This window comes from Papio anubis, chromosome 8 (assembly GCF_008728515.1).
Source record: "Papio anubis isolate 15944 chromosome 8, Panubis1.0, whole genome shotgun sequence".
NCBI classification, from domain to species: domain Eukaryota; kingdom Metazoa; phylum Chordata; class Mammalia; order Primates; family Cercopithecidae; genus Papio; species Papio anubis.
This window is the reverse complement of record NC_044983.1, coordinates 27920762-27992850: the sequence shown is the minus strand read 5'-3', so window position 1 is coordinate 27992850 and position 72089 is coordinate 27920762. Positions and strand designations below refer to the sequence as shown.

At 42.9% G+C, this 72089-nt stretch overlaps 2 long non-coding RNA genes across 2 annotated transcripts; both read left to right on the top strand.

Moving 5' to 3' along the window:
* The first annotated feature begins 31748 nt into the window (after positions 1-31748).
* Positions 31749-57724, top strand: LOC103886709. Its single transcript, XR_002523744.2, has 3 exons — positions 31749-36240; positions 54913-55169; positions 56296-57724. It is a non-coding gene; the product is annotated as an uncharacterized LOC103886709 (long non-coding RNA).
* On the top strand, positions 42306-44516 carry LOC116276345. The gene is made up of 2 exons (XR_004185782.1): positions 42306-43866; positions 44236-44516. It is a non-coding gene; the product is annotated as an uncharacterized LOC116276345 (long non-coding RNA).
* Positions 57725-72089: the final 14365 nt, after the last annotated feature.

Sequence of the window (72089 nt, the reverse complement as noted above, 5' to 3'; positions counted from 1 at the left end):
TATACCTATCTCTTCACACATTCCTGCATTATGTTTGTTTCATTTATCAGCCATGAGTGCATCCCACACTGCGGGACCCTGGGCAGTAATGGATCACCAGAAGGAAGAGACGCCCTTTGCAGGCCATTCCTGACTTTTCCCGGCAGCTAGTGGCCTTGGGGCAGAGTCATTTACCTCTCAGCAGGGCAGGTATCTCGCTTGTAAAAGCTGAAGAATAGAAATGGTGGGGCCATAGTGATAGTCATCAGTGGGTCTACTGTGCAGACTCAGGGTGAGGGTGGCAGCCACATTAACCATGAATTCAATGGCCCCTGGAATTTTGTAACACACACCTGCACACCCATGCAAAATGGCCCAGCTGGTACCAGAACTTTAAACACAAGGTTTTCCCAAGAGTTGGCACTGTGGCCGAGGAAACCCAGGATCCTGACTGGCCTGGCTGGTGGAGTAATCGTCAAGAACCAGGGCTATGTGTCAGAGACTTTGAGTTCGAATCGCAGCTCTGCCACTTCCCAGCAGTGAGGCCATGAACAAGTTAAATATAGTAGGTGTTCAATAAATCTTTGCTAATTCATTATTATTGTTCCTACCACTACAGTGATCCTGTCTTAATCAGGGGCTGGCTCACCTGTGTGGCTCTGGTTCTCCCTCTGGCTGAATTGCACACTTCTGCACTTGGTCTTAGCCAAGAGGCCAAGAATCAACTACCATTGCACGCTTCTGGCCCTGAGGGGCATCTCTAGATTTTAGGGCCCTTTCCAACTCACCTTGTCCTTGGTTATCTGACACAGGAAATCTGAATTCCTCCTCCTAAGCCTCATCACCCATCTTTTCCATAGCTACCTCATGTCTTTTCATGGAAAAGTGTTTTGGCAGCAATTTGAAGGATGAACTAGCCATTGAGTATTCATGAATAAATGAAGCAAATCTAAAATATCTCGCAATGAACACATTCATTGCAGCAATTGACCAAGGTGTCTGAGTCTTAAAACTAACCCAAGGTCTCCTGGAGATAGTTTTTGCTTGTCTTTTGGTGAGATTTGCAGACAGGGCTTACTCCAAATATTTCTGAGTCTGTTGTTCAGTGCTATTTTGAGTTTTTTCACATGTGGAATTTATTCCTATACTTAGCTCTTACCCAGCACCCTGGGGTACTTGAAAATGTTTTCAATTTGAACAACTAGAGTGTATTAACAAATCCTTGCATGTGCTTTGCAAAGCACTTAAATTCAGCTGACTTCCTATCTCAGCCTCCTTTTCCAGCATAATCTCCAGCCCAAGCTGTGCTGACCACACCTTTTGCAAAACTTTGACCCAAGAATGTGCCCAGCTGAGGATTGTCAGATTCCACAGACAGCAACAGGTCCCTATGAGTGAGTGAGCCACAGAAATAAAATGCCTCTGATGCCAGAAAGTGGGCTCTCAGAAAAATGTCAACTGGAGAAAGATAACAGAAATGTACACAATTAGGAGCATTGCCCAGCATCTGGGCAATGTAGAGTTTTTTACCCAAAGCTCTGTCCTTCTCTGTAGATAAGGGATATCTCTTGTCAAGCAACACAATGGCAATGTTCTGACTTCCTTATGTCTAAGCATGAGCAAAAAACCTGGAACTCATACCTCCACTCACCTTTCTTTTTTGATTGATCAAACTGAGCATTCTGACTCAGCATTGTCCCGTGTCTAGGAAAGGAGAAACAGTTACCCATCCGGGAAACAGGGAAAGAGTGGTGCCTTGCAGTAACGCTCTTCATATAACAAGAATGCTATCTGAAACTCGTAAGCCCTAGAAGATGTAGCCCAAATTAAGGACCTTGTTAGCAGCTGCTTCCCAAGTCCTTCCTCTCCTATTTCTTTTGTTGACTTGCAGCAAGCTACACAAAAGGAACCTCTTTCTTCTTCTGCCCACAGATTCCTTTCTCAAAAGCCATTCTAAGAAATAATCCAATTCTGTCTCAAATATAAGGGCTTTCATTCTCAGTCCATTATATTGTTTATCTTGGGAATTTCTTTCCAGTTTTAGGTTTTTTGTTTTTTTTTTGTTTCTACCCAAAGTTAAGCACATGGCTTGCACTGTGAGGAAGACTGCACTAGTGGTAGGAAATAGACCACCATCTTGGTATTGTGATCAAGCCGCATGGGTTCTGGGCCCCATGCTTTGTAAGCATACTTGGCAGAGAAAAATATATTTATACTAAGTTAAGAGGCAAATTATCCACAGTCAAAATGACTAATCATTGTTTAACTTAAATGTGAAAGATAATGGAGAGAGGAATGCAGCATTTGTAAGGAACTGAAAGACTGAATAATGTATAAGCAGGTGAAGTGCAGGCCTGTGAGTATGAACATATACCCATGGTGTGTCTGTGTGTGGGGTTTATGTAAAACATAGAAAGGCATATCTACTTCTGCAAAAATAAATCAAGAAAATATGATGCTATCTACAGCTACACTATCATCACTGCAGCACCATTATTAGCTGCTTTAACAAACAACTCAAGCAAGCTCAGTTTTCCTTAATTCCTTTGAAAATGTTTTATATATTTGAAATACCATATAATGGTATTTTGCGGACAAATCATAGAAACAAATGGCAACATTTTTAAACACAGATGAAAAATAAAAACCATGATGCAACACATACACCATAAAAGCTCTACCTGTGACTACTTCACAATTCAAGGTGGTGGTTTGTTATGCGAATAAAACCTATTTTGAATTTGCCCTATGAAAAATGACAAAGAGATCAATAGTAAACTTTTTGGTACTTCAGATGGGCTCAAATACATCTTGTTAGAATGTAGAATATCTTAGGATGGCTGATAACACAAAGGCAAATGATCCTGGGGTGTACAGAAGGAAAATTGAGAGAGATTTTAAATTTGCTCATTCTGGTCTAGGAGAGGAACATTTGCCTGCTAATTTGCTCAAGGACTGACATTCATGGAGCGAATTTTTCGTCTTTCTGTTCCCATCTTAGGGAATTATTCTGGAGACATCATATGCCTCCACCTCCACATCAAATTGGCCATCAGATCCTGCAGAGTTCACCTCTGAGGAGCTCTGGGACTCACTCCTTTCCCCTTCGACTGCCACTGCCTTAGAATTGGCCTGTGGCATCTGCTTCTTGGGTTGCTATATTCTGTGCCTCTAACATCACTCTCAACCCATTCTCCCTGCTCCAGCCAAAGAGAGCCTTCTGGAACAGAGAGCTACATGCCATTTAACTGTTTAAAAACCTTCAGTGGGTTCTGGTTTTGGTCAAGGTGCATGAAGCACATACCACTTCGTCTCTCCCACTGAATGCCGTGAAAATCCCTGGAGAAAAATGCAGGGAGCAGCTACCGACAGACACAGAAAAGTAAAACAATAACAGACAGATTGGGGAAGAACTCCAAGTACTGCAGAATGGGTAGCAGATGTAGTTGCAGGAAGAGCACAACAGAACAGGGAAATTAAAGCCCTGGATTTCTAGCCTGTGTACCCGGAAGGGGACCACCTGCAAGCTGGAAAGTGTCAGGGAGATGCTGGAGAAGAGGGAGCTCAAGGAAGGGATCCTAAAAAGATGTAGATGAACTCCTGGGCTGCACATACTCCTGACTACTTCGTAAAAATCTCTGCTAAGGTGTCGGAACACCTGTGCACATGGCTCCCACCTCAGGGGCAGCCTGCAAACGATTAAGCAATTTCCAGAGCCCCTGGCATTGGTGCCAGATGAACCAGGGTTCAAATCTCTGTTCTGTGGGTCATCCTCCTTACCAGCTGTGTAACCTGGAGAGCCATCACCCTCATCACCCTCTCTGGGCTCAAAAAAAATGAACAAGAATTTGGGGGCTGAGTGAGTAGTGAGAGAAGAGATTAGAAAAGCCTTCTATGAAAGGTGCCTGCTGTGGCTGGGATATAGTTTGTTTCGCCCACTAAATCTCATGTTGGATTTGATCCCTAGAGAAGCTGTGTTGGAAAGTGGGACCTAATGGGAGATGTTTGGGTCATGGGGATGGATCCCTCAAGAGTAAGTTGATGTTCTCCATTGGGAGTGAGTGGGTTCCAGGGGTTTGTAGAGGAAGTGGCTGACACATTCCCTGGGGCTGGAGGACAAAGGAAGTGGGCAGAACAAGGCTGAGACCCTGGCTTGCCACAGGCCACCTACATGTCCAGGACACAACTGGGCTGGTCAGGAATGGGGATGAATGACCCGCGATGGCAGCAGCAGTACTCTACCGGTTCTTCCTGCACAAGCATGCACTCTGATCAGGGACACGTGATGGCAGAACATACAGAGGGCCACATGGAGCTTTTGTGCTCTCTTCCCAATTTCTGTATGTATCTTCAGTCGTAACAGTAGAGTCTCTGTTTCCTTGGCTGACCTTCTAACTGCTCCCTAAACAGCCCCACCTGAGTAATCTTTCACATCTGTGCACCCAACAACCCACCTTCCCCTTTTTCCAAAGAGGCCCATTACAGGTTAGTGAAAGTCCAAGAACAGCATTTCTTCCCATGTAGTGTGGCAAGAGATTCTTCTTCACATGCATGAACTCTCTTTCTCTCTCTCCCATGAAACTTCATAGAAGCCTACCCCACTGGCCCCCCGTTTTCCTTCCCCTTTGACTTTCCCATCTTGGGTGTCTCTGCCAGTGCCATCTGGCTGCCTCAGGTCCTGTTGTCCTGGTTCACTCTAGACCCTGCTCTCCTGGCCACCTCATTCCAACATGTGCTTCTAAGTTTTTAATCATGGTTAGGTTGATGGTCGTGCCATGTATGCCCTGAATGAAGATGACGGCATTGATGCGCACAGCCTATTGTTGAAGCCAACACATGTCTATTTTTAATGATAGAAACGAATGAATTTGAAGAATTGTGTTTTTTGTGGGCAGGATGTTTCATTGTAAGTGGCTCAGAAATAGTGGCAATAAGTTTTGGTTTCATAGTCAGCTGTATACTTGCGGCGTCTGTAGGCCCTGGTGATTGGAAGGACATAGGATGTGGAAGATGAAGTCATACTTCTTCTCCCATTAGAAGGGACTCACCTCTGCTCTCATTTTTGCTGGTTTCCTGCCCACATCTCAGGCCCCAGCCCTCTGATCTGCTCTTAGGAATGGTTTCTTCAAGTTCTCTTTATGCCAAGCTAATCCTACGGCCCTCGGGCACTGACCCCACACAGTCCCAATGCCAGGAGAGCAAACATCTCTGCTAAGATACAGGAATACCTGTGCACATGGCTCTCACCTCAGGGGCATCCTACAAACGACTAAGTAGCTTCCAGAGCCCCTGGCATTGGCGTCAGATGAACCAGAGTTCAAATCTCTGTTCTGTGGCTTATCCTCCTCAGCAGCTGTGTAACCTGGAGAGCCATCCCCCTCATCACCCTCTCTGGGCTCAGTTTCTTCATCTGTTGAATGGGGATAATCTGCACAAACCATCCACCACAAGCTTTGTGCACTACTGATGAATAAGAAAGGTTTTTTAAAACTTTCTGTCTCTGCTTCCAGCTGTAACCATGGCCCCTCCTCCTGCCCAGCTAACCCAATCCTGACAGTGCAGTCTGGGCCACTCACATTCCTTTCCCTCTCCTCTCGTGCAGGAGTGGGTTGGCAGTTAAGACTGTACAGTTCATTAGCAGGCAACTGGACAGGTGACACTGCCTGCTGGCAAAATAAACAGCTCAAGGGAAAGCAAATGTCTGGGCTTAGCACCTGGGTGAGGCAGCTGAGTGGGGCCTGTGGGCATCAGTTCCAATATAACAAAAAACCAAGGGGTGCTGTTAATATCACCACCATCTGGCAGCTTCCCAAACACTGAGACCAAGAGAAGTTTCATGGGCATGAGGCCAGACTGGAAAGTATTTCTCAATCTTCTAGATAATGCGTGGTTTGGTTGGGGAGGGGACTTGAGAGATTAAGTGTAGATAGGTAGATGGTGGCATAAAAAGTGAACATAGATCACAGAAAGCGAATTTAAGAGAGGGATGTTGCAGGACCTTCTTTGCTTGTGGCTTTTTGACTGCCCACTCACTCTCCTTCCTCTCAAGCAAAAGTCACCAAACTCCTCCCCTTAAAACCCCTGAAGGCCCAGGATGTGAGGAGTGAGCCAGGGTGCAGCTCTACCCACTGTGATATGGGTGGCCCTGGTTCAGCTGGGAGCCCCTCTCCTCTAGCGCTGGGACCCTGGCTCCCACTCCCTCTCTCTGCCCCAGGTGCCATCTTCCCGGGCCCACGTGGCTGGCCCCATGTGTCTGACCACCTGCTCTGCGGCTGCCCGCCGTGGAGTGGCCCACAGAAGCCCCTCTTCCATTTTGCAAGACAAACAGAGGAACAGATGGACGGGGCCGGCTGAGAGCCCAGAGCACAGCTGTCCCAGCTGCCTGCTCTCATATACTTTGCGCCACCTGACATTGGCCTCTGTGAGCATTCGGGGGCGGGTGGTGGGGGGGGGCGTGGCAGGAACCGGAGGCAGGAGGACCCTGCAGTAACAGTAATCAGACTGCAAGTCTTGTCAACTGTCTCTCCTCCTTTCAGTTGAAGAAATGGACTTCCCTGTCTGCTGAAGCAGGAAATAGGGGTGCAAGAAACAGGACAAGGAATGGGATAAGGAAAAATCTCAAACAGGAAGCCTACTGCCCAGCCTGGCAATGGCGTGGGTGTGTATTTTTCTCACCACGATCCTATCAGGAATTTCCCAGGTTATGTGAATATGTTGATCCTGCACATAATACTCAAGGCCCCCAGAGTTCAGGATCTTCAACTATTCCTTAAAGGGGCAGTCACCTGGAGTGGGGGGGTGTTCAGATGAAACATTTGCTCTGCCCAGCACTCCCTCCCCTGAAATCCTCCCAAAGTGAAGTGGGCTTCTTGCTGGTCATGGTCTCCTTGGTCTATGAGTGTTTTCTTAAACTCCACTGCCCTGGAGCAGCAGGCGAGGAATCTGAGTCAAAGGAAGGGAAACCCAGCATTAGTGTCAGGCTTTGCTCCCAACAGTGAAACCTCGGCATTCCAGCCTCAAGCCCATGCATCCCTCCTTTCTCCTGGGAAATGTCTCCGTGGTGCTCTCTGTGTCTCATAGGCCCCAGCGGCAGTTCTCCTGGAGGTTTCTGTGGGTCACCAGCCCTTCACCACTCCCTGCAGCCCCTTGTTCTGCCATGGGGGTATAGGTGAGTGGTCCCACTCCCCTGGTTCTCCTGACTGGGGGTGGTCTTCCTGTTGCTTTCCGTTGGCGAGGTTGTAGCTGCCTTTGTGGCTTCTTCAATAGACGTAGTGCTGAGTGGAGAAGGCAGAAAAGCCCTCTCCTTCCCTGATTATGCTCTAGCTCTAAGCCATAGAACTTAATGCCCGTGGAGGAAGTGCTGTTTCCTCAGGGCTCTTTCTGTCCACTTTCCCTACTCTTCCTTTCCTCCTCCCTTCCCTCTGCTGAGGTTTGTGGCAGAGCATCTGGGTGGCCCAACGAGGACTTGGCCAACACGAGGTTCTGCTCCCTCTTCATTGCTCCTTCCTCAGACACACAGCCAGTGCCCCAGGACCGAGCTTACCCTCACCGACTCTTGGTGCCTGCAAGTGAAGTGTCCTCCTGTTTCGTCCCTTGCCCTAGAGGTTAAGGGACAGCTGTAGCTTCCCAGCCTCCAGTGGCTCTTTAGACTGTGAAAATAAAACCATGGCTGACCTATCCCTGTGGATCGAGTTCTCAGTCAAACTACGGAAAACCTCTTGAGTATATATGAATTAAAAAACCACAGAGAAGATGATGGGTAGATTCTTCTTGTTTGGGAAGGTTTCCTGACTCCTTTACAGCTTGGAAAATGCTTCCTTTCTGAGTAAAAGAAAAATAATCACCAAATTTAGGGTTATCTCTTTAGGTATCCTAAAGAGATAATACAGCTTTTTCTTTATTATCTCTGCTTCTATTCCTTTTTTTTTTTTAGAGACGTAGTCTTGCTCAACATGTTGCCCAGGCTGGAGTGCAGTGGCGTGATCTTGGCTCACTGCAAGCTCCGCCTCCCGGGTTCATGCCATTCTCCTGGCTCAGCCTCCCAAATCTCTGCTTCTATTATGTGATGAAGAGAGATAGAGACCCAGAAGGTTAAAAAGAATAAGGCTGTCTTTTAATTAGCTCTATCAACTGATAGGACATAGAGCCACCAAAGCGTACATGAGCCACATTTTCAACAGGTGGGGACAGCTGGCCTGAAATCCCAGAGTCATCCTTGGAAGACTTGGATGCCAGAAGTATCCAGGTGAGATAGAAAGGGCATCCTAATTAGGTCAGGGGAAAAACTAAGGCTAAAGAGGTTTAACTAAGTGCAAGGGTTGTTAAGTGTCTGAGTCATTTTCTGTTTGTATAACAGACTACCATAGGCTAGGTAATTTCTAAAGAAACAAAATTTATTTTTTACAGTTCTGGAGGCTGAAGTCCAAGGTCAAGGTCAAAGAGCCACATCTGGTGAAGGCCTTCTTGGTGGTGGGGACTCTGCAGAACCCTGAAGCATTGCAGGGCATCACATGGTGGGGGAGCTTGAGCATACCAAACTGGCTTTTAGTAGAGACCCACTCTCATGATAACTAACCCACTCCTGTGATAACCCATTAATTAATTAACCCACTAATCCATTAGTCAACTAATAGATTAATCCATTGATGAGGGAACAGCCTTCATGACCCAATCACTAAAGGCCCTACTTCTTAATACTATTATAATTGGGATTAAATTTCAACATGAGTTTCAGAGAGGACAAACATTCAAGCCATAGCAATAAGAAAGCTATACAATTGTTCCTGTGTGCATATTTCTTTTCTTTTTCTCTTTTTCGTTTTTTTTTTTTTTTTGAGATGGAGTTTTGCTCTGTTACCAGGCTGGAGTGCAGTGGCACGATCTCGGCTCACTGCAGCCTCCACCTCCTGGGTTCAAGCGATTCTCCTGCCTCAACCTCCTGAGTAGCTGGGATTACAGGCGCGTGCCACCACACCCGGCTATTTTTTTGTATTTTTAGTAGAGATGAGGTTTCACCGTGTTGGTCAGGCTGGTCTTGAACTCCTGACCTCGTGATCTACCCCCCTTGGCCTCCTGAAGTGCTGGGATTACCGGAGTGAGCCGCCGCGCCTGGCCTGTTTCTTTAAATCTTATTCTACTTGCATTGTTTCAATATATTCTTCGGTGAAGCTATTAAACCCACTTTTTTAAAGATCTCATGTTTAAATATCTCAATTTTGTTTGTAAAAGGATAATAGGATAGAAAAGCATGTGATTATTTTCTACTCTTAACCATACCAAAATGATTAGGAAAGCCACACAGACATCAGCAGCAAGGCACTGTTGGCTTGCATAATGCTGGCATGTCCCAAATGCAGGCAAAGTTCCGGAGAGGACATTACCAGTTGCTAACAGATTCTGGCTATATGACTCATCTCCAGGGAACAGGATCAGTGTTATTTGATTTTGCACTATCAGAGTGGTGGGTAAATGAACATGATTTTCCTCTCCTGCTTGTCCATATGTCCAAATAATTAATATCTTGTGAGAACAAAATGAATCCAATGATAGCTAGCATTTATCAAATACTCATTATGTACGTGGAACTGTTAGTCATTTTCGTAAAGTAGATCATTTAATTCTTCACAAACCCTGTGAAGTAGGCATTACGGTCTCCATTTTGCTGAACAGGAAAATGAGGTGAAGAAAATGCTGAATCACTGCTTGAGGTCACAGAGCAGGTGAGTAGTGGGGTTGGGATTCTGGCCGGATTCCAGAACCTGGGCAGAAGAACTCCTGGAATTGAGGGAGAAATTTTAGGTTGTGCCTAAATCAAAAGTTGCCCTTTGCCTGCCAGAGTTTCTAACAGCCTCTTCTTTAATCAACGTACCGTTTTTCACCCTTTGATAAAGTAATAATTTTCACCCCCTGCAAATTTAAAAGTATACGGAATCAGGTTAGAACCATTTCTGTCCCAGGAATATCCAATATGATGAAAGGTTTGGTTGTTTCCCCAGGGATTTAGTGTTCCTGTAAGGAGTGTTTTTCCTGACATTATTAAAGTGTGTGTCTTATTTTTGCATTGCCTTGACTTCTGTCAGTCAAGATTTTGTAATGTGGGACATTGATGGATTGACTGTTATAAACAAACTTGTGTATGTGAAAATGTATGTGCATTCACTTTGGTGAGGAACACAACATTTTTTAGGGTTGTCAGATTATTTCGACAAAAAGCTGAATGCTTTTGATTTAAAAAAATGTCAGCCCCAAAATATGTACATTATTAGGACATTTATTGGTTACAATATATTTTATATTTTATACCAATTTTGCAACTTTTGTCAGTTTTACTATTTAAAAAATTTATTTGCTTCTGTGATAGTGAATTTTATGTGCCAACTTGGCTAGACCATGGTTTCAAGCTTTTGGTTAAACACTGGCCTAGATGTTGCTATAAAGGTACTTTTTAGACATTATGAACTTTTGAATCAGTAGACTTTGAGAAGGCAGATTATTTTTCATAATATGAATGGGCCTCACCAAGTCAATCGAAGATTTTAAGAAATAAAAGACTGAGGTACCCCTAGGACGAAGAGATTCTGATCCAGTCTGCCTTCAGACCTGAGCTGCAACATCAACTGTTTCCTGGGTCTTCAGCCTGCCTGTTTGCTCTGCAGACTTTGGACTTGCCAGCCCCTATAACTATGTGAGCCAATTCCTTAAATCTCTTTCTCTCTCTCTCTCTCTATATATATATACACACACACACACACACACACACACATATACACACACACAAACATATATGTATATATGTGTGTATATAGGTGTGTGTGGTGTATATGTATACTACTTGTATACATATATAGATAGACACATACACACACACATTCTGTTGGTTCTATGAGTCTTATTCCCTGCAATATGCATACCATGTTGGGTCCAATAGTCCATATATTACTGATGACACTGAAAGTTATTTCACACTGTTATTTGCCAAAGGAAATGAAAAGAAATTCAAATCATTTCAGCAAATTTGGAGTAGCAGATTCTTTGTGAAAAATGTATTTTCACTTTTCAAGAAATGTGTTCCCTCAAAAATTGGGCATAATATTTAAGGGAAAATTTGCAAGGAGCCCTGTTCTCCATGGTGACAACATGCAGAGTAGAACTACTTCATCGAAACAAGATTTCTAGTGATTAGCTAAAATCTGAAGCTCCAAAACACAGTGAAGTGGATTTTAAAAGGAAACCCTGTCTCCCAGTGTTTGAGAATTATATATACATACAGGGCCTCAGAGTCAATGAATTGAGTATATGAACTCTTAAATAGTCCTTCCACAATAGAAAGAGAAAGAAGTAGTGATGAAGCATTTGCAGGTGAGAGGATTCTAGGATAGGGATTCCAGGAGAGGAAGGGGAAGAGCCCAGGGCTGGTGATGTGGTGTGGGTGTGTGGTCTACCAGGGCTTCCATCAGAGCTCAGGCTGTCCTATCCCTTTGGAGCGAGATTACTGTTAAGCCCTATACTACCAACTTGGAGCATAAACAATGTCATTCCAAAGTAGCATCTCAAAGCAAAACAATGAGAGGCCTAGACCTCACAGCTTAGCAGGAGACACATCTTACCCCACCCCATCCTTCAAACTTCCTCCAATGGCATATTCTACAATTTTTGGGTTGTGTGCCATGTCAAAAGATTAGTTCCAGTTATTTTAATTTCTTGGTTGGTGCCAGAACTCTGTTTCACCTTTGAAGGTGCTGCTGCCCTGCTCCTGGAGGCGATATGGCTTGTTTTGCTCTCTCCCTCTGGCAGCCATCCTGACTGGTCTCAGTGCTGCCTGCAGATATATAATGTGCTGTGTAATGCTCGGTCAAGGGGAGCCTCGCGAGGGTGGGGATTTGCAGCATTACAACTCTTTGGGGTTGCAGTTCTTCTTTCCTTTCACTCACTCAGCCGTTTCCTTAGGGTGCAAGTCTGTTTCCGTGATGGCTCACCACTGGGGACAGAATCAGTTGCTGAGGGGGCCTTAAATCCTGGAACCACCATTCCCTGTTAATGCTTGGCCCTTATTGTTCGTAGGTACTGTCTCCTTCTCCATATGGTGAATTATTTATTTTCCAGAAGCATATTGATGCGTAGTCAACAACCAGAAAATCTTGGTGACATATAATCCTGGTGTTTATTTATTGCTCATAAGTCTACAAGCCAACTGTGGTTTGATTGATCTAGGCATGGCTCAGTGGGGCGTGGCTGCAGGTTGGTTTTAGGTCTGCTCCACGTGTCCCTCATCCTTTTGGAGTTGGCAAACCACCCAGAGCACAGTCTTCTCATGCAGAAGTGCAGGTGGGAGAACACGTTCCAGCTTTTGCTAACATTGCATCAACACTGCAAATCACATGGCCAAGCGCAAGAGCAATGGCAAGGGGAAGGCATCTTATGAAATTTCACCCTAGAGGCTGTGAGGAGTGAATCTCCAAAATTCAAACTAGCACACCATCTAAGCAACTTTACACAGCCTTTTCCTAATTTCTACCTTGCTGACAGTTACCCCACTATGTCTAACAGCCTTAGTAATTTTGAATCCTAAAAGAAAGTGTTTGGGTTCTCAGGCTTCTTCTCCCAGATGTCCACTCTGCTCCCCAAAACAACTGTCTAATCACTTCTCAGCATATTCTAAGCTGCTTATACCAACGGCCCTGTGGGTAACAAGCTATGAATCACCAACTCCCTACCAAGCTGAAGCTCAGGCCTGGTTCAGGCAAAATGCTGTAATAAAGAATATAGCTCAAAAGGGATATTATATTGGGTCTCAGCTCTTCATTCCTTTTTATTTGCGCACAAAATATCCATGTCATTCTGCTACTTTGCTGTTCACTTACTCAAATACCTTTGCTTGTTTGCCATTAATTGATATGGAGTTTATTAATGATAGAGAAATAAAAATTATGACAACCTAAGCATGTTCATTATCTGAATATTTGCCAGCTATTATGTATAGAGAGCTGACCAATGTAAAATATTATTTTTAAATTGCATAATATTATTTTCTTTAATTATCTGTGATCAAGTTAGACATTAATAAATGCATATTTATTCCCTGTGGTCAGCCAAGGCTCTCTCATTGGTTTAATTTAAATTTGGAAATGTTGAGTAGAGTAGGACATTACCTAGATGCATGACTATAACAATTCATTTGGTTTAGTTAATTTTGAAGGCTGATATTTGCTAGCAAATAATTACACCATTTATACAAGTCTTTTTCCCCTCGTGGCAAGTTTGATATGTGATCAGCCAGTAGATTAATCATTTGTGATATATTTTCAATTTTCATCCTTTATCATTTGGAGTGAGTCTCCCCCATCATTGTGGATGGTTCTACTAAGAAAGGCTGAGGAGGACTGGATGGTAGGAAGTGGGGATTTGGGGGCAGCTCCGCCTTAGTTCTCTCCTAACTGACAAATTCAACTTCAGCGAGAGCTCAGGCTTTTACCCCCAAACGGGGGAGGGGGGCGTGAGATGCAGTGTTCAAATCATAGCTCTGGTGTCAGAGACTGGGATGTTTGTCTTCACGACACCAATTTTGATTTCTGTGCTTTAAGTGAGTTACACAACCTGGCCAGTCCTTGATTTTGCCTCATAATATATTTGAAATAAGGTCATATATTTGAAAGGATTTTAGAAAAGTAAGGTGCTACACAAATATTTATTTTTGTCATTCTCAATATTGTTAACATCCACAGGAAGTTTTCCTTCAATTATAGTTTTCAAAGGAATAAATGCATTTACCTCTCTTTTGTTTCTTTTGTATTTAATGGTAACGTTACAATGGGAAACTTAGGAAATTTGTAGTGGTTTGTTAATATCAAAGCTTTTTTATTTTTCAACACTCCCTACCTGTTTGTGTTAAAGATATTTTGGTTATGATTGATTTTTACTTTAGTCTAGGATTATGTAGTTTCATTTCTTTGATAATAGGAACACAAACAATTTCATATATTACTGGAAGAGTACTGTGGGTTAGCCCTAACTTTACTTTTTCCATCTTGGCTTCTCCAGCTCCCACACTGGGTGGCCCATTGTCAGGCTCAAGTTCTCAGCCCACTCTTGCCTTCAACCACTGGAGCAAGGGCTGGCCCGAGTGCCAAATTCCCCTAGGTTTATCTGACCTGAACAAAGCTCTGATGTTGAAGGCTGGCTTGACAGTTGCACCTTCCACTCCCCCTCAGCAATACTTTCCTCAAATTGGCCCTCTCTTGGGCCTTGGTTTTCAAACCAAAGCCTGTGATTTGGTTTCTGTTTTGGTCTGAGACCTAAGTGAAGAGCTCCTCTCAGTGCTCCTCCCTGGGGCCTGAAGCCCTGCTGCTGGGCCAGTCTAGGTCACCTGTGAGTCAACCTGCTAAGAATTGTGTGTCTAGTTTCCACACTTCTAAGGGTGTTACTATTTTAAGAGGTGGTACTGGGTTTTCTCTTAGGGAGAGAAATGTCTTTGTTGAGGAAAATTCCTTGATAAATCACTGGAAGCAGAAGGTGACAGGGGGAGATGAAAATGTCACCAGGATCTCAAGACACAAAGTAGGCAAACCGGTCTGTACAGGGAGCAGGTGCAGTGGGAGGGAGAAGAAAGGAGCTCCTGCCAAGAAGAGGTATATGTGGATCAGGAGCCCCACAGGCAGGTGGTTTGTGTTCTTTCTGTGCAATGTGTGAGGTCCCTTCTCAAGTCAACAACATTTACTACATGCGTAACTGCCTTGTGTGAGTGCATTTTTTAAAAAAACAAAAATCAAGAAAGGACTGAGTTACACAAAAGGAGGCAACACTGCGTGTATTCTTTAAAAGAAAACAGAGATGTTGCCTCTCAGACGACCCACTGGAACTAGGAAATGGAAGAAAGTGTAACAAAGGGAATATTTTCATGGAGGTGGACAGAATTAGGGGAAACAAAAGCAGAAGGGAAAGTATTTGCAGCCAGCAATGGGGAGCTGTTTCCCTGGGGGGCGTGAAGGGGAAAGGGGAGGGAACAGTTCCTAAAACCAGGAGGTGGTTGCTGGAGCTGTCAGCTGGCAGCCATTGAGAGAGGGCTCCTTCGAGTGGAAGGAGGATGGCTGCCTTGACCTCATCCTCTCTCCCTCTCTGATCTCCTGCTAGTCCCTCTCATTGGTGAAACCCAAAGGGACGCCAAAAGGCAAGGGGGCTCATGCATGTTAACCACTCAGGACACCCACCAGGGTGGGGAAGGATGGGACATAGATCTGGAGGGCCAATAAAAAAAATAATATGCCATGGAGGCAAGGACCCTAGGCAGTGGTTACCTGAGAGCATGACCCTCCTAGGAATGCTCTGAAATACTGGAGATGGCTTTCATGGTCCACAGAATAGTGCTCAAACTAAATGTGTTTAGTTTTTGTGGGGTTGGAGCACCCCATGTGTGATGAAGTTATGAAAGTGTTACCATCTCAATTGCCCATCTATTGGCTTTGCTTGATAAAACCCAGGATACCCTCCGGAAACACTTGGTTCTGGCAGTTCTTTTGAGCTGTGGCTGAGTTTTATCTGCCCCTTGGTAGCCATGCCTTGTTGGATCTTCATTTCATGTTGCTGGGCCTTGCATGGTGGTATACCCAGTGCCCTGTCTTGGCTGTTGGCCTCTGCACCTTGTTATGACTGAAGAGTCAAAGGTTCCAGACAAGTCCTAAGGTACGGCTTTCTGGGTCTCTCATAAATTTTCAACATTCTTGGCCATCCATGGAGCAGACAGGCACTCATCATCCATATAGAGGCCTCAGGATTTCTTTTTAGTTCTATAGCCTGTATTTGATTCCTGAATAAATATGCCTGCACCTGGTCCATTCATATCCATGAGCGGTACAGGTAAAATATCTATCTCACCGGGCACAATGGTGCGTGCATATAATCCCAGCTACTCAAGTGGCTGAGGCTGAAGGATTACTTGAGCCCAGGAGCTTGAATCCATCCTAGGCAACATAGTTAAGTTTCCATATCTAAATAAATAAATAATAAAATACCTATCTGACATCAACCTTTTCAGGTAAGTGGATATTTTGAAGTTGACTTTGTTAATTTCAGAGTTGCCACTGATATTTTCAAAGAACTCAAATGTTCTCATTGCATAGCTGGTTTGCTCTGCAGGAAACCTAAGGGGAGATGCTTTCCTATTATCATGGGAAATGTGTTATTTTGAATGGGAATTTAATCGTCGTCCAAAATTTGCTCATTGGGGTTCATCATTGAAGTTGCACATTTTCCCCTCTGTCTACAAAAATCCCATTCTAATCTTTTTTGCTTCTGTCTGAGCAAACTGAATGCTGTTTAATTCACCTTGGCCTTGTTGAGCAGAACCACAATGGTATTTTGCTTGAAGCTGTGTGTTCTGGCATCAGCTTACATAAGCAGAAAAACCTGCATTTCAAAGACAGTACAAACACAAAGGCATGCACCTGCTTCCAACGGAGAGGCTGTGAAAGAATTATCTAGGTGACAGGGCGAAAGTCAGCTGTAAAATGTGTGTATTGGCGGAGGCAGGGTAAGAGCTAGTTTGCAGGTTTGTGGTGGGACTTAAATGGTCCCGTATATGTGCATGGCACATTGTAAGTGCATATTATGTGGTGGCTGCCCGACCTTTATTTGTATATTATTGTATAAATATATGGTGTGCCTTAGCCATTTTTGCTCAATGAGCATCTTTAGATGGGAGGGTAAGATTAGGAGAAAATGGAGTTGCTTTTTAACACTAACTTCGCAATATGGTTTGTGTCATTACATATTTATGGAGAAGGGCTGTGCTAGATATTGTAGAAACACAGACCAAAAAAAAAAAAAAAAAAAAGAATAGGCTCTTTCTATTCTTTTTTCTTTCGATTCATGGTAAGTGGTGCAGAAGTGAAGCATGCTAGCTGCTATGACGGCATAGAGCGGGCTACTATGAGACTTCATGTAAGGGGGCACTTCCCAGGTTGGGAGGGCCAGGGAAGGTTTCCCAGAGAGCTGATAGTTAATTTGAGTGCAGAAATGAGTGGGCACTAGCCAAGCAGAGTGGCAGGAGAATTGGAAGAGAGAATTCCAGGCAGAGGGAGCAGCATATACACTTGCCAGAAGGGAAGAGAGAGAACAGCAAGTTCACATTTTTTAGCCATGTGCTCCACTCCCATCACCGTGGGTCAGGGTGATGGGAGTGGAGCAAATGGCTAAGAATGGCAGGAAAGGAGTCTGAAGGTGTAAGTGGCATTGAGTCAGAAGTGACAGTGTCTGCCATGGTGCAGGATCTTGAATCAGCAGCCAAGGTGGTTTGATGGGGAATTGGGACACTTGGGCTCCAATCTTGGTTTTGCCAGGTGAGCTTGAGCAGGTGCCTGTACTTCTCTGAGCTTCTGCTTTGTCACCTGTGATGGGAGGCTGTTGCACACTAGTCTCATGTTCCTTTTTATTCTGACTTGGTGGAGCCTGGATTCTTTCCCAGTTCATCTCCTAGGGGGTGTAAGCTCTCATGAGGTGCCATTTGCAAGGTCCTCAAGGTGATGCCACCACCAGTCATATCCGACTATGTGCTGGGATTTTTGAATAATTGCTGGCTTTGTAGTAGATTTACTTCAGGTTTTCCTTATAGTCATCTTCAGCTTTCAATTCCACATTAGTGCAAATATTAAAAATCTATGTGAAGACTCGTTAAGATGGGCAAATTTTCCACACTATTCATTCCCTAAGGACACCCACACTATTGGCCATCCCAGATCCCTGGAAATGAATGTCAAAGCCCCTGTTGTTCATTCCTGCAAATGTGTGGAACCTTCTCTTTGTTTGCTATGTACTTTCACGCTTCCCTGATTTTGCCCAGGGGATCCTAACTTCCTGGAACGCCTTGTTCCAAACGCACGTGTTTGACCAACTCCAACTTTGACCTTCATAGCTTAGCTCTCACCTCTTTATTACAGCTTACTCTGCCCACTCCAGGAAGAAGTCAGTGCTCCTCCCCTTTTCTGCTGACTCCTACTCCTGCCTCTGGGGGAGCAGGTGTTATGTCATCAGCATTGGAGAAAGTGTCCATAGCCCTGGCCAATTGGGAGTGCCACAGGAGCATGACCACACCTGATTCTTCTTTGTGTCACCAGAGCTTGACCCAGGAAAATGATAGGTCCTCAGTAGATGTGTGTTGAATTAATATGAGGTGAGCAAGTGTTATGGACTGAATTGTGTGCCCCCTAAAACTCATAGGTTGAAGCGCTACCCCACAATGTGACTGTATTTGGAGATAGACCCTTTATGGAGGTCAATAAGGTTAGACAAGGCCATAGGATGAGACTCTAGTCCAATAGAAATGATGTCCTTTTTTTCAAAAAAAAGGAAGAGACCCCAGAGGGGTGCACGCATGGAGGAAAGGCCATGTAAGGACGCAGGAGAAGGCAGCCACCTGCAAGTCAAGAAGAGAGGCCTCCCCAGAAACCAACCAGCCGACTCTTTGATCTTGGGCTTCCAGTTTCCAGAATTGCAAGGAAAAAAAATTTCTATTCTCTAAGCCATCCAGTCTGTGGCATTCTGTTATGGTAGCCCTAGCAGACTAATAGAGCAAGTAAGTGAATAAATGCATCAACAATTCTTCCCCCAAGATTAACATAGAATGAAGTCTGATTTCAAGTAGGAAAGAAAAATGCAGAGTTGAGGAAAATCCATATGGGTTTCTGGGACCCATGAGGCTAAATAAAATAATGCATATGGAAATGCATAAAACAATACCAGCAACCAAACATGCACAAGGCAATCAGTTCATTTGCTTCCTATTATTACACCCCGGGAGACAAAAGGTGTTTCAGTTAAATTTGCAAGCAGTTCAGACGGCCAGAAAACTAAATTTTCCCAGGTTCAAAGCCTATGTTTCCTAAAGAGAAATTATTTTAAAAAATGGGAATATACTGTGGGCCTGTGGGATCTTAGACATCTGTCCCCACCCTGGAGGGAAAATGCTTACTATGTGGTAGGAAGTGTAAATGTTATCTCATGTGTACAGCAGCCCTCTGAGATGGATGTTACAATGCCTACTTTACATCAGTCACAGAGCTGGGTCTGTTAAACTACTAAGCCCAAGGTCTCTGCAGGCCACCATGCTGCCTCCAGGACACGCGTGGGCCCCCAGGTGTGTGCTGGGAGAGATGGGGTTGGCTGTCATCAGATGGATCCTTTTATAGTATTGACATCGCTACAAATCAGTGTAGACACAGTCTTCCTCTTTTATGACTTAGAACAGCATGCTGCTTGTTATCTCTGTAATTAGTCCCTGCCACTCAATGAAAAGATGGTTCTAGGTAGTGAGGAAGCCCAAGGATGGGAGGTTACCTGGTTCTACCAGCTGTTAGGAGAGTGGCACAGATCACAGTAAATGGCTTGGCATATTCTTTTAGAAACTCCTAAATCTTCTTGATCTCTGCCAAAGGCCTTTTCATATGCACACGCACACAAGCACACACACACACTGCTCCTGTGTCTGGCTGCTATCTGTCTGTGAATGCTCCTGCCTCCTATTTAAAATGAGTCTGAGTTTATCGCTGTTGTTCATCTGGGCCTGAAGCAGCTCATTCACACGGTACTTTTTCCCCTTGAGATGGAGAAGGAGAGGGTTAGCAGTCTGTGAGCTGGTTGAGAAGCATTTGGATCATTCAGGATTTGGGTGATGGAATTTTTTGATAGGTCTGTGCAGAGAGAATAGATGTCTTTAGAAGTTAACTGATAGCATTACAGTATGAGAACTGAGCAATTAATTTTCTTCCCACCTGAATTCCCAGCCTATATGCTTTCTTCTAGCTAATCTAGAAATTTTTCCTTCAGCCAGCACTAATCCATTACTATGTTTATAAGGCTTCAGTGCCCCTTGTGAATGCCAAAACCTGCCTGGCACAGAATACAGGAGTTAATCTTAAAGTCCCTTAGCAAAAATCGGTTTAATTTCTATATCCTATCAATGAACTATCTGAAGAAGAAATTAGGAAAACAATCCCTTTTACAATAGCATTAAAAAAACACTTAGGAGTAAATTTAACCAAGGAGTTGAAAGATCTGTATATTGAAAATGATAAAACATTGATGAAAGAAATTGAAGACACAAATCTCAAATAAGTGGAAAGATATCCTGTGTTCATAGATTGCAATAATTAATAGTCAAATTGTCCATACTACCCAAAGCAATTTACAGATTTAATGCAATCCCTATTAAAATTCCAATGATATTTCTCACAGAACAACAATAAAATGCCTTAAAATTAGTATGGAACCACAAAAGACTGAATAGCCAAATAAATTCTGAGCTAAAAGAACAAAGCTGGAGGAATCACATGACCTGATCTTAAAATATATTACAAAGTTACAGTAATCAAAACAGCATGATACTGATATAAGCACAGACACATAGGCCTATATAACAAAATAGAGAGCCCAGAAATAAACTCATGCATTTATGGCCAATTGATTTTTGACAAAACACACAATGGGGAAAGGATAGTCTCTTCGGTAAGTGCTGTTGGGTCAACTGAATATCCACATGCAGAAGAATAAGTTTGGACTTTCATATCATAGTATATATGACAATCAACTCAAAATTGATGAAAAACGTAAACATAAGACCTGAAACTGTAAAACTACAAGAAGGAAACATAGGGGAAATGGTCCACGACATTGATCTGTGCATTGACTCCTTGGCTATGACTCGAAAAACACAGGCAACGTAAGTAAAGATAGACACATGGGATTGCGTCAAACTAAAAAGCTTCTATACAGCAAAGAAAACAGAACAAAGAGACAACCCGTAAATTGGGAGAAATATTTACAAACCATCCATAGATAAGGAGCAGATATCCAAAACATGTGAGAAACTCAATAGCAAGAAAATAAATAACCTGATTAAAAAATGAGCCAAGAACCTGAGCAGACATTTCTCAAATGAAGACACACATATAGCCAACAGACATATAAACAATGCTTAGTATCACAAATCATCAGGCAGAGGCAAGTTAATACCACAATGAGATGTCACCTTATACCTGTTAGAGTGACTATTTTCAAAAATATTAAGGATAACAAATGTTGGTGAGAGTGTAGAGAAAAGAGAATCTTTGTAAACTGCTGGTGAGGATGTAGATTAGTACAGCTAGTATGGAAAAAAGTATGGAGGTTCCTCAAAAAACTAAAAATAGAACTATTATATGATCCAACAATCCCAATTCTAGGTGTATATCCAAAGGAACTGAAATCAGTGTGTTGAAAAGATATTTGCCCTCTCAGGTTCATTGTGGCACTATTCACAATAACTAAGATACGAAATCAACCAGTGTCCATCTACAGATGAATGGATAAAGAAAGTATAGTATATGTTCAAAATGGAACAACTATTCAGCCTTAATAAAGAAGGAACTTCTATCATTTATGAGAACCTGGATGAATATGGAAGGCATTATGCTAAGAGAGTAGACAATCCCTTCATTCTAAATTCTGTAAGTCTGTAAATAGAGCTTAGGACCAAATTTCTGGTTGGCACCCGTGGTGGTACCTGAACTCCCTCAGAACTTTTCACAAAAACCACTATTTAGCCAGCTCCACCTCCTGCTGTGTTTGTGCAATTGCTCTTTGGGGCCAAGGGCAGGGTCTAACATGTACTCCCATTAAATATCTTCTTGTTATGTTCATCTCTTCACTTCAACTTGTCAAGAGGAGTTTAAAACATGATGCTGTCATCAAAATAGTAGCTATAATTTGCTCATAGATTGGATGACATTGCCTTTTCTGTTTTTGTCAATGTCAGGATTCTTAACCTTTTTCTTCCCTAGCAACTGAGGGATACGATACTCTTCCTTCAATAACTCAAGGCATTGGGGTGAGGGGATTGAGAAGCAAGACTACCTAAATATTAGGTTGCAAGGCATGCATAAAGTGAAGCTCATCCCCTTCCTCCCTGGATTTGTGCTCGTAGTTTTCTGATTAGCCTCTTAGAATGGCTGATTCACGCTATACTCATAATTATGTTGAAAATACAACGGCGCATTATGAATCAGTTCCTCCAGGTTGGCCTCCGCCTGATCGTTTGAAAAATGATCTACTCACCATTTGAAAATATGTGCGTGTGTGTGTGTGTGTGTGGTGTGAGTGTGTGTATATATATATACACACACACACACATATATAAAAGATACATATGTGCGTGTGTGTATATATATATCTGTGTGTGTATGTATAATACTTGTAATTAATCTTCTTGGCTAGTAGGTTATCATGGGACAACTTGTTAAATGCCTTGTTAAGATCTACATACACACCCAGCTCCTGATCCAAAGTTCTTTCATGTACAAGTCAGAATTCAGAACATTTGAAATTCAGTACTTTTGAAATTTAGAATTCAAATACAGAGGATATTCAGACTTGGAAAGAGGCTAGACCTTAACATAGCACTCTGTCACAGCACTGCACCGAGCTCTCTCTCACAACCAAAGCAGCATGTGTAGGCAATTTTGTAACTTCAACATAATGGCACGGATTTTCATATTGGAGGTATTTTACCTTAGATACACATTTCCTCAAGTCTTTTTCTGGCTTGGTTTATTACTTCTATTTCTTTTAGTCAATTATATGTTAGCCTTTTTCATTTCCTCTGAAAAGTCAATAAAAACATAATTAGAGAAAAGTTCGGGTAGAAAAAGCTATCATCCATTTCATTGTCTGGGTTGCTTAAGAAATGTTTATCTGTGGACCGGGAATTTCTTATTTGCATTGGCCCTGCCTTTGTGTATATATCCACTGCTTAGCAAAATCCTCTTCCTGAGCTGGTGAGCCTGGAGGCCTGGAAATGAAGGCCCCTGGCAGACTTGGAACAGGTGGCCTTAACTGCCCCAAATTAACCCTTTCAGGCAGTGGGTTTCTTCTCTGCTCTCACCAGGGCAGGCAGCAGTATTTATCAGATGTCCACATGAAAAACAGGTGTTAGATGATGATTCAATATTTTAAAATATTTCACATATGCTTTTGGAAAAACAACAACGACAAAAAAACCCAAGAAGGAAGTTTGTTAATCGGAACGAAGTTTGTTAATACTTGTAAATATTTCTGTATTATCTACTGCATTTAAAACAACTACATTTAAAACAGACTGGGCCCAAACCTTGGAAGGAAGTTGCAAACCTGTGGATGATGTGTTCGGTTGTATAAAATGCCCTTGAGGAACTCAAAATCTAGTCAAGAAAATTATATTTTTTTAAAAATGTGTTTTCTGTTTATAAAGATGACTTATGTTTGTTGTGAGAAATCTGGAAAATGTATAAAAATGTAAGAAAGAAAATTCATATCACCCATATTCCACTACCAATAATCACTATTAACATTTGGTGTAACTTTTAAAAGAAATGTGTATGTGTTTAAATTCCTTTTTGCAAAGCTGAGATTATATTATACACATTTAAATGTGCCTTTTCACCTACTATAGTTGTAACATCTCCCAAAGTCACTAAGTATTATTTAAATCTATCTTATGGATAGGAAGTATTCCATCATTTGGATGCACAATACTTAATTTAGCAAATCTTTTTTAGGAATTATGCTGATTGAAACCATTGACTATTACAAGTAACACTGAAGTATATATCTTTGTAAATACATATTTATGTACATCAGTAAGTATTTCTCTAGGAGAATTTCCTGGATGTTGATTTAATGGTCTGAAAAATATAAATATAATATAGGGTTTTAAAAAATAGTTGGATGCAGTGGCTTATGCCTATAATCCCAGCACTTTGGGAGGTGGAGGTGGGAAAATTGCCTGAGCCCAGGAGTTCTAGGCTGCAGAGGGCTATGACGGTGCCACTGCACTCCAGCCTGTGCAACAGAGTGAGACACTGTCTCAAAAAATAATAATAGTAATAATAATAATATTAAATACACATGGCCAAATTCTGTTCAAAATGCTGTAGGAATTTACACACACACCAGTGATGAATGAGGACACCCATTTGCTTTAACCTTGGACATTTTCATTTGACAATTTGGTAGCTAAAAATAATATCTTATTCTAATTTTTGTCTCTTTGCTTCCTGGAGAAGTTGAACATGTTCTCTTGTTTATGGATCATCTCTGTTTCTTCTTGGTTTGTAAATCGTGTTTTCATGTGTTTAGCCCCTTGTTCTTCCGGAGTTTCATAGTTTTCTTAATGATTCTAAAAGGTCTGTATATACTAATACTATTGTCCTTTGTGTGTCATGTATATTGCAAATATTTTACCTGATTTGTCTATATCTTTAAAATTTTTTTAAGCTTACAGATGTTTTTAAATTTTTATGTAATCAGTACTATCAAGGTTTTTCTATAGGATTCCTCTCCCCTTTTATGTTAGCAATAACTTTGCCACAGTAAGATTAGCTGTTTGAATTTACATTTTTATCTTGTTCTGTTATTGTTTCTCATTCTCTCTCAAACATGTAACTCTTTAGTCTATTTGCAATTTAGTGTATGATACATAGAGTAAAATTTGGCTTTGTCTTCATTCCAAGTGATTCACCCAGTTTGCCGTCATCATTCTTAATTTTCCCTCCAGCCAGTTTGAAATAGCATCTTAATCACATGTTAAATTATTGCATAGACTTAGGCATGTGTTTTTGTTTTCCTTTTCTGTTCCACTCATCTGCCAGTTTGCTAAAATCATTCTGTTTTATTTTTTGCAGCCAAATAACATATTCTAATATCTGACCTTAGGAGCCCATTCTCTCACAATTCTTGCCTTTCAGAATTTCTTGTTTGGTCTTCTGTCTGGTCTTCTAAATACACTTTTAAATCATTTTGTTAAAATATCCACTCCCCTTTTTTGAGACAGCATTTTGCTCTGTTGCCCAGGCTGGAGTGCAGTGGTGCAATCATGGGCCACTGCAGCCTCAACCTCCCAGGTTCAAGGAATTCTCCTGCCTCAGCCTCCCGAGTAGCTCGGACCACAGGTGCACGCCACCACGCCTGGCTAATTTGTTTTGTATTTTTTGTAGAGACAGAGTTTTGCAATGTTGCCCAGGCTAATCTCAAACTCCTGGGCTCAAGTGATCTACCCTCCTTTGCCTCCTAAAGTGCTGGGATGACAGGTATGAGCTACCGCACCCAGCCAAAATATCTCATTTGTAATGGCATTGAAACATCATTAATTACATTTTAAATTAACTTGGAAAAAATTGATCTCTTCAAAACTTTGAGAACCTTCCAGAAGAAACTGACAGAAGACACACATCTATTTTCACTTGTGCTGCTCCCTTCACTGGGGCATTGCTGAGGGTAAAGCACTAGAAAAGTTAGAGGCCACAGCAATTCAGATGACAGAAAGGGAATTCAAAGAACATGAAATTGCAACAAATCCCTGGAGGATGGACAAAAGGTGGAAGCTGCAGCCTGCACTTTTTGTCAGGAACGGCCCAGAGAACCCCTAGACTAGAAGAAGGCAGATGTCTCAGATGGTGGAGAAACAGTGGGGCTGAAAGCAGGGCATTCATTGAAATTCTGTATGTGGAACAGAATAACTCCTCTGTCCTTTCCAAAACTCCACAGGGAGAAAAGCCCAAGGACAGACATTCATGCCAAGGAAAAATGGGAGGTTCCTTCTTGTATAATTGCATAAATTGTCTGGGAAAACCAGTGTGGTCATATGGGTTCTAGAAACGTCTTTTTAAAATTTAAGTTCTGTTTTCCTGCAGTGAATCTTTTCCACAGGTTATTATCTTGATGTCTCTTTTGAGGGTTATATTCTACTTCTTAGTTGCAGAATCCTTTCCTTGGCTAAATATTGGTGTTTGGTTTTCCCCAGGAACAGGTGGGTTAATTCCCTCCATTGGCTTACTCTCAGAATCCCCCTCTCATATCTTCCTTATGATAGATGGTTGATATAAATTTACATGATTATCAACTCTTACTTTTTCTAGTAAGAGTTTCTGTCGATGTCTCCTCCAAGGCTGCTCTCTGACTAATGTGAGGGAAGGTAGGAAGCCGTTTTTCTTCAGGTCAGCTCTGTTGTCTACCAAATGTCTGGTACAGATGCCAATAACACAGTCCCTATGGTTCTGTCATGTAGATAACATCTATGCCCAGATTACAGTCCTGATTTCATCATGTTTCATGGGGGCATAGAAAGCAGACTGTCAGACATGTGGGTTTATCTCTTCTTACCTGGCAGTGTGAGTGAGATCATCACTGTTTTATTTTTGAATATATGCAAATTACGTGAGAATTTCCACCTGAGTGGGAAAGGTCACCGTGAGTTGGAATGGTCACAGGAAATCACAGAATAAATTATATCTGAGTGAGGACTTGAAGGATCAATAAGATTCAAATTGAGGCAGTAGATTTTGGAGGAGGTTCCAGTCTCAGGCACAAGCACAGAGATACAATGCACAAGGTTTATTTGTCATGAAGAGAAACACCTTGCTCCTATGGCATATTCATGGTAGATTTCTTTTGAAAGATAGGTAGGGACCAGATAGTCATGAGTCCTGGGCACCAAAAAAAGTGAATTTATGTTCTATAAATCATAACAAGCAGGCCGGGCATGGTGGCTCAGCCCTGTAATCCCAGCACTTTGGGAGGCTGAGGTGGGCGGATCACCTGAGGTCAGGAGTTCAAGACCAGCCTGGCCAACATGGTGAAACCCTGTCTCTACTAAAAATACGAAAATTAACTGGGTGTGGTGGCACACACCTGTAGTCCCAGTTACTCAGGAAGCTGAGGCAGGAGAATTGCTTGAATCTGGGAGGTGGAGGTTGCAGTGAGCAGAGATCGTGCCACTGCATTCCACCCCAGGCAACAGAGTGAGACTCCATCTCAAAAAAAAAAAAAATTATAACAAGCAGAAATTTCATATGCCAAAAGATGTGTTCCACAAGGATTGAGGCAACCCCCAAAGAGAAGAATCTGTCTTCCCAGTGCTAAGGACAGCCAGCCAGCTTAGGGCACCAGGGAGGCACCCACCTGTTGAAGAGCTGGTCCCTGCACATTATGGTCTCCATGGTCAACTCCATCAATAAGCATCTAAGCGAGTGCCACAAACACAGAGAGCAAGGCAAAGAAGAACAAAGACCTTTTAGACAAAGGACACAACACTGAAGAGTATACAATGGATGAAGGAGACTTCTGTGCCCTGGCTCTCAAGAATTCAATCACTGATTTGGAGAAGTGGATATGGCTTCAAGAGCATCCTGGGGCATGTTAGAAGAAGGAACAGGAAGAAAGGCAGATGGCAAACATAGATATCTGCTCCAGAGGAGGAAGGAGAGGAAGCCATGGAAGAAAATGTGGCTGTGCCCAGGCACGTGATCCAATGTCACAAGATTTCTGAGATTCCACAGCTAGTTTTGAAGCCAGGAACAATTACTCAAGGAAGTGATGCAGCAACCTGGTGTCATGAGTCAATCAGGCCCACTTTAGCCCTCAGGCCTTGGCTCATGTTCAGTGTAAGTGGAAACATGAGAGCCTCGTACTACGATTTCAGTTTGCCTTTTTTTAGTTTATTGAGTCCAACGTAAAAGCCGAAATCACAAAGTAAAAATAATAGTCACATTCAAAAGGAACATTTTCTTGTTTCCCTATACTAGAAAACCGACCTTTAGCATGTGCCCAATTAAAACAAGGGCTTTTTCTTTTCTCTTTTTATTTATTTATTTATTTATTGAGACAGAGTTTCACTCTTGTTGCCCAGGCTGGAGTGCAAAGGCGCAATCTTAACTAACCACAATCTCTGCCTCCCAGGTTCAAGCGATTCTCCTGCCTCAACCTCCCAAGTGGCTGGGATTACAGGCATGTGTGCCACCCACCACGCCTGGCTAATTTTGCATTTTTAGCAGAGATGGGGTTTCTCCATGTTGGTCAGGCTGGTCTCGAACTCCTGAACTCAGGTGACCCACTTGCCTCGGCCTCCCAAAGTACTGGGATTACAGGCGTGAGCCACTGCACCCAGCCTTTCTTTTTTTTTTTTTAAAGAAGAATGATTGGTGTTCTTCATATCATATACATAATATATACTTACTATGGAAAAAACAGTTGAATAAAAATTATATTATTTTATCATACCCAAAGATTAGTCTATTGCTATATTCTTTAACCTTTATACATACATATGCATGTGTGTATACATATATAGAGATAAATATGTAAAATATAAAAATACAAAAACATATGTGAATATATACACATGTACATTTATATATGTGTATATATATACACATACATTTGCATGTATATATATAAACACTATAAAAATAGGATTCTACTGCCCATTCTGTTTAGTAACCTTAAGCAGTGTAAATTCAAAGATGCCAAGATTTTATCTCTTTTTTTGCAACAATAATGAAAACAAACAGAATGTAATTTTCTAAAATCCCTTTTCTGCAGAGATAATCATAAATATTTGTTAAACTATATCAGTAACTGGGGGTGAGAGAGGTGAGTGAATACTAGTCCTTTGTAGGGAGTGGGCTTTACATTTCACCTTCACTGACTTGCCCAGCCTTACAGAAAGCCATGAAAGTATTTCATATGTCCACAGCTATGAGTCGGAAACCATTTGTCATCAGAACCGAGGAAGAAGAATGAGGTGAACAGCGTGGGCCTAATACAGGTACTGTAGGGATTATCCATTCCCAGAAGGGAGAGGGCAACAAACTCATTGTCACCTTCGGATACGGTCATGCATTGCCTCAGAGAAAGGCATCATTAGGTGATGTTGTGCAAACATCATGGATTGCGCTTACACAAACCTAGATGGTTTGTGTAAGTGCAATCCATGTGTGTAAGCCTACTACACATGTAGGCTCTATGGTATAGCTTATTGCTCCTAGACTACAAACCCATATAGCATGTGACTGTACTGAATATTGTAGGCAATTGTAACACAATGGTAAGCATTTGTGAATCTAAACACAGAAAAAATACAGTAAAAATATCACATTATGGAACCACCATCATATCTGCAGTCTGTTATTAACCAAAATGTCATTACGCAGCACATGACTGTTTTTAAAGAACAAATGAGTCACTTAGGAAAGAACACATGAATCTTTTTTCATAATTACTCCCCATCACGGGTTCATTTTCCAATTCACTAGCTGTACTTTGAGCACATTCATTCAACAAATGGCAGACACGATGTTCTAGGTGCCGTTCTGGGTGCTGGTGACAGTGCAACAAAGCAGAAGAACTCCCAGCCTCTTGGAGCTTACCTTCTAGTAGCGGGAGGCAAAGCAGAAATAAATACATGGTATGTCGGATGGTAAGAATAATGAGGAAAATACAGTAGGGAAAGGGATTGGGGCTGTCTGTGATAAGGGGTGAGATTTTAAACACTGGAGGTCAGAAAAGGCCTTACTGAGAATGTGAGCTTGAGCAAAGACGCAAAGAAAGTGAGGGAGTGGGTCGTGTGGCTGACTGGCCAATGACATTGCATGCAGTAAATAGCAAATGCAGAAGGCCCAAGGCAGGGCGTGCTGGGAGTATCCAAGGGATGTAAGGGAGCATCCAGCTCAGAAAGGCTGCCAGTGTGTTAGTACCCGAGAGAGAAGAGAGGGAATCAGAGAAGATGAGACTAGCCGAGAACAGAGGAGCCAGTCTGGGTAGGGTCTTGTAAGCTCCTGAGTGATTTGGGAAAACACTGAAAAGATTTTGGACAAGAGGGCGCCATGATCTGCGTTAGGGTCACTCTGGGAGCTGTTTTCAGACTGCAGTACCTGTAAACATAGATGGAAGGACCCCAGAAATAGGGACGACAAGCCTGGAGATGGCAATCATAATCAGGGAGAGGAGCCATTGGCGAAGCTGAATCTCCAGGGACAAGAGACCCATGGAGTGCAGTCTCCTTTACCCACGTGGTAATTCTCCTACACCACCAACCTTGGTTTGGACTCTTGGCAGCTGCACATAACGTGGGCTCTCAGTCAGGCTTGTGGATAAATGGAAGAAGAAAGAGAGAACAAAAAGAATCCTGCTGATAGAGGCTGCTGGTCAAGACAGTGTTGGGCAGGCCTGGAAGGGAGACAGGTTGCAAACACAGGCTCCCTGTGCAGCGGGGAGAACAGCCTGCAGAGCTCCCATGTAGGGGAGAGCAAAGTCCTTGACCCCACAGGGGCCCGGGTGCCTGTTCTGATCATCTCCCCAACATGCATGCTTCATTCTGTCATCTGGACCCCTGGGGACATCCTCTTGGCTGCTCATTATGGTTTTACTTCTTTTTAATTCAGCTTCAGAGCTGTAAGGAGAGACATGGTATAATTAACGAGTTGAGCTTTTAGTTTTTGTCCCAGCTGCCAAGGCTACCTAGGTAAAGATGCTTTTGCAGTTTTTTTCTATTGTTAAATATTGGTTTACTCTTCAAATTTTCCCCACTTTCCAATATCTATAGACTATACTTATGTATGCCCTTTAGGGTTTGCCATCTGTTGAAAAGCAAGTACAGATGAGGAAGGAGAGGAAGCAAAGATCAGCTAGGGCACGTTGTGGTTGGAAAATATGCCAGCTGTGATTCAATTCTAAATTTACTACAGGTTCATTGCAGAATTCGAGTCATCTTTCTGTAAAATGGAGAAATAGTATCTTCTAATTTAACACAGAGAGATCCCATAAACACCCAGAGAGCAGTCGCTGCCTTCCTGTTATGAAGGCTATGTTTTCTACACTATTGGTCATCTATCTCTAAGGGCTTCTGGTGGGCCCGTAAGACTGTCCAAGAAACTATGATAGAGCCAAAAACACTTTCTACCAGTGTCCCCACTGTGGTCAAATGATGGTCACAACATTTACTTACTGGTGAAGACTGCAACTTCCAGATTGCAACTGACTGCCGAGGTGGGCCTCCCAAATATATATATATTACTTTTGAGATGGAGTCTCGCTCTGTCACCCAGGCTGGAGTGCAGTGGTGCGATCTTGGCTCACTGCAGCCTCTACCTCCCAGATTCAAGTGATTCTCCTGCCTCAGCTACCCGAGTAGCTGGGATTACAGGCGCCTGCCACGAGGCCCAGCTAACTTTTTATATTTTTAGTACAGATGGGGTTTCACTGTGTTGTCCAGGCTGGTCTCCAACTCCTGACCTCAGGTGATCCGCCGACTTCGGCCTCCCAAAGTGCTGGGATTACAGGCATGAGCCACCGTGCCCGACTGATGATTAGTATTTTTATATGTTCTTAAACATATCTGTATTAATTTGCTATGGCTGGCACAACAAAATTCCATAGACTAGGTGACTTCAACAACAGAAAATATATTTACTCACAGTTCCAGTGGCTGGAAGTCCAAGATCAAGGAGTTCGCAGGACTGGTTTCTGCTGAGGACTCTCTCCTTGTCTTGTAGATGGCTACCTTCTCAGTGTGTCCTCAAAAGGTCTTTATTCTGCATACAACCATGTCTGTGACCAAATCTCCTCTTCTTATAAGAACACCAGTCATGTTGGATTAGGGCCTACTCTAAATAGCTTATTTCAACTTAACTCTTTAAAGACTGATATGGTTTGGTTTTGTGTCATCTCCCAAATCTCATGTCGAATTGTAATTCCCAGTGTTGGAGGTGGGGCCTGGTGGGAGGTGATTGGATCATGGGGGTGATTTCTAATACTGTTTGAAAGTGTAAAGCACCTCCCCACTTCTCTCTATCTCTCTCTCTCTCCTGCTCTGCCATGGGAAGATGTACCTGCTTTCCCTTCACCTTCCACCATGACTGTACATTTCCTGAGGCCTCTCTAGCCATGCTTTCCATACAGCCTGCTGAACTGTGAGTTAATTAAATCTCTTTGTTTCATAAGTTACCCAGTCTCAGGTAGTTCTTTACAGCAACGTGAGAATGGACTCATACAAAGACCTTATCTCCAAATACAACTATATTCTGAGATAACTGGAGGTTAGCACTTCAACACACGAATTTTGGGAGGACAGAACTCAGTCCATGATGAGATCTAATTTTCTATTTGACAAGCACCTGCTGAGTACTTGCTATGAGCTAGGCAGTTAGCCTAGCTGGTCAGGGCATAGTCAAAACCATACTGATTATGTTAATGAGCCAGTTGGCATAACCCTCCCCAAGGACAGGCAAGAGAGTATAGCAGAAGTGGAGTAATGCTTCCATCATTCTTGCTGAAGCAGCCCCAAGTACTTGTGGTAGGTGCACCAGGAGATCATTTTCAGCAATAAGAATGCTCCAGTTGGGAGACTGCTGTTAGACACAGTGGGCTAACCCAGGACTATAGTGTCCAGAGATGAGGGCTTCCTCTTTGAGCCACTGTAGGGGGCACAGTCCACTGGTGTTGGAGTCAGAATAGACTTGGGGAATATGGGCTTATAGGTCTTAAAGTGAAGGGGCCATATGAATACTTCGAAGATGTTAAGTGATGACATGAGTCAGTGCTTGGAATAACTCAGCCATGGCCATATGACTAGCAGCTGTTGACCAAGTGTTATGGGAAGGTGAATGGAGGCAGGGGGATCAATATCTGACAGTTGAGGGTAAAAGACAGGACAGCCCAGACATTCGGTGGTGGATGAGAGGAATACCTAACTCCAAAGCAGAAGCCCATGAACACATTGAAACAACACTGGACACAGTCATGGGCTTTATTTTTGTATGCCTTAAATCTTTCATATTTATTACGTGATCTTATCCTCCCAACAAACTTGTTGAGTAAGTAGGGCAGGTATTACTAATCCTATAAGTTAAATAAGGCAATACGGCCCAAGTCAGTCAAATGAGTGGCTAAGACCACACACTACATTAAATCAAAAGCTGTTTCCTGACTCCCATTCCTGAGTTCATTCAACTTTCAGTGCTGAGACTGGTTGTGGGATTTGTCAGCAGTGATTTTTAGAAAAGCTCATGCAGTCCTTTTCGGCTTTGTGAGAGAAGGTGTTTTGGCTGGGTCTGAGCCCTGCCCACCTGCTTGTCATATGTCAAGAATCATAATGCAGGGGTGAACCAAAGGCACCCCTTGTCCTTGAATATGCTGAGTGGTCATTAACTAGAATGGTTTTTGAAGGGAGACTTATGCTTGAGTCATGGCAAGGCAAAAGGAAGCTTTCATCCCTCCCTCCCTTCGTTTCTTGTCTAGAGCTTAAAGGCAATGTCAAGCAGCCTACTCTATTCTATTTCACCTGGGCTACCTCTTTGGCCTTCCTTGGCTCCTAGACTCAAAGTCTCTCCCAAGCAAAAGATGCACCAACATTTCCAATCTAACTCCGAAGTCCTGAGGCTGCTTCCTCTGGGAAGCCCTTCTTGAGCCCCTAGACCTGAGGCAGCAGTCTATCCCTTCTGCTCCATAAACCCTAGCACTGTCATAGCACCAGAAGCTTTGACTGGCAATTGCCCATTGGCCTTTCTGGGTTTCCTAAGAGACTGTGCTTCTCATGGACAAAGGCTAGTCCTTCTGGATCACAAATTTACTCCCAGGGTGACTACAGTGATCCAGGATACTCCCTTGAAGGAATGGAAAGAGGAAACAAAAGAGTGAGGTTTTACAAGATCTTCACTCCTGCCTCCCCCAAATTCCACTCCAGCTGTAGGTTGTCAGAAGAAAGAAGTAAGGGAGTGTTGATCATTCTTTGCTGAAGCTGATCTATGGTGGTTCCATTATGGTTATGATTCTCAAGAAACTTGGACAGAAAGGGTGTGTGGAGAGAGGCAAATAAGGGCCACCACAAAGATCGCTTTCTTGGAAGGAAAGGAAGGTGGAAACCAGAGGGACCCTTTCTCTGACCTTGGAGGATAAGTGAGGAAATGGAATTCCAGTGGAACGGTGGTAACAGCTATTGATCATGACGGAAGCTAAAAGGGTTGGGTCATGTCTGCCATGGCTCATCTTGGCAGTTGCACTCGGATATGGCCTGCACTATTCAGAATCTGAGTTTGGACTCTGAACCATTATCAAAAGCCTGAATGAACCAAATATAAACATGCAGAATGCAAATTCCAAGAAATAAAAAAAGTGATGATATTTATTAAAACCCCAAGGCAAATAGTATTTGAAGAGGACACTGATATACACAGGACTGCTGTCACTTCCTCACTGTAAAATAGAGCCTGTTCCAGCTCATCTCACACATGACTATTATGTAGAACAAGCCATAAAATATGACCATAAAGCACTTTGCACACATAAAATGCTACATGGCAAATCCTTACTACTACTTCCCATCATTTAATATCTGAAAATAAATGTCTACCAATCATAATAATTTTATGTGACTTTGATGGGTGCTGGCTCTTACCAAACATGGAAGTAGAAAATGGGCTATCTGTGGAAGGCACAGTTTTACCTTGTAGGTAAAACTGCCTTGCTAGAATACATTTGTTTGTGTCCTTCATATTGAAAAAAAAAAAATGTTTGCCTGTCTGGAAGATTCTGTAGGTAGATAACATGCTTTACTTGACATTTCCCCCCCAGACCCTATCACACAGTAGGTAATTATTATAATATGTTCATTGAATGAATTAATGGTTGCATGAATTGATGATTCAAGATAAACTAAGGGTACAAGCTTCTGGGTAGAATGGGAGCCATCCAACACTGTCCCTAACCCGGACACACACATTGCTTTATGACTGGAGTAGGATCATTGGCATTGTTAGGGAACTGGTCCAACTTATTTCTATATTATGCATTTCTTCAGAGGTTAGGACTGTCAGGTTTAAATCTTTTCCTCTCATGCACTATAAAAACTGTTTTTATTTTGCATTCATGACTCAGTTAGCCATATTCTTGGAAAGTGTTGGCACTATTTCATTGTTCAGATTAGGATCCTCTTCACTTTGTTCCCCACCCAGAACAAAACAAAAACAAAAACCACCACGGTTCATACTCTGAACATCAAACTCCTCGTCTCTAAAGAGTAGGGGCTGGTCCAAATGCCTCCTTTCTACTTAAGACTCCGTGATTTTGTGAGGACACCTCAGTCTAGTGCCTGCCAATGGAATAGATTTATTTTAAGAAGAAAACAGGTTGGGGAAGGAGCTGCTGGGCAGCTTCAGCCATTTAATACCGTGCTTGACAATATAATTCACCTTGTGCTCCTTCCTGAATCACAGCCTCCAATATGCTGTGTGCCCCTGACAGCTGGGGCACCATTTGCTGAGTTGAGGCAAGATATGCATTTTGCAACCACTCTATCTCACCCACGCAGGAAACCATTCACCTTCTGGCTGACCTAGCAACCAAATCATAAGCTCAACAGAGAAGCCGGGTGTGACGTGGAAGCTTAGAGGGGGAAAGAACAAGATTGCTTTATGCAGGGTTATTGTCCAGATTTATTTATGGCCCTTAAGTTAGACCCCCTCCACATGCTGTTGGCTGAGAAAGAGAGGGCTGCTATTTAGCAGTAGGATGATTTTTTGAAAAAATCCTTGAAATGATTACGTATTCCCAAAATTCAGCTTGTAACTGATTGACAAAACACAATGCCTGTATGTGTGGTCATTAACTACAATGATCTGGGGCATGAGGCAGGATGTGGACACACCACACACTCCTACTGAGATTACAGTCAGGAGCTAGGCATTGCTCTTCATTTTGAGTTTAAAATAAAAAAAGACTGACAAATGAAATATTAATATGGAGCACCCGCCAACAGGTTCATAAAAATTAAGTACTCCTTTTGCCTTTTGCCTCCTCTGCATGGTTTCTTTTTGGAATCAAACCAGCTCTCCTTGTCATTATCCAATCGATATGGCCGATGGCAATCCTGGGCACTTGGAAACGATGTCCATGTGCTCTCCAGCAGCTGCCATCCATCTCTTGCTTTTCCTTAATTTCTGCTGACAAGCATGTTTGCTCCCACAAAAGGCTTAGATTTGTAGGATAAGAGCATTGGGATTGTGTCCATTTGACCTAAATTTGGGGATGTGGTGACATTTTGATGAGATTTGCTCATTGTAAATCTTAATTGATAGGACTAACGCAAAACCTGAGTGATTGAACATTGACTGGCTCCATCTGTGTTGGGCAATACAGGTACAGAGGGGAGCATTCGAAGACTGCAGCTCTCTGATGTGTGTGTTTATTGGAAAACAGTGTGGAGAAAAGAATGGTTATAACAGTAAGCTATAACAGTAAGCAGCCAAGAAAGGAGAGTGTTGACAGAGGAAGGAGGTAGGTGAAGGAGATACTAGGTTTCCCCACTTTATCACTTCTCTCCTTCTCCATGCAGAGCAAGAGACATCATTGTGGCTTGGTTCCTTAGATGTACTTCTGTATGCTCTCCTACGCTGCAGAGACATCCAAATGTCTTCAGCTGATTAAAGTCAATAGGTAAGTTTGGGGCCAGGTGCAGTGGCTCATGCCTCTAATCCCAGCATTTTGGGAGGCAGAGGCCAGAGGGTCACTTGAGGCCAAGACTTTGGGACCAGCTTGGGCAACACAGTGAAACCCCATCTTTGTGAAAAATAAAAAAATAAAAAAACAACTAGCTTGGCATGGTGGTGTGTGCCTGTGATGCTAGCTACTTGGGAGGCTGAGGTGGGATGATCGCTTGAGCCCAGGAGGTTGAGGCTGCAGTGTGCCATAACTGCACCACTGCACTCCAGTCTGGGTGACAGAGCAAGACCTCATCTCTAAAAAAATATTTTTAAATTTAAAGAAACAGGTAAGTTTGAGGTGTCAGGTTGTCAGCATCGCACATGGTGCAGTAATTAACGAAGGTGACTTGTGAGCTGCAGAGTCCATCATGAGGCTCTTCTCGTGAGACTTGGTCAGCCACAGGCTCTCCCAGTGGGATGTGCTGAAGCCCCTCTCCACTCTGTCCCTGCCCTCCCAAACAATGAGAGTGCTGCTGGGCCATATGCAAGAAGCCCTGAATGGTAACATCTGACATCATGTGCTGTCCTGGGCACCAAGGGGGGGCCTCGATGGTGTGTCCATCAGATCGGAGTCTTCCTTCAGCCATTTGACTGGATTTCTCTTCCAATTCCAACTTCACACTGTTCATTTCCCCACTGGGCTTGAAGGTCTGTTTTGCACCCTAGGCAATTCGATGGGGACTGACAACCAGCCTGGTCCCACCCTGCCTGACCGATTCTCCTGGGGGAGCATAGTCCCTGAGATGACTGAGACTCAGGGCGTTTATCTCCACTTTGATGCTATTTCTACTTCATCCTGTGCCTCTAATGACCTCTAATAGTCAGTATGTCTTGAGGACACATGTGTCAACCATCTGAGGTCCTTGAAAGAGAGTCTAAATTCAGGTATGGGATATATCATGGTGATCAAGTTAATCTGCCTAATTTCTCTTCTCCACATGTCAGCAGATAATAACAGGATATAAGTAAGGAAGACACTTGAAGGTTTTTAAGAGGACAGTGTGTGTTTCAGACACGGCCTCTCAGCTGTGGCAGGGGAGAGGTGTTAGGTGGAGGATAAAGGACAAGGCGTGGGAAGGTACAGATGGAGACAGAGGGTCCTGAACACAAAGTGAGAAGCCAGACTGTTCCATTGCCCTTTTTACCCCTTCCCTGCTGGGGCACAGCTTCACAGGGCAGGGTACAGTGCAATTCTGACATCAACTACCACAGTTGGTGCAGACTTTCCTGGTTGAAAGCACAGGTCCCCCAAAAACCCCCACCCTTCAGACCCCAGCCACAAGCCCTGGGGTTTCCAGGCCACCCACACATGATTGAAATACAGGCTACATGATCGATCTCGTCTGCAGCCTTCCCCACTTCCCCAACCCCTTTAAGCATATGATTGGCGTTTCTGGCCTGGATAGTCCCTATCCTGAAACTGTCAAGGGCACAGTCACCTCACCTCATCAGCATGAACTCAGGCCTGGCCTCAGGGGCCCACCATGAGTACCAAAGACACTCCTATTGCTCAGAACATTCCAAGGGTTTAGAAATTCCCACCCAGGAACCTAGACCAAGACCAGCCGCATTCTTTACTGTAGAATGTCTGCCTTTCTCCTCTCTGCAAAGCCAGATGGGCTGTGAAGCAATCAGCTTCAACCAGCGGCTCTCATCCCTCACCAGTTACAAATGGGCTTCCTTTTGCAAAACTGGAATTGAGACTTAAAAACAGAGGCCAAGTCACATTTTGTTTTACAAACTTGCTTTACCATGGGATTTCTTTTAGCTCAAACTCCCCAAGGCATTTAAAAGCTAATAATAACTGCACTGCATTTGTGTGCTTGCCGAGAGGCCGTTCTGCACATGGAGAGCACAGTTCCAGTCCCAGCTTGTGGTTTCTTGGCAGAGGGACCTTGTAGGGGCTGCCTTAGGTTTGTGGCCCTGGGAAAATATTTTTACAGGGTCTCATCTCTATACAGAAATTTGAGTTACCTTAAAATCATGGTGTCAGCACCATTCTAGTGCCTCACACAATCTCATGAAAGGATACTCTGCCGGCTAGCAGGCATGATCTGCTTGGTGGGACACCCTCTTGGGTCTGGGTCCAACTGAGGACCCTGGGACAACCCCATAGGTGCAGGCCTTTAAGCTCCTTGGGTAGCTGGTCACCCCAGTGAAATGGGGTAAATAGAGTATTGGAGACACATGAAGACCAAGGCCCCCAGGGGTCCCACACTCCTCAGGGATGGGAGGGCCTAAGGCATGGAGCACAGCAGCCCCACCTCCACAAGTCCCTTGAGTTTGCCAGGGTGTCAGGATGTTTCTGGACATTGGACAAATTCCTTAATCTCTGTGTGTCTCTTTCCTCATCTGTCGAATGGAGGTTATAATAGCAATGACTCAGGGTTAATGGAAGGACAGAGCCAAAGTAGAGCCTGGCGTAAAATAAGTGCTTTTTTAAGGTGTTAATTCTGATTCTGTTTTATGGTTTGTTTTTTGTTTTTTGTTTTTGAGTCTTGCTCTGTCACCAGGCTGGAGTGCAGTGGAACAATCTCGGCTCACTGCAACCTCCGCCTCCTGGGTTCAAGTGACTCCTCTGCCTCAGCCTCCCTAGTAGCTGGGACTACAGGTGCATGCCACCATGTTTTACGGGTTTTTAAAAAAATTAAATGTTAACCTTTAATCCACACAACTCTCTAAATAACTTCCTGTTTTAATTCACATTTCACTGATGAGGAAATTGGGATTTTTAGAAAATTAAAGTAATGTGTCCAAGGTCACACATATATCTGGTAAGTGTCTGAGTCAGAATTTGAACCCAGTTAAGTCTGACTCTAATGCCTGATTATTTTATGATATGCTCCACTATCCCTCAATTGCTCAAAAGTCAAATTTATGTTATCTTTAAAAAAATCATGGCTAATGCATACAAAGGCACGTTTATGTGGCCTGATCAGCATGGGGGTATTCTTTCTGGAGTGCAAGCTGCAGATAACTTTGGCTGCTAGAGGATCTTCTAGAAGCAGGAGCTGTGTGGCAGAATAGAGCCTATAATGCCACCTTATTAGCAAGTATGTAAACACCAAGAAAGTGACACTACAAGTATTTCTCAACCCAGCACCCAGTGCCACAACCTGCCTTCCTTTAGGGACTAACGGAACTTCATCCAACCTTCCCTGTAGGCTCCACCAAGCACTGGAGGTTCCTCTGTTCCTGCAATCCCCTGGGGGATGTTTGAACATCCTATTCTTCAGCCTTGGCTTTGGGAGTGTGGCATTTACAAAGGAGCTCCCAGCCAAGCTTAGGTATGGGGAGGAATCACTTAGCAGCCTGCCTATGAACAGAGTTAAAAAGGGAATAGATAATTCCAGGAGCAGCCTGAAGGCAGTTTCAGCCAAAGAAGGGCACATTAAGATATAGAAGGGAACAACTGGGTAGGTATATATCCAAAGGATTATAAATCATGCTGCTATAAAGACACATGCACACGTATGTTTATTGCGGCACTATTCACAATAGCAAAGACTTGGAATCAACCCCAATGTCCATCAGTGACAGACTGGATTAAGAAAATGTGGCACATATACACCATGGAATACGATGCAGCCATAAAAAAGGATGAGTTTGTGTCCTTTGTAGGGACATGCATGCAGCTGGAAACCATCATTCTCAGCAAACTATCGCAAGAACAGAAAACCAAACACTACATGTTCTCACTCATAGGTGGGAACTCAACAATGAGATCACTTGGACTCGGGAAGGGGAACATCACACACCGGGGCCTATCACAGGGAGCGGGGAGGGGGGAGGGATTGCATTGGGAGTTATACCTGATGTAAATGACAAGTTGATAGGTGCTGACGAGTTGATAGGTGCAGCACACCAACATGGCACAAGTACACATATGTAACAAACCTGCATGTTATGCACATGTACCCTAGAACTTAAAGTATAATAATAATTTAAAAAAGGAAGTTAGAGGAATCCACAAAAGTGAAAGAAGTCGTTGAAGTTGGGAAGAACCCATTAGGCTTGGGCCCTTGGGCACAGCTAAGAATATCTGTGCCAGGTACAAATTCCAAGCCGCATACTTAGAGATTTGGAGCAGACAAGCTAAGAAGAAAGGCAGGGAAAAGAAGTCGCTTCTACAGCAACCAGAAGAAAGTTACCCAACCAGGGAACCTCCCTGTTAGAACTATTCCGGTTATACCAATGTCAAGGACATCGCCAGTGAGTTCAGAAATTTAATAGCCAAGGAAATATCTAGAACCTCTAGAAAACTGAGGTTCTAGATCTGTGAAACTGGAAGCACCTCAGTTGTGATTCTGACATAGGTAGGAAGGGATGAAAAAGACATATTTTTGTGACTTTGTGGGTCTGTGCAGAGCAAAACAGTTTCAAATGATTCCACAAAGCAAAATGATTCCTCTTCTGAAAACTGAATGTGAGAACCACCACCAACATCCACCTATGCAAACCTTCAGGCGATTGAGCCATGTCAGGATAAGTATAATCTGGCATTTTTATCTTTGATTCGGAGGTGGTCATAAAGACCTTTTCAAAGAGGTAGGAAATGAGGCCGGTGAGAGCAACTGTGAATGGGAAATGTCAGGATACCAGAGATAGTGCAAATGAAACAGAATTGAGCCAAGAGCTGCGGCAGGTAATTTCAAAAGCCTAAGGTCATCCAATCTCCCTCCATGGGGGTGTGAGCTTTTCAGCAACCAGAGACTTTGCAGCTCACACTTCCTAGGGAATTAGTCAAGGTCATATGGGCCGCCTGGAGGTAAAAAGGAGGCTGATCACTTAATCTCCTTGCTGATGAGGAGCTGGATCTGAGAATGCAATCCACCCATGAGTTCTGGAAGGTTTCTATGACTCTCTCCACTCAAAATTGGGTGCTGGCTATGGTGTCATTGACATTTGTCTTCACGGTTCTTTGCCCTTTCTCTTTCAGCTCCTAACAGGACCCACTTCTACCCCCCAAACACTGGGCTCTCTCACCATGCAAGGCCTCCATTCATGGAGCTGACTGAGAAGGCAAATAATTTATGCTCAATGTTTGGTCATTTAAAGCATTGCTTTCCTATCCCCGGAAATATCTTTGTTGCTGCTCTTGTTTTTGTTAATAATAGTAATTAGACACAAAAAACAATGAATGTATCAGGAGGGGATGTGAGGGAGCCTTCCCTCTTCCTTCAACCCCCACTGAGTTCTAGTGCTAATCACTCTGGGTTTAAAGCCAGGAAGCTCAACTTCTAGCCTCTGCCACTTAGGACCCCGTGTGATCTTCAACAAGTCATGTCGCCTCTCGGGGGGCTCATTATTCTCATCTAGAGTGAGGAGGAGAGGATGGTTTCCAAAAATCTGCTTCAAAAATCTTCTAAATTCTATGAGCTGCCTGTGAGTGAAAGCCAGACCTGTTAGCATGTCTTGGGTCTAATTCCACAGAACAGCCCAGGGGGTGTGCAGTGCCTTGGCCAATGTCTATTAGGTCTACAACCCGTTCTCCCTGAGAGTGAGACAGGAGAGCCAGTGGGAAATGTTACAGAGCCCACCACGCTGGCCTGGATTGCATGAGACTGTGGCCAGAAGCGAGGATTTCAGACATGGTCATTGACGTGAGCAAACTTTTGCCTTCTCTACTCATTGAGATAAAGGCAACAGGAAAAGAATGGCCATGCACCCTGGGAGGCAGCCCGGCTCCACGTGGGCCCAGTGGAATATTTGCTGGCCTATTTGGAAGTTAGAGAGAAAAGATTATGAAAGTAAATACTATTTAAAATTTTTTCTTTTTCTTTTTCTTTTTCTTTTTTTTTTTTTTTTTTTGAGACGGAGTCTGGCTCTGTCGCCCAGGCTGGAGTACAGTGATGTGATCTCAGCTCATTGCAAGCTCTGCCTCCCTGGTTCACGCCATTCTCCTACCTCAGCCTCCTGAGTAGCTGTGACTACAGGCGCCCGCCACCACGCCCGGCTAATTTTTTTGTATTTTTAGTAGAGATGGGGTTTCACCATGTTAGCCAGGATGGTCTCGATCTCTTGACCTCATGATTTGCCCACCTTGGCCTCTTGAAGTGCTGGGATTATAGGTGTGAACCACCACACCCAGCCTAAAAATTTTTCTTTCAAACAAAGCCTAGTCCTCTCCCCAGCACTTATTTTTTATTGTTGTTATTATTATTATTATTAACAGCTCTGGTGACCACAGATTCCATGCCAGGAGTCGTTTTGCTCAAGAAGTACTTTCCTGGTCCGTGTTAGGTTTTTCATAACAGTCGATGATGAAAAGTCTTGACAGCTGCTGTTTGCATTGTAGGTGGGGACAGGTGAGTTGACATGGAGTTGTTTGTGCTTCTTTTGTGCAAACATTGAATAACAGTTACCTTCAGTTGAACTTTACCGGGTCAAGTAATTCCACTTTAATAAAACCTAACTCAGGCTTCCCATTAAAACAGAGGTGAAGAACTAGGGGCACCTTGAGCTAAGGAGGAGAGAGGCCTAAAGTTGGTTTTACTGGCACCCAAGAAACCATCATTCTTCCTTTCTTGAGCTCAAAGCACTTGTTTTTGCCCACTAATTAATTACTAGGAGGTGATTTGAACCCGTGGTCATGCCTATTAGGTATAAGGCTTCTGACACAAGACAGATTCAGTAATCACTGCCTGGCATTTCCAGTTGAAAAGGGCCCATCCCAAAATTAGTTATAGGATACCTCTCAAGGCGTCCGTGAGAGATCCAGGCAGCATCTCCGAGGAGAGCGTTCAATCTAGGGCACGGGAAGGGCCTTATTTTGTGATATTGTGCTTTGTCCCTGTGACGAGTCATCTCTTTTTCTCTGCTAATTTATTTCTGCTCTAGGTGAAATCCTCCAGTATGTGGCCCTTCCGGGAGGACCTTCCTGTTTGGCACGCACAGCCAATGAGCTGTGAAGCACTTGCAGAGCTCAAAATAGAAAGTCTGCAAGCACACTGCTCCCCAGGGCCTAGTCTGTGCCTGCTTGCTCAGATGCAGGAGAGTGGGGCTAGGAGGGCCGGCTCCTCCGAGAAGGCCAGGCACCTCTCAGGGGTGGGCCTCGGTGCAGAAGGAATGTGATTGCTAAGTCACCACCCTCATAGTTCTAGAAATCATTTCAGATCTCTGCCAAATGCAACATTATCACTGAGCCCTGGATTCCCGCCCCAATCTAATATCAAGAAAAAGTTGATTGCTTTCTAAGATTGAACAAGCTAAACACCCAAATTTTAGGATTTCTGAGGGTATGAAAGGTACTTGGCTATTATCACCATCAGAGAGAGCTATTAAGAGGAAAGAAGGGGAAGAGCTTTGAACAAACAAACAAAAGCCTTTCTCCTGCTCTGCTAATCCACCTTGAGATATGACTCATGTTGGGTTGCCTTGGTAACCATGACATCAGAAGAGGGACTGTGTGTGTACGTGTGTGTTGGTGGGGAATCCTTTCACACGTCCATCCTGTGCCTCACCCTGTGAGTGCCGTGAGCTGACCCCGCCTGCACAGACATCGCCCTTTTGCACCTGGAATCATTTTGCCATTGCAGGATCTCGCCACGGGCTGCTTGTCATTGATCATTTTCTTGGGGTGAGCAGTTTTGATGGACAGGGTGTCTGTCAGTGGCCCACGGGCACCCAGAGTATGATCAGAGGCTCTGCTAGCCTCCTTCTCCGTCCCCTCCCCAGCTTTCCTGATGGGGTCTGTGGTTTGTCCTCATCAAACGAAGACTGCTGCAGCCCCAGGGTGGTTTTAGTTTTGGGGAAGTCTGGTCTGTCCTCCCAGGCTGTGAGTCTGGCCCTGTATAATGACAACCAGGTGGGCACATTGAATCAGAATTAGAAAAAGCATCACCAGCTGGGGAAGGGGGTGTAGACTGTGTGGGTCCCTAGCCTGCCTTTTTTATCTCTAAGTCCAAAGAGAAACTCCTCTAATCCCTGGTTTGCTCTGGAATGCCAGCTGCAGAGAAACAGCCACAACAGTCACTTGTAAAGAGAGGCCCTTTCTTTGAAGCGGAATTTGCAGCCATGGCTAAACATTCAGGTGAAATCACATTACAGCAAATCCTTTCAGGCCGAAGTGCCTCAGCAGAGCTATTCTATCTCCTGGGAAGACTTTGGGATTCAGCGAATGCTCTGCGATGAATGATCCTGCGCAGTGATCATTTTATGTGGTTCTAGTCCAGTAACTGTTACCCATACTGTGAAAAGCTCTGTAAAATGAGATCTGTCTGAGAATAACTTGTATCCAAGAAGTGGTGTTATTAAAGGGCAATATGGGGACCAGGCGCGGTGGCTCACGCCTGTAATCCCAGCACTTTGGGAGGCTGAGGCAGGCAGATCATAAGGTCAGGAGATCGAGACCATCCTGGCTAACACTCTGAAACCCCACCTTTACTAAAAATACAAAAAACTAGCCGGGCGTGGTGGCAGGCACCAGTAGTCCCAGCTACTCCGGAGGCTGAGGCAGGAAAATGGCGTGAACCCAAGAGGTGGAGCTTGCAGTGAGTCGAGATTGTGCCACTGCACTCCAGCCTGGGCGACAGAGCAAGACTCCATCTCAAAAAAAAAAAAAAAAAGAAGCAACATTGAGCAGTTAAAAAATTGACCAGTTACAGGTAATGTAACTTTAGGCAAGTATCTTTAATTCTATGACCTCAGTATATTTTTAATAAGTTTATTTATTTTTAATGATGAGGCTAGTAGCACTTTTCAGGGTCTTGGTGAGAATTCAGGGAGACAGTGTGGGAAAGTGCTTCATGATCTGGGATGGGACATTCCAACAGAGGCTATTACCATTGCTTCAGATGAGATTTGAATCCCAGCCAATACAAGTACATCAAAATGCTGGATGTTGACATTGTCTTGTCATGAGAATTGTAATGTCTTCCATTATTCCATGAATACTATCAAAAGAAAATTTTGAATTTTTTTCTAGCTTCATTGAGGTATGATTGACAAACAAAAATTGTATGTGTCTAACATATACAGTGTAATGATTATATATATGTGTGTATATATGTATGTATAGTGGAATTCTTACCATAATCAAGTTAATTAATATTAATCTCACAGTTACCCTTAAATTTTTTCTTTGCAGTGAGAACACTTAAGATCTACTCTCTTAGCAAATTTCAAGCATACAATGCACTATTATTAACTATAGTCACCATACTGTACATTAGATCTCCAGAACGTATTCATCTTATAACTGAAAGTTTGTACCTGTTGATCTCCTTATTTCCCCCACTTAAAATTTGTAATTTTATTTTGTTTATTTAGTTCTTTTGAGACGGACTCTCGCTCTGTTGCCCAGGTTGGAGTGCAGTGGCGTGATCTCAACTCACTGCAACCTCTGCCTCCCCGGTTCAAGCAATTTCCCTGACTCGGCCTCCCAAGTAGCTGGGACTACAAGCATGTACCACCATGCCTGGCTAATTTTTGTATTTTTTTAGTAGAGATGGGGTTTCACCATATTGGTCAGGCTGGCCTCGAACTCCGCACCTCAGGTGATCCACCTGCCTCGGCCTCTCAAAGTGCTGGGATTACAGGTGTGAGCCACCATGCCTGACCCGAAATGTGGAATTTTAAATAGAATCTCAGACATTATACTTAAGGTATGTGCTTTCGAGATCCCGTGCTGTCATGCAACCAGGAGCATGAAGTCATAAGTGGGGAGGGGAGGGTGAGGGAGAAGGAGGGAGGCACTCCCTGACACTTCTTGCAACCTGTTGTTACCAAGGCAGCAGAGTAGAGCAATAAAGTGCAAGGACCTGGAAATCAGACACACCTGGGTTCCTGGTGCGCTTCACTGCTTCCTGGTCTCTGATATCAGGCAAGTCACTTAACCTCTTTAATCTTCAGTTTCGTCTTTTGTAAATGAACCATAATAATGACTCATCAGTTTCTTGTGACATTTAAATAAGCCAATGTATGTAAATGCTTAATCCACTGACTGGAACACAGTAAGTGCTCAAAAATGTTGGTTATTAATAATTCCCATAATCAATTGATGTTTCCTTATCATTGAATGTTTCTTTTAAATATGGAACTTAGAGAAAATCACTCAATTCTGAGTTCATTTGCTGAAGGTTGAAAATATTAAAAGACACCCATATCTGTCACCATTTCCACTGATGACTTCAAAGTTGCACACATGTCCTAATGCAAAAGCACCTGGCACAGTACCCGACATGGCACATGGTGAGTGTTCTGGAAACTTACCAGAATGGGATGAGGACATATAAGCATCTGCAATGCCAGGCTCAGGAATTTGGAATGACTTTGATAACCAACATCGTGCCATCAATGGTTTCTGAGCCATAGAGGTGCAAGATCATATCCAGGCTTTAGGAAGACAACTCGGAGAACAGAATGCAGAATGAGTTGACGGGCAAGATGTCTGGATGCTCGGAGATTATGGCTGTGCTGCCAGAGATAAGATTATGGCAGTATAAGAACAGAGATAATGGGATACACTGAGAAGCGTGGCAAGTGTAGGACCTACAGGAAGAACTTGGAGCTGGGGGTCAGGGTAGAGAAAGGAGTGATGGTGAATGGAAGGTTTGTAGGTCAGGCAGGGTGGAGATGTGAAGTCAAGGAAGGACTGTCGGGGTGGGGAGGCCCTCATTCATCTGCACTGTTGGGTTTGAGGAGGGGCTGGTGAAGGGGCATGAATGTAGAAACATAGTTTAGAGCAAAGAAGAGAGGGCGGGGCTTGAGCTAAAGTAAAGGGGCCTTCTGCCTAAAGATTACTGCTGAGGCCATGGGATTCTCTGCCCATATCCAGGCTAGGAGGGAGGAGTAACCCCAGGGGTAGAGTGGTCAGAGAGGCCACTGTCTGTGAAAAGGGGAGAGTGGAGTATCACAGACATCAATGTGATAGAGCATTAAGACTTGTTCAACCAGACTTGTTGCAAGAGTCAAGGGAGGCTCCAGAGTCAAGGAGGTTGGATTTGTAATGAGGATGCCCCTCAGAACCCTAAGCCATCCCCTTTAAAGAAATGGAAGGAATGAAATCATGTCCTTTGCAGCAACATGGGTGCAGCTAGAGGCCATAATCCTAAGCAAATTAACACAGGAATAGAAAACCAAACACCGTATGTTCTCACTTACAAGTGGGAGTTACGCATTGAGCATACATGGACATAACTGTGGAAACAATAGACGGGACTACCAGAGGGAGAAGGGAGAGGAAAGTGGGTTACAAAACTACCTCACGGGTACTGTGCTCACTGCCAGGGTGACAGGATCCATACTCCAAACTGCAGCATCACACAATATTCCAACGTAACAAATCTGCACATCTACGCACTGAATCTAAAATAAAAGTTGAAATGTAAAAACAAAACAAACCAACAAAAAACAGCAGTTGACGGGATCGCAAAAATATAAGAAAACACAAGATAGAGGGGGTAGCGAATGCAGTAGCAGAGTTTTACACATGTGAAATGCTTAGGATATGCACGAATATGATAATAAATATGGTACTTTTTTTTTTAATGCAAGAATGTGCAGTTAAGTAGTCAGGGAGGGGGCTGAGTCCAGAAGTGAGTCAGCTGCCCAGATAAGACCAAGCATACCTTGGCTATAGATACCAACTGCTTTAGTTTCGAGCCTTGCCGAGAATAATACCCTCCCTTCTGGAAGCTGTGTGTAAAGGCTAATGTTTCAGGAGAGGAGCGGGAATCGGGAGGCTTGGTGGGAACCAGCTGTGCGACCTGGGGCAGGTTTTCTTTTCCTTTCAGGTCCTTATCTCTAAAATGAAGTGATTGATCCAGGTTATCTCTAGGGTGTCTCAATACACTCACTTCTTCTCCTTGTGGTAGGAACAAAATATAGTTAATTTTGATAAAAAAGATATCAAAGACAAAACCCCATCAAGTCTCTCAATTGTTTTCCTCTCTGGTTTCCTACCCAAGTCTAAGTCAATATCCTCTCCTGCTTCAGTGTACGATCTTGGCTAGGACATCACGATACTTTGCTTCTAAATCTAGAAGACAGAGGAGAAGGGAAAAGAGAAAAGATAATATGTCACTTTTCTTGCCTGCCAGTGATTATATCTGGAGGGAAGGTGAGGCGCAGAGGATAAATCTTATTGGATCCTCATCTCACAATAATTCTATGGAACATATAGAGCAGGGATGATTTTCCATATTTTGTGGTCAATAGAACTGAAACCAGAGAGGTTCAGTAGCCTCTCAAAATTCATGCGGATAACTAATTAAACATTTACCAGATACCTCCTATGCTTGACTTCAGGGAAACAAAGATGGATAAGGCACTAGCTGTGTGATATGAAACAAATGACTTAACCTCACTGGCTTTAGTGCTATCCCCTATAAAAAGAGGGGACTCCATTCTGTGATTTGCTAGGTCCTTACATTTCACACATTATGGTTTGGTCTCTGCATCCTTCTGTTCTATCACAGGAAAAGGCTGAAGCCTTTGCCTGGGCTCTAACTGGGTCTAGGTTGTGTGAACCTCTAGATGCAGACATCTGGGGCAAGAGGTGAGGCGCTGGTTGCCTTCCAGGCAGATGTAGTTAAGAGAGTTGGCTGCAGACAATGATTTTGCTCTGTGTCTCCAAGATCGTGGGCAGGTGGGAGCCCAAAGAGAGGCTATTAGGATTCACATCAGATTGTTAGTTGGGGGGTTATTATTTTTAAGCCAGCACCACTTTAAGCACTGCCTTGCTTGCTTGCTGTCTGGGACATTCTTTAGCACCTTTTCAGCTTGCAGCTCCCATGAGCAATACAGGTCACTCTTCAGTCAGTTCCCCTGATCTGTCCTTGCTATTTCAATCCCTATACTTGTGGAGGATCAGTAGCAGAGGAGAAACCAGACTAAAAAAAGATAAAATGATCAATGTCAATGTGAACATACCTATTTGTATGCAAGTTCATAAACACACTTCGCTGCGAGCCCACGAGAATGTTCCGCATAACCACCTGCCAGGGTTGTGGTGGGGTGAGGAGCAGGGCTGACTCTCTGGCTCTCACTTTCTTTTCTTTTTGATATGGTTTGCATCTGTGTCCCCACCAAATCTCATATCGAACTGTAATTGCCAGTGTTGGAGGTGGTGCCTGGTGGGAGGTGATTAGATCATGGGGGCGGAGTTAACAATGGGTTAGCACCATCCCATTGTTCTCGTGATGGTGAGTGACTGAGTTATTGTGAGATCTGGTCCTTTAAAAGTGTGTGGTACCTCGCCATTCTCTCTCTTCCTCGTGCTCCAACCATGTGAAGTGCTGGCTCTTCCGCCATCACTATAAGTTTCCTGAGGCCTCCCCAGAAGCAGATGCTGCCATGTTTCTTGTACAGCCTGCAGAATCAGGAGCCAATTAAACCTCGTTTCTTTATAAATTACTCAGTCTCAGGTATTTCTTTATAGCAATATGAAAATGGACTAATACAGTTTTATTTTATTTTATTTTATTTTATTTTATTTGGAGACAGGGTCTTGCTGTCACCCAGACTGGAGTACAGTGGTGTGACCATAGCTCAATGCAGCTGGGCCCAAGGGATCCTCCTGCCTCAGCCTCCTGAGTAGCTGAGACTACAGGTTCATGCCACCACACCCATTTTTTTGTTGTTGTTTTGGAGACAGGATATTGCTGTGTTGCCCAGGCTGGTCTTGAACTCCTGCCTTAGCCTCCCAAAGTGTTGGGATTACAAGTGTGAGCCACCACCCCTGGCCAGACTCTCACTTTCTAGGTGGCATTGTGGGTGAAGTCTTAAACTCTGTGCTTTGGTTTCCTTGCTGCAGAGTAGAGATAATAATAGTACCTACCTGAAAGAGTTGTTTTGAGGACACAGTGTCCTTATTCATGTGAGGTGCTTAGAGCAGTGCCTGGCACACAGTAAAAACTTAAACTATGAACTGCTCATCAGTTCTCATTATCTATAGGCAGTTAGTTCACAGGCTCACACAATGTCTCTTCACAGCTCTTTGAGGATCCATAATTCTAATCATAATTCAGCCTTTCTTCTTAGAGTAGCTTCAGATCCTGACATTAATTTCCTCAGACATTTAAGGAATCACAAGGTAATGGGTTGTTATTATCTCATTTTTTTTTCAAAGTGAAAGCAAGTTTATTAAGAAAGTAAAGGAATAAAAGAATGGCTACTCCATAGACAGAGAAGCCTGTTATCTCATTTTATCAATGAAAAGATTTGAATAAAAAATTAAGTATCAGTTTGTGCCCAGTCTCCTTGGGCATCCATAACAGAGATGGTAGAAATATCTATAATCTTGCCTGGCCTGGCTCATCTTACTGTCAGCCCTGCCAGCTCTAAGGGTGCCCAGTAAGTTTCTGATCATGCTGGAAGGATCCTGTCCTACCCCTGGAAACACGGCTGGCCTTTTCAGCCAAAGCACCATCCCCAGAGACTTCAGTCCTGGAGTCCTCATGACACCCATATCCTGAGGGACACTTACCATTAATCCCCAAGTTGAAAGTTTGCTAGGTTACAGCTGACCCCCAGGAGGCCAAGAGCAAAGGAAGGGAACATGTCCTTCCTCTCTGTAGCCACAGAGGGTCCCTGCATATCCAACCAGCCAAAGTGGTGCTGTCCTTGGAAGGCTGGAGTGGAAGTGGCGAGAGGGGTTTGTTAGGACTTGTATTATTTTTTTCTTCAATCTAAATAAATGTGTATTATAAGGAAATAAGTTTAGATTATTGAGGTAAACAAAACTAAACCAAATACAACCTATATGTCCTATAATATAAAATATTCACCTATAACTTTATTTATTTCTCATAAATATCCGAAGGAGTAGAGTACCAATGGAAGTATGCTATACAAATATATCTCAGTATGCTATACAAATAGATTTCAGCATTTGGTAAAGTAGAAATTTTTAGTGGCATAAAAGCTGGCAGAACCGATGGACTGCCTTTAGAGGAAATAAGGTCCCAGTTTCTGGGGAGGCGTCACAAGATGCAGGGTAACCATTTCACATGGAAAGGGGTTCCATTTTAACGGCCATCCAAGAATTAAAATAAGAATTTTGCAGTAATGAAATAGGTTCCTTCCAAAATAGCACTGAACACTCTGTCTGTGGTGTGTTCAATCAAAATAGCTGACATAATTTTTTTTTAATGGCCCAAACACCTGGTTCATGATAAAATTCCTCAGGAATCTTTAAGAGGAAGGAAGGGTCTGTGTTAGCTGGGAGTGAATCCTGTGTGAGCAGATCACATCAAAAGGTCATGCTCAAGTATGTTGTATGTTCCAAGTACAGCTCTGGATGCTCTGGGAAATAAAGTGTCATAAGACAGGGGTCCCCAACCCCTGGGCTGTGGACCAGGACCAAGCCACAGAGCAGGAGGTGAACGGCAGGCAAGCCAGGAAAGCTTCATCTGTGTTTTCGGCTCCTCCGCATCACTCGCATTACTGCTAGAGCTTTGCCTCCTGTCAGATCAGCAGCGGCATTAGATTCTCATAGAAGCACGAACCCTATCGTGAATTGTGCATGCGAGGGATCTAGGTTGCACATTTCTTATGAGAATCTAAGGCCTGATGATCTGTCACTGTCTCCCGTCACCCCCAGATGCCCCAGATGGGTCCAGCTAGTTTCAGGAAAACAAGCTCAGGGTTCTCATTGATTCTACATTATGGTGAGTTGCATAATTATTTCATTATATATTACAATGTAATAATAATAGAAATAAAATGCACAATAAAAGCAGTGGGCTTGAATCACCCAGAAACCACCCCCCCCCCCCCCCCCCAGTCCATAGAAAAATTGTCTTCCATGAAACTGGTCCCTGGGGCCAAAAAGGTTGGGGACCACTGGTATAAGACACAACCAGCACCCCAAAGGAGCTTATAGCTATTTGGGATATAGAGAGGTCAAACCCATTCTCCTTGTTTCTAATGTGGTAATACTGAAAAATTACTTGCCCAGGTCGCAGGGAGTTAGAGGAAGAGCTGGGAGGAGAATCTGGAATTGGACATGAGGAGACAGGAAAGGGAGAGTCCTAGGGAGCACAGGCGGTGCCGGGAGTGAAAGCTGACACTGGTGGCTCTGGTTCATAGAAAGAGATGCCCTCTGGATCATTTAAGGTCAGGAGTTCAAAACCAGTCTGGCCAACATGGCAAAACCCCATCTCTAGTAAAAATACAAAAATTAGCCTGGCTTGGTAGTGGGCGCCTGTAGTCCCAGCTATTAGGGAGACTGAGGCAGGGGAATCGCTTGAACCCGGGAGGCAAATGTTGCAGTGAGCCAAGACTGTGCCACTGCATTCCACTTCAGCCTGGGCAACAGAGTAAGACTCTTTCTAAAAAAAAAAAAAAAAAAAAAAAAAGATGTCTTCTGCACCCTCTACTACTCCTACTCCTACTCCCGGTTCTAGCTCTAACTTTGAGTGGAAAACATCTCACTTTCACTGTCTTTCCTGCCGGTACCAAGACCTTGGCTCTTTCGGGCAGTGGCAGACATGGGATCTCTCTCTCTCCTCCCACACTCCACACTCCCACCCTCCCTTCCAGAAAGCTGAGGCCCCAAGGAGGGAGGGCCTCTGCCTGCAGCCTGGCTGGTACCCCAGTCCTTGCCTTTTCTATGCTGGAACTGCACAAGGCCATTTCATGTCCCATTTAGCAAGTGTGGAGAGCTCTTTGATTTGGTAGGTGATAGCACAAGTCATCCTGCCTCCGATGGTGGGTGAAATACCATCTGATTCAGAGCTTATTTCGTGACTTCCTCCAGAACCGACTGCCTCATTTGTGTCTCCAAAAATAAAAATAGCAAGGGTTAGATCCTATGCCTCTCCTATTCCCTGGGGATGCTGTGATTGAGTGATGACTCTACCAGCAAAGTATCGAGGCTGTCGGTCTGTTCCCTTTTGATCAGAACCTAGAAAAAGCACGTGGAGCAAGTGATGTTATCCTCTGAACTTCACTGCAGTCCTCCCCAGGGGTTAAGGGCTCAGGACCCTGTTTGGCCCAGCACTTTCAGCTTGTTCATTTCATGTTGAGCTTTGCTTTCTACAAATCAGTGTGTGGACAAGATCAGTCTTTTAGCAAAGGAGTAGTTAAGGCAGTGCTATGGGGGAAGTATCGGGTGGGACTACAGTGCCTGGATTTCACCATCAAAGATCCCTTCCATTGGCTGCTTCTCACTAAGATCCTTTCAAAAGGTTCTTTAAAAAGAATACAAAGCTTTGTAAAGAGCCACACAAATGTAAACTAAGGTGTGGCAAGGTTACGTTACTCTAGGTCAGAGGTATGGGTGTCAGGAGGCTCAGGGAACCATTAGATCCTAGAGACATTAGATCTGAGACAAGAAGCTTCCAGAGTCTAGGAACTCAGTGGACAACAGCAAAGACACCAACCCCAGGACAAGGCAGTGCCTGTAACCCTGCTGTTATTGCCTATTTGCTCCAGGACACCATCCCCCCTCACCGAGGCTTAGTATTGGGGTTAGAATGGGTGCTCATGATAGAGTATGTATTAAAAATCAGTTCCCGTCCAGGCTGAGAGGCTCACACCTGTCATCCCAGCACTTTGGGAGGCCGAGGTGGGCGGATCATTTGAGGTCAGGAATTTGAGATCAGCCTGGCCAACCTGGTGTCTACACTAAAAACACACAAAAATTAGCTGGGTGTGGTGGCGCATGCCTGTAATCCCGGCTACTCAGGAGGCTGAGGCAGGAGAATCACTTGAACTTGGGAGGCAGAGGCTGTAGTGAGCCAAGATCGTGCCACTGCGCTCCAACCTGGACGACAGAGCAAGACTCTGTCTCAAAAAATAAAAAAAGTTCCCTTCTCTTCCATTAAAAAAAACTCATCTCATCTATGTGTCCAACTATAGACCCCAGATCACATTTGAAGATAAAATATCAGGGATCACCCAGGCCCCTGACAATGTGGAAAGGAACCAGATTACATACAGGGGCAGTGTAAGTCTCCTTCTTAAGCTCCCCTCCCACCCCCAGAGCAACAGCCACTTGCCTTTGGAAGAAGTGGATCATGGCTGGCACTCCACACTTGGACCCCTCTCTGAAAGCACAGCTTGGCTTCCATCATTCTTATGATCCCTTCTAATCACAAATAGCAGCCTTCCAGAGCAATAAGCTCAGCCCCTTCCATTGTTCCCACAGCCACAGACACAGGCATGCCTGTGCCCTCCCGTTGATTCTTGCCACGGACAATCCTAGGGACAAAAATGTAGTGTTTCATGGCGACTTTGAGATGACATGCACCTAGAGGTAAGTCTACAGACAGGGCCAGCATTAGGTACAAATTGCAGTGAGACTTGTCTATGGCACCCTCCATTGGCACCTTTCTGCCTTTTACATCTTTCCTGTCCCTTCTCTCCTGCACTTAGTGCTTTGATACACATAGGCCAGGGATGGTAAATACATTCCATTTTCAGTGCCAACTGTGATTAATAAGTAGGGATCACTGTATTGAGAAAGAAAAAACAGTGGTATGTGAATTCTGGAATCAATTGCTAATGTCTGCCATGGAGATATTATTTGCATCTTCTCATTCATCTGTGAGCCTTAAAAGGCAAGACTGTGTGTTATTCAACTTCAGATCTCTAATTATTAGTGCCCAATTATGTATTATATTTGAACAGTATCTGTAGCAACTGTGGACTCTTTTATGTCTAACTTGCTTGTTTTCAGCTCTGCCTGAATTTCAGCTGTCACAGAATGAGTGACGTAGTAAAATGGAAATGCATCATCTCAGTTTCCCCATGGCCTGAATGTCCATACAAAATGAGAGAAGAAGAGAGGACGTGAGGAGTTTTTAATAACTGAGGAAAAGTGGAAGGAAAAGTAAGGATGAAGGTGAAGATGAAGGAATACGTCGGAGATGCTAGCACTGGCATCCCCAACCACACAGTACCATGTCCTGCTAAAGAACTCTATAGAATATACATGTAAGTGCTATGCTGCAGCAGACTTAAACTTGCAAGAGCTGCTTGTTAAATTTTCAGGAATTTTGTGAGTCAATTGACATCATGTTTGTAGATTGAAATTAGCTGTGATGACAGTATTTATACCATAGGAATTGGCACAGACTAAAACATTTATAGTACCACATTGCATTTATGCCCCCAAACTCTGGGTGTAGACAGGAGTGAAATCATTAGTATCAGTCAATAGCATCCAAAATAGGCTAAGCTGTCTTCAGTTTTGAGTCTTGGTGGGAAAGTAGGACTGGCAATCTGGCTACTCTTCATGCCCAGTGGGGATCAGGGGTTGCTGTTCTTTTCAGTGTTCTGGGATTTGATTGGCCCTCTGATATGATTTGGATGTTTTGTCCCCTCCAAATCTTACGTTGAAATGTGACACCCAATGTTGGAGATGGGCTTACTGGGAAGTCATGGAGGTGGATCCCTCATGAATGGCTTGGTGCCCTGTCCTCATCGTAATGAATGAGTTCTCACTCTATGAGTTCACTAGTGAGCTGTTGTTTAAAAAAGCCTGGCACCTCCCCCGTCTCTCTCTTGCTCCTACTCCTGGTCTTGCTATGTGACTGCTGACTCCCCCTCTGCTGTGATTGGAAGTGTCCTGAGGACCTCCCCAGAAGCAGATACTGACACTATGCTCCCTGTACATCCTGCAGACCTGTGAGCCAAATAAACCTCTTTTCTGTATAATTACCCAGTCTGAGGTATTCCTTTATAGCAACACAAACAGAGTAACACACCCTCTTATCAGAGGCTCACCTTGACATCAGAGTGGAAGAGTGGTGGCCTGTCAAACATGGATGGTGGGAAGGGCAGCTGCACAGAGGGGGCTCTCGGTGATCACACGATACTGTAAATTAGGTATCACGTTGCATTCCTGTAATGGCAATTTGAAGGGAAAATGACACAAGAACTCCTAGGTCATGTCATTGACTAAGGAATGCTTTTTCACTCCATTAAAATGAGCCCTGAAGGACAGGCCCAAGCCTACACAGGCAGGGTCCTGTAACCTGAGGTCACTGGGGAGCAAGGAGTTTCTCACTGGAGCTCAGAGAATTTCTCAATGTAACTCTTTCCTTCTCTGACTAATAAGGGTGTAGATGGCAGTCTTCTTGGGGAATCCATCTGAGAAAAAGAAGCTTCAGCATTGCAAGATTTCAGCTACTTGGACAGGATACCACCTTTCCCATGGCTGGAGCCCTTGACACATGTCACTGTACACTGCTGTTCTCGCTGGGGTAAGGAGGAGCGGGGAGTGCTGGTGGAGAGGGTGGAAAGGTCCTGGGAAAATGGCTGATTTAGAGGCCATTCCTTCACTATACGATGCTGGTGGCAGTCTAGACACCTCTTCTTTGCTAGATTGTGAATTTGGAGCCATGGCTGAATGGGACCACAGAAGGACTGTCCTGCCCATTGACACTGTCATTGATTCAGAGCAGTAGGAATGTGTTCGGTGAAGACAGGAGCAGGGCAAACTAGAGAAGCACAATAGATAAAATGAACGCAAGAAGGACCAGTCTCAAGAGAGGGGAGAGGATGATAGAAAGATAACCCTTGAATGATGTCTGCTCACTTCCTGAAGTGTTTTCTGAGCTTCGGTGATATTCAGTGCTCTCTCATAACTTCTGCCCCCTCTCTTCCCTTTCCATGTACTTTCTTATTTATTTAATATTGTCTTTAAAATTGCTCACTTAAAGAAAAACCTACTCAGCCTCATGTTAAAAATAGAATTCTTAAAATCATAGGTTTGATAGGTGAGTTTTAGTTTCTCTAACACATATGACTATAAAGACATAACTGTTAAAATGGAAAACTCTTAATTCATCCACCCCCGAAGTCATGGCGGGTCCCCATGCTGCACCTGGATGGGAGGAATGGTCTCTGTGGACACAGACAGATGTCACTTAGAACAAAACTTCAGAAAGTGCCTGAATCTGTATGTGTGTAATTCATCAATGCCTCCCCATCTCCTGCCCAACTCACATAATGTCAATTTAACAGCGGTGGCCGTAGTTGCTGCGGCATTCATTCACTGAAGCTCTCATTTGGCATCACACACATTTTTTTCCCTTTTGAAAGGCCTCAAGCACATGAACAAGAGTGAGAGGTGCCTGGTCTCTGTCCAATCAGGTGTTGAGTTGCGGTGGTTTGTTTCATTGTCAAGAATAGAGTTGTTGCCTGTCTAATGTACTACAAGGTATTCCATTTAAAAACAGGGTCTCTAGAGGGAATTATTCTAGAATAAGCTATTTCCCTTCATCTAAAATGAAGGAAGAAAAATACCAAGAAGAAATCCGTATTTTCATGTCATTCTTCCTGTTTCTGCTCTATCCTCTGTCTCCTCCTTTTCATGCCACTTCTCTTGTCTGTTCCTAATTTTCTTAATCCTTTTCTCGCTCTGTCTCTTGTCTCTTCATCATAACCCAAAAATACGAATCTAGGCTGGGTGCTGTGACTCACACCTATTATCCCAGCATTTTAGGAGGCCGAGGTAGGCGGATCACGAGGTCAGGAGATCGAGACCATCCTAGCCAACATGGTGAAACTCTGTCTCTACTAAAAATACAAAAATTAGCTGGATGTGGTGGTGCATACCTGTAATCCCAGCTACTCGGGAGGCTGAGGCAGGAGAATCGCTTGAACCAGAGAGTCGGAGGTTGCAGTGAGCCGAGATTGGGCCACTGCACTCTAGCCTGGTGACACAGCGAGACTCCTAAAAAAAAAAAAAAAAAAGAATCTAACTTCTTTTTGTTTATAACAATGTACATTTTCTTGGTAGATGCTTAAGCCTGATGTGCACTTTCTTGGTGGCATAAATCACTTCTGAAAGGGGACTGTAGGGCAGGTCTCCAAACATGAACGTTACCCATCAGCTTTTAATGGTAGTCTTGGCTATCTGATTGGATTATATTTCCACTAGAGGGCGCTCTTCCCTTTAAATGTCAAAAACTACCTTCCCTGGAATTCAATATTGCAACAGGAACAATGGAAATGTTGATTTCCTTTCTGAAATAGCTGCTACTGAGCACAACTCTGGAAGGAGATTATTAGGGATATGCCAGTTGCAAAGAAAATACTTGGTTGTAGCAGCAAATTCACCTACTATTGAAGACATAATGTCAATGAACAGTGGTTGTAGTTGCTGTGGGATTCCTGATGTAGTGACTTCTAGGAGATCCTTTCCTACTCCACGTGCCAGCTAGCAAATTTCTCTCTCTAAATTCAACCTGGAGTCAAGGGATCCTTCTCAATAATTTCACAAACTTTTGGGCCTGTAATCTTTCTAGGTTGAATTCTAGGTTTGATTTGGTGACTTTAAATCTGGTGAGATCTCAGCCATTTCCAAGACCTAACCCTTCACTGTACAAACAAGGAAACGGGCACAAACAGGTAGAGCAGTGTGTCTAGACCACACAGCACAAAGGGGCAGATCTTCTGATGCCATGTTTCCAATTACTTCAGTCCTTAGATGTCTGTGTCTTCATTACAAATACCTTCTTCCAGCTTTCCACAGTGTCTTTTGTCAATAAGATTTATTTAAAGTCTTTTCAGACTTGACAGGGTTCACTGTAGCTCTGACCTTGTAATATTTTACTATAGACATTAGGTTATGGTAGTTTTTATATACTCGGGGCTACTCCAGTTTTTTCAAATAATTCACACATATTGAATTCTAAGTGAATGACATTCACTGGGCCCTTAACACATGAACCATCATATCCAAGAGGTAATAAAAGAGAACAAAAGAGCACTGACTTTCCCAGCACCCATGGACTGATTTTTGAGTTCTGTCCACATCTTAAAGAACGAGTTACTTTGGACAAGATTACTTAATCTTCTTTGGGCTTTCATCTTCTTTTCTGAACAGAGACTTTCTGTGCATTCTTTTGTTTACTCCTTGAAATAGCCCCCAGAGGTCATACAATTCTCATTGTCCCCAGTTTACAGAAAAGGAAACTGAGACCCAGAGATGACAAGTGAATTTCCCATGACTGTCCAGCTGATACGGAGCTGAGCTGGAAAGTGAGCCTGGATCTCTCTGGTTCTAAAAGCTTTGCTCGAAAGCACAGGATGACACCACCATTCAATCAATAAGCAGAGACCCTTCCGTGGACTCAGCAGGTCCTGTTGTCCCTGAAGCTTGACACTGTCATTTCAAACCACAGCAAGAACTCAAAAAGGAAACAGTGCAAGGAAAATAATGTGATATTGGAGAGGCAGCGTGGGTTATTGGGGGACATGGGTTCATGCCCCTTCTCTCCCACACGCGTGGCGTGATGCTAAGCAGGTCACCTGACCTCTCCAGGGTTGTTTCCTCAACAGAGAAAATGAGGGGCTTGAGATGAACGCCAGCCCTGGGTGCTCAATGCTGCAGTCTGGGGTGGCGTGGACTGAAATCAGAATTCTTTCTCCTCTGCTCTGGGTGCTGACACATGATCTCTAGCTCTCACTCCCCACCCCTAATCTTGCCCATCTGAGTTTCAGGTTATTTTTTCCTTCCCCCTGCTCTTCAATTTCCTTATTGAGGAAGCTCTTTCCTGCTGCCTCTGTCCCCGCTGGAGTTGTTTGATCCGATAGAGCCAGTTGAAGCCAAGGGGACCCTGACTTGAATCTTGCTTTCTGACATGCTGGCTGTGGCTTGCCTGGGACCTGAATAAGAGCCTGCTTACTCCCGGTGTTCACCACGGCGGAACCATGGGCGCAGAAATGTAATTCTCAACCAGCCCAGTTTAATCAGCGAAAGACAATAGGGCTTGCAGGCGGTATCACATTGAGTCTCTGAACACACCACGGCTGCTGTCGCCCTTTTCATTAAAATGATTGAAATGTATTTCTAAACAGAATTGAGGGCCCCTGTCTAAATCAAGCCACTGTATTGGTCTTATTGTCCCGATCTGAAGTGCTTCAGCTTCTAGTGCACAGTTGCTTCTCAATAGAAGTTCATTATTACAACGATAATAACAACTGTATAGATACACAGAAAAGAAGTTCCCATTTCATGAGGGAAAAAGAAGCTCATTCAAACCAAGAGAGAATGAAAATTGCTCTTGTTCAGCAGCTCCACAATTCCTGCTTTCCCTTTCTTCTGGAAAGGAAGTTGAATTTAAAAGCTTATCTTAGTTTGATTTTCTTTTTCCCTGAACCAAAATAGAATAGCTATTTAGCTTGAAAATTTGTAAGAGCTCAAGTCAATTGGTTAACCAAACACACACACACACACTCACACACACTTACATGCACATCTTAATATCCTCATTATATAAAATCTCAATCACTGAAAATGACCCCCCAAATTGTAAGACTCCAATGTATGATTGGGCAAAGGACATAAACATGATTCATAAGGGGAAAGACACATGACAAAAAGTATGAAAAAATTTTCAACACACAGATAATAAAAGAAATTCATATGATAACAAGATATCGTAGGTGCTAATCAAAGTAGCAAAGATTTTTAAAATTATAGCAGAAGAGGTCCTTGCTTTTGTGTAATGAGTTCCCAGAAAATACATGAAATTCACTCATCCTCTTCCAAATCAACATTACTGTCTGTGAAAGGAACAGTACAACCACACACACAGATCCCAGCCTCTGCTGGGAAAATCCTGTGTAAACTCACCGTCCTCTTTGTTTCTTAAGTTCCTCCTTGGTAAAAAGTTATTTGGCTCATGCCTGTAATCCCAGCACTTTGGGAGGCCGAGGTGGGCGGGTCACCCGAGGTCAGGAGCTCGAGACCAGCCTGGCCAACATGGTGAAACCCCATCTCTACTAAAATTACAAAAATTAGTTGGGTGTGGTGGTGGGTGCCTGTGATCCCAGCTACTCGGAAGGCTGAGGCAGGAGAATCACTTGAACCCAGGAGGCAGAGGTTGCAGTGAGCCAAGATCGTGCCACTGTACTCCAGCCCGGGCAGAAGAGTGAGAATCCATTTCAAAAAAAAAAAGGTTGTTTGTATTCAGACTCTCAAATTTCACAATTCTCCTCAGGTACTGTTTTTCTTTGCCCAACGCCTTTAAGTCTTCACTGATGGATATGTAGACACCTAATAAATATTAGACCTGAAAGTGTCCTTCAAAGCATAGAATTCAGATAGTGATTTTACAACTGAAGAGAGTGAGGCTCACACATTCTGAAGGTGGGAGTCAGGCTCTTTTTACCATGAAAGTTTTTCCTCGGGGTAATGGTCAATATCCACCAAAATCCAGGTGGCACATGCTTGATGCCCTTCTGAAAAGACTTAGGCTGCTTCACCACTGGTTTTAGCAGGGTGGAGCCAGGGTCTCAGTACACAGTGAGCTGCTCAGGTGAAAGAAGGTCATACTAGGATTTCTGCTTTCTAATGTGTCATCCTTTTTAAATTTTCATTTTTCTTACTGTTATAATGTATAGGTTAGTAGAGCACTTTACTTCTTGGGGATGCATAATTAAAGTTGTTTTGCTGATGGGATAGTGTTATCAAAAAGTTTGCAGGCAGCTGGAATGGTGAGGGATGTGAATGTGTCTGATCTTGTACAATTCAGGAAGCAGGGCCTTCAGAGTGAAGGGAGGAAGGAAGGCTAGCTGTGGTCAGAGGAGATGACCAGCAGCGCTCTTAACAGAGGGCAAGAGTCACCTTCTCACCTCGCAGGCTGCATTGAAACTAAGGCAACCGGAAAGTTCAACTGAATCACAAAGACATGCTGACATGCTGGGGAAAAGCCAAAAATTTTAAAGGCCATCTTGCCAGAAAAGTGGCTACTGCTCAGGTCCTGTCCTGGCACTCTGCGCCCAGGATCCCAGGACTCAGCTCATGGAGTGCAGAGAGTTGTGGTATGCCAAGCCAAAGGTCTCAAGGAGATGGTTCCAACTGGGAGTCAATGGCAGAGAGGCCAAGATAAGCTAAGGGGCATAGCAATCTGAGGATCCAAGCCACCTAGTACAGACACAAGGACAGGCAAGTGAACTGGAGACCTTAGCAGGCTTGTCAGAGGGAAAGTGGGAGGCAACAGCGGCCCAGAAGCAAACTCCCTATGTCAGATAGAGGTGTGTGCAGTGAAAATGAAGGGGCAACCAGAACCCCTTACAGGAAATGCCCAGTGAACTCCATGGAGTCCCTCGAATCGTTTTTGCACTACTGAGCCAGGTATTAGAGGACCCACAGTGCACTTCTGAGCCTCATTTCTGTCTCTCTTACCTACCACAAACTCTGGACAATCAGCTCGCACATTTGTTCCTGTATTCCCAAGGAGAACGTGAGGAAAAGACGTAGATATCACCCAAATGTGTCATTTACCAGGTAAGAAAATTATTATTTCTGGGTGTCCCAGCAGCCTCTGTCAGGAATGCAGGTATAAGTAATCTCATGTGCCTTTGCTCCAGCCTCCTTGTGGGAGTCCAGTACCCCAACCCCATCTTGAGAGATGCTGCTGTTCCAACCTCAGGATCTCCTAATGGAGTCAAGAGGTAAGGCTGATTTGAATTCACGCTTCTTCTCCTTAAAGCTAGTGCAACTCACAGAAAATTGAGAGCCAAATGGAAAACAAACTGTCAGTTTTCCTAACAGGTAGGCAGGTGTGTCTTAACCCCCAAGGCTTTCTGAGGGAGCCGGAGAGGAGAAAGTGACAGACCTGAGGACAAAGGAGATCCACCTGCTTCTCTAATTGTAGACCTTGAGCCTGCCTGTCACCTGGACTGCAGCGTACTGAGCACAGGGGTGGTGCCGGGCAGGTACAGCTCCCAGCACTCTGCTGTGGACATCCTAACTCGCTAGAAGGTGACTCAGTCACAGTCTATCTAAGTTTATAGCTGAGGCTCTAGCACCTGTTCTAGAACAGGAGAATCCGAAGGAGGAGATGAACTGAATTTAGCACTGATTTTCTTTAAAAATATTTATAGAAGCTATAACATTTCTGAGTTATCTAGAAATGTTATTTTTGTTTAGTTTGGCTTTCTTTTTTCTTTTTTCTTTTTTTTTTGCTTTCATCTCAAAATTAAACATTTTGAGATAATTGTAGATTCACATGCACTTGTAAGAAATAATACAGAAAGAACCCTCTATCTTTCATCCAGTTCCTCCAACTTGGTAGATCTTGCCAAACTATTGTACTATTTCATAGCAGGATATTGACATCGATACCATCAAAATACAGACCATTTCCTTGGCTACAAGAATCCTCCACATCCTCTTCCCTCTGGCACCCACCCCTTCCTTAATCTCTGGCAACCACTGTTCTCCATATCTATAATTTTGTCTTTGCAGGAATGTTATATAAATGGAATTATACAGTATGCAAACTTTTGGGATTGGCCTGTTTTTTTTTATTAGAAGCATAATCTTCTGAAAGTTGTTGCATGTATCAATAGCTTTTTAATTTTTATTGCTGAATAGTATTCCAGCGTATGGCGTACTACAGTTTGTTTAACCATCCACCTGTTAAAGCATATCTGGGCTGTTTCCAGTTTGGGCAATTGCAAGATGGACATTGATACACAGGTATTTTTGAAAACGTAAGTTTTTATTTTATTTCTCTGAGGTGAGCATTTGCCCAGAAGAGCATTTGCTGGATCTTATGATAAATGCATATTGATTTTTTTTTTTTTTCCGAGATGGAGTCTTACTCTGTCACCCAGGCTGGAGTGCAGTGGCACGATCTTGGCTCACTGGAATCTTCACCTCCAGGGTTCAAGCGATTCTCCTGCCTTAGCCTCCTGAGTGGTTGGGATTACAGGCACATGCCACCATGCCTGGCTAATTTTTTGCATTTTTAGTAGAGATGGGTTTTCACCACGTTGGCCCGGCTGGTCTCAAACTCCTGACCTCAGGTGATCCACCTGCCTCGGTCTCCCAAAGTGTTGGGATTGCAGGCATGAGCCCCCATGCCTGACCAGTTTGGTTTTTTTAAAGGTTGAGTTTTGAGAGTTCTTTATATTCTAGATGCTAGTTCTTTGTCAAATATGTGATTTGAAAATCTTTTCTCTCAGTCTATAGCTTGTTTTTTCATCCTCTTCACAGAGTCTTTCACAGAGCAAAAATTTTTAATTATGATGAAGTCCAATTTATCAAGATTTTCTTTTAAGGATCACACTTTTGGTGTCAACTCCATGAACATTTTGTCTAGCCGTAGATCCCCAGGATTTTTTACTATGTGTTCTTGTAAATGTTTTAGTTTTATATTTTACATTTAAGTCTCTTTACATTTTGAGTTAATTTTTTAAAAATTAGGTTTGAGAATTAGGTTGAGCTTTTTTTGTTGTTTTTGTTTTTGTTTTTGTCTTGCCTGTGAATGTCCAATTGCTCCAGCACAATTTGCTGGAAAGGCTATTTTTCTTCCATTGAATTGTTTTTGTAACTTCATTGAAAATCACTTGGGCATACTTGTGTGGGTCTATTTTTGGGTTCGTTCTTCTGTTCTATTGATCGTTGTGTCTATTCTTCCACCAGCAACAAACAGTCTCAATTAACGTAGCTATATAATAAGTTGAGAATCAGGTAGACCAATTCCTCTCACTTTGTTCTTCCCTTTCAAAATGGTTTCAGCTATTGTAGTTCATTTGCCTGTCCGTATACCTTTTAGAGGAGTCTTGTCTGTATCTACAAAGAAATCTTGCTAGAATTTTAATAGGAATTTCATTAAACTTGTGTATCAGTTTGGCGGTGAATCAACCCTTTGCTATGTTGAGTGTTATGCCATGGTGTGTCTCTCCACTTATTTAGATCTTTAATTTCTTGCAATATTTTGTAGTTTTCAGCATACAAGTCCTGCACATATATTAGATTTGCATCTGTATTAGTTTGTGATGGCTTCTGTAACAAAATACTACAAACCGAATAGCTTAAACAACAGAAATTTACTTTCTCACAGTTCCAGATGCTAGAAATCTGAAATCGAGATGTCAGCAGGGTTGGTTTCTTCCTAGAGCTCTGAGGGAGAATCTGTTCCAGGGCTCTCTCCTTGGCTTGTAGATGGCTGTCTTCTCCCTATGTCTCCTCACATCACCTTCCCTCTGTGCACTTCTGTCTCTGTGTCCAAATTTCTCTGTTTTATAATGGTGTCGTCATATTGGATTAGAGCCTACCCTAATAACCATATTTTAACTTTACCCCAGTAAAGAGTCTATCTCTAAATAAGACCATACGCTGAAGTATGAGGTTTAAGATTCCAGCATATCTTTTTGGGATGAGAGGGGCAAAGCATAATTCAACCTGTAGCAATACCTAAGTGATTTGTTTATTTATTTATAAAACAATTTTGAGTGGTATTGAATTTTCAATCATGGCTTCCATATATTGAATATGAAAGATACTCAACAATATTAGTCATCAGGGAAATGCAAATGAAAACCACAATATAATTTAACACCTCATATGTTAGCTAATAGTTTTTAAGATGATAATAACAATTGTTGGTGAGAATGTGGAGCAACCGGATTACTCATATATTGCTGAAAAGAATTAAAAATCTTACAACCACTTTGAAACAGATTGGAAGTTTCTTATGCATTTTAACACATACACTTACTACATGACCCAGCAATTCCATTCTTAGATATTTACCTAAGAGAAGTAAAGACATGTGTTCACATAAACACCTTTAAACATATGTTCACAGCAACTTTACTAATAATAGCCAAGGACTGGAAACAACTCAAATATCCATCTTCTAATGGATGGATTAACAAACTGTGGTCTGTCCATACGATGGAATCTCACTCAACAGTAAAGAGTGGTGAACTACTGATACATGAAATAAATGGATGAAAATCAAAATTATTATGTTAAGTGAAAGAAGCCAGACACTAGTGCCTATATGACCATAATTCAATTTATATGACATCCTAGAAAAGGCAAAACTAGGGAGATAAATGTTCAGTGCTTGCCAGGGATTCAGCGTAGAGGCAGGCATCAGCTACAAAGGTCCATGCAGGAACATTTTGGGAGTGATGTATATGTTCTATATCTTGACTGTAGTGATGGTTACATAGCCATATGCGTTTGTCAAGACTCATCTAATACAGTACCCTTTAAACAGGTGAATGTTTTTGTAGGCATATTTTAAAAGCATTTTTAAAAATCACATCAGAAAATTTTGTTAAACATGATGGATTGAATAGATGTGTTATCTTTGCTTCCTTCTGAAATCCTGTGGAGATGATTGCAGATGAGGGATAGGAGAACATTTTGGATGACTGAAAGTGGATGGACCATTGATAACTTAGCAAAGCAGAGAAAGCTTATGTTTAATCACCAGTCAATAAGAATGTCAATAAAAACCAAGACGATATTCTCATTAGAACCCAAGAGAGCCCAAGGACTAGAGGTGCTGGTGAGCTTTGAAAGACAAGACAAGAGATGGGGTGGATATGAAGATGACGAACTTAGAGTTAGACCTCCAGATTCCCTCACTCACCTGCATACTCAGGTAGCATCTCCTCCCCCAACCTAGCAGGCAATGGAGATACATCTTCCTGAGCAATGGATCCAGAGAGACTCTGGATTTGGGGTTATCAGAGACAGTTGAGTAGGGAAGTGAGGACAGAGGCAAAACAAAGGGTGAGCTAAACGTCTCTCTACTGAATTGTGAGACAATCAGCCCCAACCTCCTGGGCTCAAGTGATCCTCCCACCTCAGCCTCACAAGTAGCTAGGGCCACAGGCACACACCACCACTATCCACATCCCTTAATCAGTTCCCAGATTTGGGTAGCCAGGTCTATATTTATACCAGACAGCAGATGAGATATTCCTTTTCTGGGCCAACAGAAAGAAAGTACACAGAGATACTGACATGTCTACATCCCCCTAAGAAATGGGTAGGGATGCCCTACAGTAAGGTCCACTAGTCAGCAAGCTCCACCCACATGGTGTTTTTATGCCTTATTCCAATTACAAATGAATTGCTAGGAATAAACCAGACATCAGAGGAAATCCCCTGCATGAAAGGTGACCAAACTATTTTAATCAGAAAAACAGAACTTAGAATAAATAGTGGTAATGTTAAAAGACAAAAAAAAAAAAAAAAAAAAGCAGAGTAAAAAGGAATTTTTGAAGACTCTAAAATATTCTCAGAGAAATGAAAGAGAATTTCACACTCATTAAACAAGAAAATATTATTTAAAAGATCATTTATTTTTATACTAAAAATGACAGCAGGCCAGGCACAGTGGCTCACATCTGTAATTCCAGCACTTTGGGAGGCCGAGGCAGGCAGATCACGATGTCAAGAGATCGAGACCATCCTTGGCCAACATGGTGAAACTCCATCTCTACCAAAAATACAAAAAAAAATTAGCTGGGCGTGGTGGCGCGTGCCTATAGTCCCAGCTACTGGGGAGGCTGAGGCAGGAGAATCGCTTGAACCTCAGAGGCGGAGGTTTCAGTGAGTTGAGATCACGGTATTGCCCTCCAGCCTGGCGACAGAGTGTGACAGACAATTCAAGATTTCGCTTTTAGGTTTTCACTAGAATTTAAGGTTACTAAGAGTTAAAAATTATAATATGCGTAATTCTTTATACAAAGTGGACAAAAAAAGATGTGTTTTTAATTTAAAAATTATAAGAAAGGCAAAATAAATAATACAATAACACTGACATAACTCAGAAAACTAAGAAAGGAGGTGGACTTCCTCAACACATTCAAGGGAATCTACAAAGCCCTACAATTAACATTATGCTTTATAATGGAAGAATGAATGCTTTACTTCTAAGATCAAGAATAAGGCAAAGTCCTTTCAACTTCATACAGGAAGTCCTAACCAGTTGAAATAAGCCACAAATAAGAGATTAAAGGTGTAAAGATTGTAAAGAATGAAGTAAATCTGTCTTTACCTGCAATTCAAGAAATGAATAAATGAAAAAAATTAAAACACTGTAAGAAATACAGTTAGAAATTCAAAAAGAAAAAAATTAAGACATTAAATGATTCAGGAATAGGGAGTAGTGGCATAATAAACTGCTTTTTCTTTATAAGCTTTGTAGTGGTTTTTGATTTTTTTAAAAAATCCCTCCATTTTACTTTGATAAAACATAAATTAAAAAGAGAAAGAGGAAAAGTCCTCAGCAGGCATTTAATATATTATTGAACTCCAACTATTTCTTCAAAGACAGTTTCTTCATTTAATAAAGCCTTTCCCTTATTCCCCGAGTAAATTAAAATGTTGATGAAGTTTTGCTGTCTTTGAAAACAAAACTTGAGAAATTCAGAAGTACTTAAAAATGCAAGCACATTTTCATTTATTAATAGACTGTAATCAAGGCTTGGAATAAAAATAAAAATGTAAATTTTTGGCATAATTAATGAGTTTTAAAATTGTTTTTCCCATGGCAAGAATTAATAGTTTTTGGCTGTTAGCCCCAAGGGCAAGCTACTGTTCTAACACAAATGGTTTGTCAATAAATAGTTCCTATGTACACGCAGACATATATTTTTACGGTTCTTTGCGTAAATATCTATATATGTGCATATGTTTATATCCTTTGCCTAAATATTTAGCAAAAGATGATTTTATAGGTATTTTTAGTTTTGTGGTTTGTTTTTAAAACTTTAACCAGAAAAATTCTACATTGGCTTTAGATTTATGTGACTTACCTTCACTTTTAGTATCAGTTATCTCTTTGTTAATACATGTTATGTAGGTGGGCATAGTTCAAGCATCTTTCTGAGTATGCACATTCAGTTCATTCAATCTCAGGCCAAAAGAAAAATCAAAGAAAGGGAAGGAAAAGCATGTTTTAATTGGGGGACCCAATACTCCTTAGGTCTACTTCCTTACTTCCTTTGACTTGCCACAGTGCTTATATTATGAATATATTGCTCCTCTTAGCAGATATAGTCCATGGTCCGTGCATTCTTCTTTGTATTTTCATAGATTAAAAGGTTGCCCCCAAATTAACTTATAATTAACATTTTATATAAAGTCAATAGATGGCAGTTACTCAATAACTACCAAGGAAAGCTGCTCATTAATGGGGACAGAATTATCCCTCCAAGGGAGTACATGTAAAACTCATAAACTGTTTCTCAAGGGAAAGGGGCAGAAATGCTGTCATGCAGAGTGGATCTTTTTTGGAAGGGCAACACCCTCTTGGCAGAGTCTTAATTATCCAGGGGGACCATTGTGGGTGGAAGACCTATAACGTTAAGTACAGCAAGTGACACTGAAGTAGAGCTTTGAAAGGCTAAACAGGATGTCCCCTTTGACCCATCTAATAATGGAGCTTTTCAGCTCAAATGTCTTCTCCTCAGATGCCAGTCAATCTCAAGTAGTCTCTTATTATCCTGGATTCCAGTACTATGTTTGCCTCTTTCCCAGCATTCATCACAATCTGCTATTACTGTATTTCCTTTCTTTGGGTTTGTGTCTCTGGCTAGAATTTAAGTTCCCTGAGGGCAGACCATTGTTGATTTTTCCCATCACTCCATGTGCAGTGCCTGGTACAGGGCCTGCTACCTACCTGGCTTGGCCTCATCCAGAATATGTGATTTATAAACTATGGCTCAAAATTGATATTTAGAATTTATTATTATTTTTGTTGTTGTTTTATGTTCAGGATATAGGCCTATTCTTTTTGTTGTTGTTGTTGTTGTTAGTTTGTTTGAGATAGAGTCTCACTCTGTCGCCCAGGCTGGAGTGCAGTGGTGCAATCTCGGCTCACTTCAACCTCTGCCTCCTGGGTTCAAGTGATCCTCCTACCTCAGCCTCCTCGAGTAACTGGGACTACAGGTGGGCACCACCACACACGGCTAATTTTTGTCTTTTTAGGAGAGACGGAGGTTTTGCCATATTGGCCAGGCTGGTCATGAACTCCTGACCTCAGGTGATCTACCTGCCTTGGCCTCCCAAAGTGCACGGATTACAGGCATGAGCCACCACGCCCGGCCTAGACCTGTTCTTTAGAGGAAACTGCCAGTGAAAGTTTCACAAAGAAGCCAATTGTCTATAAAAATGCAGTGCACACTGCCTGGCAGGGAATAGATGCCCAGTTATCACTTGCTTGTTTAGTAATCTCCTCTAGTATAATCCAACAAGTACCCTCTGAACATGAAATGATTTGTCTTTAAACACAGAAATCAAAAGTTATGATAGGCAGATACACACAATATGTGATTCATTTTCTTAGCCATTGCTTCATTTATGTACTTATTCATTCACTTATTCATTCATATATTCACGTGATTTATTTCTTCATTTTACATTTACCATATATTTACAAGTGCTTAGTGCTATGCTGCAGTTCAGACAGAAATTTCTCAAGAAGAGAAAGATTGATGGAAATCAGTGTGATTGATTAGAATAGTTCAATAGTCCCAGAAAAGCTTGTTGGAGATACTCGCTCTCTAAATTATCTTTTCCATAAGTTAGAATTTTAAAGCATTGAATTTCCCTAAAATAAAACCAGCTTTAAAAGAAATACTTTATTAACTATCAGGACTTTTCAGGCGTACAGCATATTATTGATTCCACCTGGGCTGCCTCTCCAATCAGCCAATGAAAAATGAAGAGTGCCCTGGTTTGGAGCAGATTGAGGCCTTGGGTGCCTTAGTGCACCCTGACTGGCTAAGAGTCAGTAACACGCTCTGCTTAAATGTTATTTTAGAAATCTATGCCCTAATATAAGATAGGGATCTAATTGGAAGAAGGCAATGCCGATCAGTAAACCATTATGAAATTTGCAGAAACCTGGGGCACCCACAAATGATGGGAGAGTATTGTCACATATAAGCTTCAAGGAGCAACTAACAGCTGAAAATATCCACTTAGAGGGAGACTATTCACTCTGTAAGGAGAGAAAAATGAATGATCTCTCCAACTGGGAGAAGCCACGGAGATGCACATTCAGCCTGAGGGAGGCCTGAAGCCTGAAAGCCACAGCCATCCATGCTGCCTCCTGAGACCATATAATTAGAAGATCCATGAAAGTAGGAGGAAGAGAAAAAAGACTGGGAGTGGGAGCTAAGGCTCCTTCTCAAATCTAGAGTTCCATTCTTAGGTTGTTGAACTCAAAAGAACTTGAGTTGGAGGAGATGGTCTAGAGCCATGAAGGAAATTAAGAGCTTTGAGTTCTGAGTGAAGCTGAAGATAGCTGTGTACAAGTCTAGAGTGGGTGGGATAAAAAATTGGGGGTGTTTGTCTTTGAGACTGTGAAGAGAAAGTACAGAAAAGATCAAGAATCTGTATAAGAATGATAATTACTAAAGAATAGTATATTACAATATTTATTTAAAACCATGCACCTATTATTTAAAAGCATGCAACCATATCGCATGCATTATGCAGACATTTCTATACTCAAAGGAATATAAATCATTCTACCATAAAGACACATGCACGTATATGTTCATCACAGCATTACTCACAATACCAAAGTTACGGAATTAGCCTAAATGCCCATCAGTGGTAGACTGGATAAAGAAAATGTGGTACACATATACTATGAAATACTATGCAGCCATCACAAAGAATGAGATCATGTCCTTTGCAACAACATGGATAAAGGTGGAGGCCATTATCCTAAGCAAACTAATGCAGGGACAGAGAACCAAATACTGCATGTTGTCACTTGTAAGTGGGAGTTAAACATTGAAAACACATAAACACGTAGACACAAAGAAGGGAACCACAGTCATCAGGGCACACTTGAGGGTGGAGAATGGGAGGAGGGAGAGGACTGAAAAACTATCTTTTGTGTACTAGGCTTATTACCTGGGTGATAAAATAATCTGTACGCCAAACCCCCATGACATGCAATTTACCTACATAGCATACCTGCATATGTATCCTTGAACCTAAAATAAAAGTTAAAAAATATAAAAGAATGCACTACAAGATTATACACTCTTCAAATGAATTTTGATTCAACACAGACACATAGGCACAGAGAGAACCTACAATAGCTCACCTACAATAGCTAA